This window comes from Myxocyprinus asiaticus, chromosome 25 (assembly GCF_019703515.2).
Source record: "Myxocyprinus asiaticus isolate MX2 ecotype Aquarium Trade chromosome 25, UBuf_Myxa_2, whole genome shotgun sequence".
Taxonomy (NCBI): Eukaryota; Metazoa; Chordata; class Actinopteri; order Cypriniformes; family Catostomidae; genus Myxocyprinus; species Myxocyprinus asiaticus.
The window spans coordinates 19,872,572-19,944,660 of NC_059368.1; the positions used below are offsets into that span (position 1 = coordinate 19,872,572).

The 72,089-nt window shown below is 39.6% G+C and overlaps 2 protein-coding genes across 4 annotated transcripts; one reads left to right on the forward strand and one right to left on the reverse strand.

Moving 5' to 3' along the window:
* Positions 1-35,166: 35,166 nt before the first annotated feature.
* LOC127416464 (zinc finger and BTB domain-containing protein 1-like) lies at positions 35,167-41,189 on the reverse strand. Its single transcript, XM_051655847.1, has 2 exons — positions 41,053-41,189; positions 35,167-39,037 (listed from the first exon to the last, which is right to left on the reverse strand). The coding sequence occupies exon 2, from the start codon at positions 39,031-39,033 to the stop codon at positions 37,003-37,005; it is 2,031 nt and encodes a 676-aa protein (XP_051511807.1). The 5' UTR covers positions 39,034-39,037; positions 41,053-41,189; the 3' UTR covers positions 35,167-37,002.
* Positions 41,190-41,326: 137 nt separating this feature from the next.
* LOC127416466 (zinc finger and BTB domain-containing protein 25-like) lies at positions 41,327-47,951 on the forward strand. Of its 3 annotated transcripts, none has more exons than XM_051655851.1 (4): positions 41,327-41,469; positions 41,686-41,834; positions 43,686-43,864; positions 45,052-47,950. In XM_051655851.1, the coding sequence occupies exons 3-4, from the start codon at positions 43,692-43,694 to the stop codon at positions 46,160-46,162; spliced, it is 1,284 nt and encodes a 427-aa protein (XP_051511811.1). In that variant the 5' UTR covers positions 41,327-41,469; positions 41,686-41,834; positions 43,686-43,691; the 3' UTR covers positions 46,163-47,950. The 3 variants fall into 3 exon arrangements, with proteins under 3 accessions (XP_051511811.1, XP_051511810.1, XP_051511812.1); XM_051655850.1 differs by having other exon boundaries at positions 41,339-41,469; positions 41,683-41,834; XM_051655852.1 differs by lacking the exons at positions 41,327-41,469; positions 41,686-41,834 and having other exon boundaries at positions 43,689-43,864; positions 45,052-47,951.
* The last annotated feature ends 24,138 nt before the right edge of the window (positions 47,952-72,089 follow it).

Genomic DNA, 72,089 nt, shown 5'->3' on the forward strand with positions numbered 1-72,089 from the left:
ACTTGACATTTCGTGCTAACGCATATAGGGAACAGAATCCCATCACGTCCCACTACACGACATAACCTTCCAGAGAGGAAACATGACGCCGCAGTCCCGTGGGACCACGACCGACATGAGTATGCCGCAAGTGAGTGACCCACATGTTGGGCCAGGAGGGGAGCATTATATGAACTATATATAGTTCATATAGCATGAATTAACCACTTCAAAAACCCAGTCCGGAAGGGAGTTTATTTATAATGAAAGTCCTTGTGACTTTATGGAAAATTACAACGGCCTGATATAGGCGGTTGTGTAAAATGATGGGGAGCCCATACTTATGGGGAGAGGCATAAGTATATGTTTGTTAAATGAAACAGCAAGCACTATAAACAGAGAAGAGAGAGACGTTACGTCTAGGTTGTAAAACCTTGCGAATGTGTTTTGAGAAGAACATACTGCTGCTAAACATATGTCTTGTAAAGACACTCCATTCATCCATGCCCATGAGGAGGCCATGCCTCTAGTTGAGTGTGCTTTAACACCAATTGGGCAGATCTTACCTGCGACTCATAAGCCAGGGCAATCACATCAATGATACAATGAGAAAGTCTTTGCTTAGAGATGGACATTCCTTTTGTACATCCTCCATAGCACACAAAGAGCTGATCAGACAGTCTGAACTGGCGGGTGCGCTCAACGTACGTGTGTAGTGCCCGCACAGGGCATAACAAATGCAAGGATTGTTCCTCATACGAAATAAATGGAGGAGGGAAGAAAGCTTGAAGGTAAACCACCTGCGCTCTGAAGGGCGTGGTTAGAACCTTTGGCACATTGCCTTTTCTGGGTTTGACAGTGGCTTTTGAAAGACTGGGGCCAAATTCCAGACCATTTTCCATTACAAAGTATTTTATGCAACCAGTTTAAATATTTTGTCCATCATAACATTATTGTTTTAACAAACTCTACACACCATTGTGTGCCTCGTAGCCAGCGCACCAGGCCGTCACGTAACCTCCTCCAACGCTCTTATGAGCATTGAACAGTCCCTCAGGAACAAGTCGACTGCCCAAAAAATAGGGACAAGCTTGCCCAGCCATGGCCTCTTTTCCTCTTTTTTTTCCCCAAAAAGAGTGGAATTTGTTAACCGACTGGGGGCCATAAATGTCTATGTTGGGGGGGTGTCACTCCCAAGGGGAAGACACCACGAAAACCACACCCCGCCCAGAGAAGGGGGGGTATTTTGAGTGGAAATACTTCACATGGTCTTACCAAGTCTTGTCGGAAGTATGTCATGTGGAGAAGGTGCATGGTAGGTCCTTCCCAAGGGGGGAGGTGTTTCTACAAAAATGGTGACTGAGGAAGACGCAGTTTACTGACAGGGTAAACGATTTAGCAGAAGATATCACATGGGGTCACCTACGGGGAACCAGCACATGTGGAGCACCTACCCCAGTACAGGGCTTAGTTAGCACATGTACTGAGCCGGCAGCAAGTTTCTCCGCAAACTCGTCTGCCACAGGGCTAAGGAGGAAAGTTATCCAGGGATCACAACTTGTGAACACGATTGGGAGTCAAAGGCGCATGTCTTCACCTCAAGGGAGGGGAAAGGCGCTATACGCAAGCAGTACACCCGGCCAGCTGTCCCGGAACTTACCTGTCCCGGAACTTACCTGTTGGACCTGACAACACATGGGACGAAACCGGCTCAACCCGGAGATTACAGAACCTCACAAAGTTGTTGGGTGTCGCCCAGCCCACTGCTCTGCAGATGTCTGCTGAAGAGGTGCCAATGGTCAGGGCCCAGGAGGCCACTACACTCCTAGTAGAGTGGGCTCGTAGCACCACGGGGGGTGGCACGTCCTGAGCTTGATATGCCATCATGATGGCATCAATGACCCAGTGGGCGATCCTCTGTTTGGAGACAGCGCTTCCTTTCCGCTGTCCACCAAAGCAGACAAAGAGCTTCTCGGAGCTTCTAAAGCTCTGCGTGAGATCCAAATAGATGCGTAAAGCACGCACCGGACACAGCAACGCCAAAGCTGGGTCTGCCTCATCCTGGGGCAGCGCTTGCAGGTTCACCACCTGATCCCTAAACGGGGTTGTGGGAACCTTGGGCACATAGCCCTGTCGAGGTCTCAGGATCACGTGAGAGTAGCTCGGACCGAACTCCAGGCACGTTTCCCTGATAGAGAACGCCTGCAGGTCCCCTACCCTCTTGATGGAAGTGAGTGCAGTCAGGAGGACAGCCTTCAAAGAGAGTGCCTTAAGGTTAGCTGACTCCAGGGGCTCAAAGTGGGCTCCCCGTAGAGCCCGAAGGACTACAGAGAGGTCCCATGAGGGGATGAGACATGGTCTGGAGGGATTCAACCTCCTAGCGCCTCTCAGGAACCTGATGATCAGGTCGTGCTTCCCAAAGGACTTACCGTCCACTGTGTCGTGCCGCTATAGTGGCTACATACACCTTCAAGGTGGAGGGGGACAGCCGCCCCTCCAGCCTCTCCTGCAGGAAGGAAAGCACCAATCCGACTGCGCATCTCTGGGGATCTTCGTGTCGGGAAGAACACCACTAGCGAACAGACGCCACTTCAAAGCATACAGGCACCTCGTTGAGGGAGCCCTAGCCTGAGTGATGGTGTCTATCACCGTGGGTGGTAGGCCACTTAGATCTTCCACGTCCCATCCAAGGGCCAGATGTGGAGATTCCAGAGGTCTGGCCATGGGTGCCAGGTGGTGCCCAGTCCCTGAGAAAGAAGGTCCTTCTCAGACCTCACTTTGGCCGTGAGGTCCAAGAACCACATCTGGGTGGGCCAGTAGGGTGCTACTAGGATGACCTGCTCCTCGTCCTTCCTGACCTTGCACAGGGTCTGTGCAAGTAGGCTCACTGGGGGAAACGCATATTTGCATAGTCCAGGGGGTCAGCTGTGTGCCAGTGTGTCTATACTGAGGGGTGCCTCAGCCAGGGTGCACCAAAGCGGGCAGTGGGAGGATTCCCGGGAAGCAAACAGGTCTACCTGTGCTCGACCGATTCGACTCCAAATCAGCTGGACCACCTGGGGATGGTGTCTCCACTCTCCCCTGTGCGTAACCTGTCGTGACAGCACGTCCACTGCGGTGTTGAGGTTGCCCGGGATGTGAGTGGCTCGTAGCGACTTGAGGCGCTGCTGACTCCAGAGGAGGAGGCGGCGGGCGAGTTGTGTCATGCAACGGGAGCGTAGACAGCCTTGACAGTTGATGTATGCTACCATCGCCGTGATGTCTGTCTGGACCAACACGTGCTTGCCCTGGATCAATGGCAGGGCGAGCAGTACTGCCAACAACTCGAGGCAGCTGATGTGCCAACCCAGCCGCGGGCCAGTTTAGGAGCTGGCGGCTGTGTGCCCATTACATACGGCACCCTAGCCCATCTTGGAGGCATCTGTCATAACCATGATGTGCCTGGAGACCTGCTCTAGGGGAACCCCTGCCTGTAGAAATGCTAGGTCGTTCCAAGGGCTGAAGAGGTCGCGACAGATCAGCGTGATGACCACGGGATGTGTCCCACAGCGCCATGCCGATCTTGGGACTCGAGTCTGAAGCCAGTGCTGAAGCGGTCTCATATGCATCAACTAAGCGGTGTGGCAACCGCAGAGGATGCTATATGCCCCAGGAGCCTCACGTACAGCACCAACTGTGCACGCTCGTTCGTGAGGCGCGCCAACTCCAAGCCGTGAAAAGAGATGCTCTGAACCGGGGAGAGCTTGCTCTTTTCCCAGTTGACCCGAAGCCCTAGATGGCTGAGATGCCTGAGCACCAGGTCCCTATGTGTGCACAGTTGCAGTTCTGCAAAGATGAAAAAATATTAAATATATCTATTTACTCCTAGAATGCCAAAAAAAAAAGGCCAGTTGTCAGAGGTGTGGCATTGGGTGGCAAGAAACAGCTGTGATGACAACAAGTTATAATTTTTGTACATGGAAGTCCAAGTTATTAAACCTCAAGTATAAATTAAGTCTCAAGTATTAATAGGCAAGTCTCAAGTTAGTCCCAATGAGCTTGAAGTCAAATAAATTCTAAAGTTACTACATTTTGATAGCAAGTCTTTTTCTTTTTTTACTTAAATGCACAAATGAAATCTGTTCTCCTGACTATGTAAATTATACCTTTATCTCTCCTGTTTGGTTGAGAAGAGGGGCTGAGTGGCTGCTAGAAGTCTGCACTGGGTGGTTGGGGGCAGACTGAGCTGCCTGTATAGTGTCTTACACAGTTTTTGTGATTGTATCTGAAAGCCCTACAATCAAATCAAAGGAAGGAATGAATATTTAACTATTCAGAATCGCCAAATGACTTATGTGACATATTCTAGTTATAGTATTATTATTATATTATAATATTATAATGGAAATAGGTTAAAGGTTACTGCAAGGGCTCCTCCATACTTACCCTCTTGCAGTTGAAGGCTCAACCTTCGCAACTGCCTGATCTTCTTTTTTTAGTCTTTTAGCCTCTCCTCGAGCTCCTTTGTCATTTTTGTAGTCTGTCTATCAGTGTAGAAAGAGGGAGAGTGCACATGAGAGAGAGAGAAAATAGTGAAAAAAGACACTTAAAGAGCTGGAGAACTTTGGTAGTATCTTGGGTTGTCCTGGACGTGATATAAGCCCACAATCTGTGCTTCTCTGTTATCTGTTGCTCATGCAGGTAGAGAAGAGTGGAGAATTGTGTTTTTTTTTCTCTCTCACCATTTACTGCCTATATGGTGAAACAGGTCTGAAAATCACCCTTTAGCACATATATGAGTGTAAACAAAGCAAGTTCTGATCATATATATAAAAATAGTAATCCTGCTGAAAAGTTTTCAAATTAATTTGCTTTATGTTATTAAACCAACAAGTGCAACACCAAAATTGTGAAGAACTGTGTCACACTTGTTCAAACTGAAATGTTTAATAACATAAAGAAGGCGATTCACTTAAAAGAGGAACTATTTATTTTATATATATTTCCATCTGTTGCTTGTTGACACTTATTTGAGTGAGAGAGAAAAAAAAAACGCAATTCTCTAATGTCCTCTACTGGAGCAACAGATAGCAGATAATGAGAGATTTTGGGGTTTTATCATGGAGAAAGCTACACAACCCAAGATACTGCCAGAGGGACACAAATCCTCAAAGTTAGCCTTGGTGTTTGAATAGAGCAAAATGGGGTACCTGAACTTTGGCAAACATTGCTAAAGACAGGAAGATGATTTTTTTTAAATCTGCAGACTTGATGTGCAACATGTTTTGTGTAGGGCTGGACCACTTATTAATTTAATAAGTATCTATAATAACAGGCAGAATATCAATCACTAAAATCTGCATGCCGATTGGAAACATTCAACTCCATAAAAAAACATTTACATCTTGACTGAATGGTTTTTGCATTTTTTTAATAAAAATGTAGTTTAATATAACTTGTACTTGTACTATGCATATTTCCAGTACATTTTATTTGTTATTTATTTGTTTTTGTTTTGTTTTTGTTTTTTTTTCTCCCCTTTTCTCCCTAATTTGGCATGCCCAATTCCCAATGCACTCTAGGTCCTCATGGTGGCGTAGTGACTTGCCTTAATCCAGGTGGCGGAGGATGAATCTCACATTGCTAAACCTTTGTGTTTGTCAGTATTTACATTACTGCACTTGCTGAAAATATTATGGTGAAACTTTGAAAATGTGCAGTATTTGTGACATGTTACAACATGTGGTAACATGTAACATGTGATCCACATGTTAAAACATATTACAACACGTGGAAACATTTTACACATGTGCTCCATGTTATAACCTATGGTAACATGTAGAGCACATTTGGAAAACATGGCACCACATGTTCCAAATGTGCTCCATTATGTTGCAACCCATGTGAGCACATGTGGACAACATGGGAAATTCATGCGTTTTTTCTGTAAGGGTTATATTTAAACATATATTTTGCTACGAGTAAATGGACTCCCAAACCCAACTACTCTTTTTATAATGTCTGGATTAATGCCTGGATAATATAATACAGGGTAATGTGATACAAATACACATGCACAATAATGCACATTAAGAATAATATGTACAGTACAGTATAAAATACGATGCATAGGCCTAATATTAAAAATAAGAAATCACTGGGTCACGGTCTTAACTTTTTATAATTAATGAAATACTTTGTTATATTTTCCTCGCAATAAAAATCGCTGCGTAGCTCTGAAGTTCATTTGTGTTCAGTAAAATATTGCATGTAAAGAGTCTTTTTATGGGATATTTTTTATTACGAGCTTAGTGCAAATGAATTGCCGAACCTCGCTGCTATTTTTAATGCCAGGATAATATGATAAAACACCATAAGCAGACTTTCAAAAACAGACCAGGTTTATGTTTGCACTACAAAGGGTTCAATTATATACTTTTCAGGGGTATTAGCTGCACCTATATCTGTGAGTCATGGTTTTCTATAATGAATATCATCAAGAACCAGGATAGTGCACATCTTGATCAGTGTCGGAGTAAAGTCCCAACATCAGAGGTTGTTTCAGCCCGTCGCTGTCACTTCTCTCACTAAATGGGAAGTATATGTCAATTAATACAGGTACAATTTGACCCCCATTAATCTAAGGAAGAACAATAACAATGTTAATACTAATAGGTCTAATAATTGAATTTGCAGTGGGAAAGTGCAGGAAGTAGATCCCGTTTGGAGATGAACAAGAACAATTGACTCGCATGGAGGACATGGAGATCCAGATTGTTCATTTAAGGTTTTTTTTTTTTTCAACAGGCAAAGTTGAGTAGTTTTGTTTTTTGTATACACACAAAATGTTCATAATTGTTTGAATAAATAAAACAGACTACTAATACTGAGAAGAAGAACTTATAAATTTTTTTAAAATCTTTTTTTAGATAAAAAAAAATAAATACATTTGATCTCCTTTTCTCCCAATTTGAAATGTCCAATTCCCACTACTTAGTAGGTCCTCATGGTGGCATGGTTACTCACCTCAATCCGGGTGGCGGAGGACAAGTCTCAGTTGCCTCCACTTCTGAGACAGTCAATCCGCGCATCTTATCACGTGGCTCGCTGTGCATGACACCACGGAGACTCACAGCATGTGGAGGCTCATGCTACTCTCTGAAATCCATGCACAAATTACCATGTGCCCCATTGAGAGCGAGAACCCCTAATCGTGACCACGAGGAGGTTACCCCATGTGACTCTACCCTCCCTTGCAACCGGGCCAATTTGGTTGCTTAGGAGACCTGGCTGGAGTCACTCAGTATGCCCTGGATTCGAACTCGCGATTCCAGGGGTGGTAGTCAGCGTCAATACTCGCTGAGCTACCCAGGCGCTGCAAGTCACGACTCTTCTAACAAAATCAATCAAAACAACAATAGTAATAATAATAATAATAATAATAATAATATTAGCAACAGCACAAACACTTTTTCATAACATCTAGGGAGGTGGCCCTTGGCTTTGTATTGTTGACAGAATATGGCCATTGGTGAAAACTATTTAGGGAACCCTGCATTACAATAATTAAACAACCATAACAAGTAAACGAGAAAACCACTCACTGCTCTTGGCTGAGTAACTTTAGTAGCCTTAAAATGTATTAATGTATTATAATCATACAGGAAAGACCAGTAGTAGTGTTCTGTTGCATTTGATTCTGAATGTTTACTTGAATACTTAATAGCCTACTGCTGTTAAAAACTTTTAAAGCTGTTAAAAAAGCACTGAATTTTCTTAATTTGTTCTATTATTTTTAATCTATTTCTATTCATTGCTGTTTTTTATTGTTATTTTATTACTGAATGTTTACTAGTCTTAAATAATTATTTAAGAACTTGAAACCATTCTTCCATAATTAACAAATTAGTTAGTGTTATTATTTGTTGTGGTATTGAAGCTCGTATTGAGAATCGTCAAATTTCACTACACACCACTGAAATTTTGGTATTGTGATAATGTTTCATCTTAATTGTACATGGTAGATCTTGCTGAAATAACATGATGAAAAAGTAGATCTCATTTCATAGAACTATGAGCATTCCTGCTGGTAATGGTGGCGATGGAGGCTTTTCTTTATTTGACTACCATACGTAACATAAAATAATTATCATATGACAATAGCCTCCTCCCCTATCAATGCAGTTTACATTTCTGTCGCAGAGAATTTAGTTGATTGCATAGGTACACTATTAGTTTGGGCATCAGTCATAATTTTAGGAAACATACAACAGAATCTTTGACATGTTACTTGAGCATGTAACTTAAATGTCCTTTTTTCTCTCCGAACAAGTAACTTTTTTACTCAGACAAGTGAATGACCAATTTACTTGTCCAGAGGACAAGCACATGACAATGCTTAATGTTGAGCCCTGAATGTAACGTTAGGCTATTTTTGTAATGTTAACTAATCAAGTTGAAGTAACGCTACTGTTTTAAGCTTAATGTTTGTAACCCTTGATTTTCAGATCAAGAGCATTTTTAAATATTTCAAGAAGAGAGAGTGAAATCCACCACCAGAAGAGGAAGAAACAGCTACAGATGTAGCTAGATAGGATAGCTAACATAGTTAGATGGCAAGTCAATAGCAAAACAGATTTTTCATAGGCTTTTTTCAAGAAATAAACTGGAGTAACAGTGGAATTTTAATGTTACTTGTTTCTTTGTAGCAGAAGAGACAGCTTCTCCAGGTAGCAGAAGAGACAGCATGGGCAGCAGGAGAGACAGCCTCAGCTGACTCTCATAGAAGGACAGATATTCAGAGAGGGGCAGCAGGGCAGGTACTTCCCATAGGGGCAGCAGGGGTGACAGCCTCCCTTGAAGGAGGGACAGCAGGTGATTTTGACAGCAGAGAATGGGGCAGTAGATCAGAGTAGTTTCAGTTCAGCTTTTGAACTGCATTAAACTCCATCTCGTTTACCATGCTTTGTGGGTGTGACTTTTTTGCTATGTCATCACCATTCATATCTATTCAACCAATGTGTTTATGATTAAATTACTACTAGAGCACAAAATTATTTACAAGAGCACAAAGTTATTCATAGATCTAGCCTCTTAATTTTGCTCTCAAAGTGCACCAGATTGATGCATTTAACTTTAAAATTTACACAATTTTCTTAAGGGGATCATCATAGAGGGTCCTAGAGGGTCCGAGGTCCACCCACCAAAATCCTGTGCGAAACACTACGGTCCTTAAAATGCAAGTTTTAATCCGCTGGTCCGATGGCGTTTTCCAGCTAGATGGCAAAGGTCTGCGTGTGTTCGTCTTTTCTGGCGCGCATTTGGTTTTACGTCTTAAACTTTGGTTTAGTTTAGTCTTGCTCTGACTCCAATTATATATTTGATCTGACTCCAATTTAATAGACCTTGAATTTGGACTAAATTTCAAATCAGTTTCTGATCATCATTTTAGATATAATCATAATTTAGTGTTTTTGATTACTCTGTCTCATTATTCGTTCATTAGGTGGCAATGTTGCTTAGGGTCTTATGCCGGCAGGATAATACATAGATCCCACGATCACGAGGTGGTCAGTTTCAAATAAGTCAGCGGTTGCAGGGTTTACTAATATCATTAAATTAGGCTGGCACACAATCAAATTATAGTTCATTTAATCATGTACATACAACTTGCATAAGTGAGTGATATGTCAGTGAATGATGGTACCAGAGGATTTGCTCGCATTCATGGCCCACAGTAATAATCATATCCTGACCTATGTTCTCGCGGTAACATCCTTTCGCTTTATTTACTGGATATAATGAGTTTAGAAAGATCCTGAATAAACAAATTATTACTCAGGTAAATATATATCATGCCAATTACATAATTTAATCCATTCAGAAATAATTAATACAAAACATCCAATGCTCAAAGATGAATCAAGAGTAGGAGATGCATACCTGACTCTTATAATAGAACATGGTGTTGTTGGATTGTCTCACACACACAACACCATGGGGTTCAGTCTGGCTACAGAAATCCCCCTAATCAATGTTCTAAGTTGCCTTAAATACCTGGCCAGACCAGAGTAAACATTAAAACCAAATGGTAGACAAAATGGATTTGGGAATTAATTGATTCATTGACTCATTGGTGTGGTAATTACATTGAGGACCCTGAGCCAGAATACTTGGCACAGCCTTTAAAAAGTGGATGGTGCTTTCTCTTTTGAAGCTCCAAAAATCACAGGCAGTCAGCATAAACATCATCCATACGACACCAGCTGTTAAATTAATGTCTTCTAAATCGGCACGATTGCTTTTGGTGCAAAAAAGATACATTTTTCACTACTTTACAACTCAAAATCATGCTTCCGTTCTGCAGTGGTAAGCGCTTGTGACGTAATCACATTGGCATTTGAAACACGCGAGAACTGACACATGCGTCACAGCCGGAAGAGCAGCGCTGTTTACAAGTGAGACGGAGGAACGCTGTTGGTTTTGGTTTAGATCTGTATTGATCTGTTTCTTTACTCACAATGGTGCGTGTTTGTCTCAACTGCGTGGAGAACATGAGATTACCTCTGCATCATGGCAGCGCGAATACTTCACACGAGAGACCGTGTGATCTCCACCCTCTCCTGAAGCTTACCGGAAGCAATGATTTAGAGTTAAAAAGTACTTAAAGATGCAGTATGTAAGATTCAGAAACCCGTGTTATTAATGACACCTGTGGCCGTTAAGTGAACTGCAGCCAGCTACTTGTTGCTCGTGCTCGCGCACACACTCCATAGGGACGCGAGCATCGACCAAAACAATGACGTAACATACAAAGAGACTGAACGTGATTCACCGACATCATGCTGACAGATGAGGTACCATAATTAAAATTACACAGTTATGAATGTTTTACTACAAACTTTGAGACTGCATATTATATTTGACTCTCCAGTGCTGGAACAGGGCTAAAACAAAGTGTGGACATAGGTCTGACTATGCGAGACTGTAGTTTGAAGTAATCACTTTTCTTTGCATGATACATTGACTGCATTTATACGATAGCCTATGTCGGCATTAGCTAGCTAGCCAGCTTTATCAATAGCTGTTAGCTAAATTTGGTGGATTATGACAGTAGCTGTTTATAAAATAGACTGTACATTATAAATATGTTGACACAAATCAGTATTGATGTGATTCCATCACAACTGACATTTTGATATATCGATGCGTTATTGTTTTATAACAATAGAATGTACATATTTTTTGTATAACCAAGTTACGTTACACTAATGAATGGGCCTTTTTGCATTATCTTGAATATTGTCTAGCATTCATTTCATGTGTTATTGTAGTTTACCTTGCTGAATAATTACAGATTAACATTGATTATGACAGTTACTGTTCAGGCAAGATCAAGTTAGCTAAAATTACACTGATCAATCCTTATGACACTATATTTCACATGCTTTGCATGTTTTATGTAAGCTTACCTGTCCAATAAGAACAACGCCAGTTCAGGGTCGGTTTTGATCCCCAAAACAAACAAAGGTCCCTCCAGGAATCAAATGCCCTGCCGATGTTCACTCTAGTTTTTGCTTGACCACAATCACGTTCCCACTCAGATGGGATTCAGTAAATAAATGGTTTTGTTTGTTTGTTTGTTTGTTTGTTTGTTTGTTTGTTTGTTTGTTTTGCTTACTCAGAGTTTGTGTAGGTGTCGGTGTTGTGCTGGGAGCCGGACGTTTGCTGGATTCCATCTCTAAGATAACGTTACCTAGTGTTGCAGACAGTTGTCGCTGTTGAATAGCAGAAGAGAAGCACTGAGGCAAGGCTCTCGGGAGCACGCATAAACATCACATCCTTTGGATTTTCCCGAAAATCAGTCTACAGGCTTTAATAGGCAACCTAGGAAGTCCAGGAAGGACTAATCTTTTAAGTTGCGTTACAAGCAGTTCACACATTGGCAAAAAAAAAAAGTGAATATTACATGAAAATTGTTACATATTGCACCTTTAAATATTGATTTTTTTTTGCACCAAAAGCGATCGTGTCGCTTTAGAAGACATTAATTTAACTGCTGAAGTTGTATTGATGATGTTTATGCTGACTATCTGTGATTTTTGGAGCTTCAAATGAGAAATCGCCATTCACTTGCATTCTATTTTTCTTCAAATGTGTTCTGGTGAAGAAAGAAAGTAAAACACACCTGGGATATCATGAGGGTGAATAAATAATGAGAGAATTGTAATTTTTTGGGTGAACTATCCCTTTAAGTGTGTTGCAAAAAAACTAAAAGGAGATTAAAATGTACATTTAAACATTTTAATTTAAAATTAAAAATACATTTTGAGCATAAGGGGCCGTTTAGACCGAACGCGGTATTGCAGTGAAAAGAAAAAGCTAAACGTATTACTTAACACCACGAACAGAGCAGAACACAGGTGTATCAAGATGAGTTTTTAAAAGTTCTTGTTAATTTGACACGGCTTTTAAAAAATGTGCTGCTCCTGGTCGAGATGTTGAAAAAACACGTCTCTCTAGCGCATGTTCAGCCTACATAGAAAAATAACATAAATACAGCATGTAAATGCCTTGAATATACATTAGCCACATACATTCATATAAATGTAACCTAAAATCATGATTTTATAAATAATGCAAGTTCATGCCCATGCTATTTGTCAATTACACATACAGGGGTATTCTAACAGGACGAAGTTTTTTCTGAGGGTTGCGACTTCTTTTAGTGCATGCTCTGAGACCTGCCTTCCTTCATGTTTGTACTTCCAACCACACATGACCCCTCCATGGCACAACAGAGAGGGTGTCTGCATGTCCTCATCTAATTCAGAAGAATCATATCACAGCTCAGATTCGGAGCCCTGGTGATGCTTTAGGCAAGGTGAGAATGCTATTGTTCGGTAATGCTCTGCAAGCGTCTCTGAGTCTGCATGGAATAATCTCCAAGCGCTGTCATACTGGAATCAGAATGCTATGGTGGATTTTCAAGATTATAGGAGTGATTAATGAATAAAAAAAACAAGCGACGTGGATAATCGCCAAATGCTGTATATTCTATAAATGAACCAAGCAGCAGTCCTCTTGAATTAACCGTCAACAACAAATGTTGTCAAGGAGCAAAGAGGGAGAACCCGTGGGAACATGAGGGAGCGGGACTTTATGCCAAACATGGAACGGGGCAAACATGCCACAAACACGGGAGACAAAAAAGCAAAAATGGCTGCCAAAACCAATAAAAAGTGGGTGAGACTGGCTACTGTTTTTGCATATGTATTGTCCGTGTCTTTGGCTTCTATAATACTGGCTATTTATTACAGTTTGATATGGAAGCCGGTGTCTTCCTCTTTGTCTGCATGCTCAGCTGTTTTGGTGACGGTCGCAACTATCCCCATAAACCAAAATAATATCACCTCGAGTGATGTCTCAACCTTGAGCAAGGCAAACAATGCATCAGAGGTCAAACTGAGATCAACACAGACTCCCAGTGACAGAAGTCATGTGGGCTTTTCCCATACCCTCACAACCAAAACAAAGAATACTGATCACACCGGACCCTTTGAAACAGCACAAAGCCACATTCATGAAAAAACAGGTAATTTCAGTACAGCAAAAGTTAGCCAAACTATTAATCTCGTAGCAGGTACATCAAGTGAGCCTTCTATGTCACAAGGATCCACATATGGCACAAAAGACATGAGGGTCTCACTTGTGGATATGGAAACCATTTTCACATCTTCTACCAAACAAGACATGCATGAGAGTTCAGGAACTGGTGTAGCAAAGAATCAGCAAGTGGAGTTCATTCCAAGAGTCATACTTGTGGGTTTCAGCCTCTCCAAATTTGAATCTATTTCAACAGCCCACAACTGATCAGGCTTCTTAGATAAGCTAAAATGCAGTACCTGATGTGTCCTCTTTGACAGAACATGGACTAGAATTAATGGAGGGCTCATCTCCGTTGCAAGAGGAGTTGGTTACTAAGGACACAGACAATGGAGCAATTGGACTGTGACAACAGATTTTTTTTGTTGCACATGATAATTTGTTTCTTTTTATTTTTGTTTGCTTTAGAAAGCTCTTCTAATGGACAGTACACATTAGGATAATGATAACCCATGAGTAATAGCTTATACATAAGGTTTTGGTTTTTGCTGTAATATGTAAATGAGGAGAAGGTGTTTCGTCTTTTGGAAGAAATGTGGAAAATTAACCATTCATGTCACTACGTTGGACATACATCCTTCAGTAGCATTTATTTCCTTGTATATTAATTGTGAGCAAGTTAAACCTATTTAAAACACCCGAACAAGCTGGGGCCCCATTTTGAAAATTTTTGCTTAAAAATTACATAAAATGTATTTTAAATCATAATTTAAAATTCATCCTATCAACCATTGTAGCCAAGTACATTCAAAATGTTTAATGAAATAAAAATCTAGTTAAAGATAATTAATGCATGTTTTCTAGTTTTTCCACAATACAGTAATAAAAAAGCAATATTTACCTACACAAATTTATAAATTTGCGTGTGTGAAACAATTTCGGACGGCCTATATATTTTTTCATAAATTACAAACTCGAACCCTACTTAAAAAAAACTCAGCTATCCCGACCCCAGCGGCTTCTAACGTGAACCGCTCCAAGAGCGCTGACAACAGCGTATTCGCACGTGTACCCAAAACAACATGTCACCCCTCAAGTATTTTTTGCGGAGCATTCCTACCGGGGCGGGGGCCCCCCCGACGTCCGGGGCCCCATGCAATTGCATGGTTTGTGTGGTGGTTAAAACCGCTACTGCCTATAGAGATGTGTTCAAGAATGGAATATCTGTCCAAATGCAACACAACTGTTATGTAAGAAAAATACAATGTGCTGACCTTAAGAAAATATCTTTTATAGCCTTGGGTGTGTTGGGCAAGATATATGGTATAATAGGGGAATCATGATATATGAATACATATTTTGTTTGAAGACAAACTAGATAAATGTGTCTTCCAGTGTTGTAGTCAAGTCGAGTCTGAGTCCTCACTGCTCAAGTTCGAGTCCAAGTTCCCCATATCTAGAGAGAGAGAGTTGGTGACTCAGCCGCCAAGCTGCAGGATGGCTTCTTGGAATAAGAACAGGACAAGGGGAAGGAGACAGGGAGGGAGAAAGAGAGAGGAGAAAGCAGAGAGAGGGGAGAGAGAAGAGAGAGAGAGACAGGCTCGCTGGCCCCCAAACACGCTACCAAACGGTCCTCAGCCAGCTACACTGCCTCTGTCCACGATGCCGGGCGATGGTACTGGACCTCCTCAGCCGTCCCTTTTGTTAGCTGGCTGAAGTACTGCTCCAGCACCACTGGATCGGGATTCTCCTCGACGTCGCAATCTTCAGTCAACAGCGAGGACTCCATGACAGCGCCTTCCTCCTCCAGATCCCGGGTTTCGGCACCAATGTGGCAGATCTCTGCCTTTTCTATGAAGGAGGAAGCGGGAGCCAGGTCTCCTCTCCTTAAATACTCCCGCTGCTCCACACAGGAACGCGAGACCTGTGTGGCGCACAGGTGGCACTCGTTCACCACTTATCTCTACGGCCTCGCTCTGCCCTGACGCTGCTCGGCCACGCCCTGCTCGCCACATAGTACTAACTGTTTCTTTGTCTTGAATAATTACTTGAGCACTTAATAAAATTCTATCAATCTATATCTATCTATTTAATGTTGTATAAAGGCCTATACAATAAAAAAGGAAATAAAAAATGAGATGTCAGAAAAATAACTTTCCAACGTAAACAACAGTGCCTTCTTGCCATTTATTTGAAGTTTATTTATTTTTCTCAGATATTATCCTCTAATGTTGTATTATCAAAATTAGTTATAATTTAGGCGTTGGAGCAATTCACATGATTTTTCATGGACAGATGTATGAATGGATGGATGGATGGATGTTTGTCCTTTTAACAATGGGATTACTTAACTGTTTTAGCCTACATTTGTGATAAACTCACATAACACGAGCCAGTCTCTGTCTCTATGTAAAACTGCACCCGTCATAAACGCATGAACACACGTCACATCAACATGATCTTATGTTCCCGTTAAAATTATAACTCGTAATAATGATTTACGATTTTGTTCCACATATTTTCGAATTTTCTACGAATGTGCCGCCACATAGATTCTGAAAAATCCTTTATGCGTTCTAGACAAACTTGTGCAGTAAGTTTTCTACTGAGGTGAAAGTTTTGAGAGGACTTGAGTCTTTGTTAACGGTTTCTGTCATTTGACTTGCTCATGTCTCTTACATTTTCAGTGAGCATCAGAATATAATTTTTACAGTACAACTTTAACCATGTATTATGCACCACCAACCAAATGGCAAGTTGATTCCTCAAACTCCGCTTCAATTCTTCCTCGATATACCACATCTACAGAGGCAGAATATTTGTATGAATAAACGGAGGCAGAGTTATTTTATGTAAGGGCTATAACAGATTTACGAATACACATGACATGTTTTGGGTGGCGCACACGCACTCTCTGAATGAGAGCACGGAGATTTGAGAGTGCGTGTCCAGTTTTGATTGAAAGCAAAGGAAATCCGCATGCGAGCGCAGATATTCGCGCTCGAGCAACCGGTAGATGGCATGACATGAATGTGATCTCATGCCATAAAAGGGCAGAATGCAAAAGTTAACAGTTATAACGAGTCCTCTCCTCCAAGTCAGAATGCACCCAATGCTTGATGTCCAAGTCCATATCATTAGTGTTCAAGTCCGAGATGAGTCATAAGTCATCAGTATCACAACTTGAGTCGTACTCCAGTCTGAGTCCTGAACACAAATACTGCAGCAATGTGTCTTCTTTGTGTACTATATTATAAGTAGGTAGGCTATTGGTGATTAGGCCTGGTTAAACTCAAATTATTTACACATTAGGCTCTTTTTTTTTTTAAGTGGAAAGTTACTAAGGCACTTGAGTTAAACTGACACTAAAGGCACTCTGTTTTCAAAGTTTTTTGCTGTAAATTCAGTCTTGTGAATCAAAAGATTTTAGAGACCTTAAACTAAGTTCAAACATAAGATTTAGTTTAAAGGAATATACCAGGTTCAATACAAGTTAAGATGAAATGACAGTATTTGTGGCATAATGTTGATTACCACAAAAAGTTATTTTGACTTGTACCTTCATTTCTTAAACAAATAAATAGATAAAGAAGCAAAAATCTGGATTATGGTGAGGAACTATTAGAAGTGAATGGGGCAAATTTTTGGAGGGTTTAAAGGCAGAAATGTGAAGCTTTTAATTATATAAAAGCACTTGCATTAATGCTTCAGTTAAAACTTGTGTATTAGTATGAGCTTGTTTAATCATGTGGGATTACAGGGTTTTCATGGAAACGAAGTTGTAAAATTTGATATAACTTTACACCTAAAAGGTTAATAAGTGATTTTATGAGTTTAGTGATTTTATTAGATTAATGAACTTGTGTTGAACCCAGAATATTCATGAAATTAATCGATCAGGAGTATATTTAAATAAATAATACAAGTAATTTAAAATTTAGCTATTTTAAATTGCCTTTGTTCATATTTTAATTATCACAGCCTGTTCCTTTGTTCCACAAAGGAGTCTGATTATGAGCAACCTCCTAGTGCAGTTTTTTAATGTCTAGCCTTATTTATTTATTTTTTCCACTTTATTACAGACTGTTAGCATGCATATTATTTTTTTTTTATTTATTTATTTTTATGTTGGCCAGATTTACAAATGTGAGTCAGACTAAAAGTCATATCTTCATTCTTTTAAAGCGATAAAGAGAGCAGCAGGACAGTAAATCTGTTTTAGCAACCAATACCAGATGGCTGCATAAGTGCACACTGCTTAAAAGCTGATCAGTGTCTTATTATTGCCATCACTGAATCATTAATCGCATTGAGAATGATATGAAATGCAGGCCAAACCCTACTGAATTATGTAAATTTTTATATAATGTACACATATAGATAAAAAATAAAAATGAGTTTATAGTAAGACTTCATGTTGTAAATGGGGAATTATTGTGTTTTATATGAAATGGATGGGTCAAGGGACACTGCATTAGAGAAATGACATGTAATCAGTGCAGTGCTCTCTAAAGGGAATAGTTTGCTTAATTAACACACACTTTTACACCATCCTCTTACAACTAGGCATGTGGCCTCAAAAACTATAATTAAACAAATATCTAGCAACATAACTGAAATAATATCCTGGTGGACAAGAAGCCATATAAATGACAATGGTGTTATGACTTGGCTTTATAAGTACGACATAAACTGAAGTCATCTGACCACTTGAAGTAAACCTGAACCTAATAAAGGTCTCACTCACACTATGCAGCCTCCAGCCATCAGTTCTCATTGGGGACATCCTCATCACATTAAGCTTCAGCATTCCATTCAACCAAGCAAACAGCACTGTCCCTTGGCAGACTTCCATTAGCTTCAAACAGATGAACAAAAGCTGTTTTTCTGGTTGCATACACTGTAAAAATAAAAAGTCACTTGAGGTACCATTTGGAGTTCCTCAGATTGTCACACTGGCAGAACCCTTTAGAAAACCTCCAGCTACCATTTAAGGGTGCCTCAAATATCCTATTTTGTAATTAAGGAACTTTAATATCTTTTTCAAGTGCCTGAAATCCTTTCCCTGGTTTACTAAAGGAACCGTTGACCATCTTAAGAGTTCTTGCAGGAAGTTATGGATTTTGTTTTGGTAAGTTCTTCACAGCACTGCCATTTAAAAATGGTGACATTTTGTAGCACTGACTGGTTCAAGGTTTTCTGGAATTTTCTACATGTACAGATCTACATGTACACATCATGTTATTCCTTTGAAGAGAGTGCCACCTAAAATACATATGTTCTGGTATAGTTTAACATGGACATGTACTTGCTTTTTGGTATCAGGTAGTATACGATAAAATATCAGTAGAGACACATACATAAGACATACAAAGATTACCAGGTGTTGTACTCACAAATTTAATCCACATGGCATTTCACAAGCAATCTTAAAGTTTTTAGTCAACTGTTCCACAAGCAGAGGTGGACAAAGTACACAACTCCATTACTTGAGTGAAAGTACAGATACTACTGGTCAAATATTACTCCATTACATTAGTTGTAAAGACAGATTTTTACTTAAGTAAAAGTACTTAAAGTACATTAGTACTTGGTTTTAAAAGTACTTAAGTATCAAAAGTAAATTTCCTTTTTTATGTCAACACATTGTTTTATTATTGTTGCATTGTTGTATGTAATACTTACAATACCTTATGCCTCTGAAGCAACCTACTGAATACACTGACTAGATTCTGGATAAACTGAGAATCACAATGTTTTTGTTTCAAATAAAGATCATGATTCTCCCACGATTCTGAACACCAACTAAAGAAAATAACATTTAACATTTAATTTACTAGAGGTTCTGACAAAATATTAATTGCTGCAGTCTATTTAAAAAATGTTAATTGATTTGAATGAGTAATTTAAAAAAAATATGATTCAATGACTCACTCAAATACTTCATTTGTTTCATTACTGGATGAATCAGCATTTTTGAACAAATCTCTTGAATGAATGATTCAATGACAAATAAATGTTTTTAACAGTCACTTGTATACTTCTAAACAATGTAATCGGTACAATCATTATTTTAAGCGTCAAGTTACTTTCAAAAGGTGTTTGACCTATTTTGACCGTAGACATCAGTGTTTATATGCGAACTGTAAACTTTTATCCCAGTACTTCTGTGATAATTTCAATATTTGTAACGCAGAAAGAAATAATGATACTGTGTGGTAGAAAAGACTGTTTATGAAGCTGTTTCATACCTATACATGATAACTGCTTTCTCTGGCTCAGCGGCAGCATCAACGCAGATTTGAATGTTCCGGTATGATTTTTGTCAAAGGTTTAATAGACAGGCGAATCGTTATCATTTAGGAAAGAGATCGTGTGGGTGTTTGAATCAAGATCGCGATCTTTTTATGATTTAATCGTGCAGCTCTACACATAACTATAGTAATTATGCAAGGTAACAATAACAACAACAGAAAAACTATAAAAGTTACAAGATATTAACTTATTTAACCCTTAAGCTCATTTACATTTGAATTCACGCTTTTGCACGCTAACTAACGTCATTGTCGAACCTTACCTATGCCTTAGCAGTGTATCTACAAGACTATGGCAACTTGGCAGGCAAATCCATAAAAAATTATTTGACTGACCATGCTTCATACTGAAACTTTAGCTCTAAAGCACAGATCATTTCAAGCTTTCACAAGAAATTAAAAGTTTACATACCTCAATATGCTTCCGCAGGTTGGATGGCGAGTTTTTGAAGGCTGTGATATGGTTCGTTTTAGGCAAACAAAGCAAACATTTAAAACGAAACAAATCTTTAACATTTTCAGAAAACTGGAACATATTTTCTAAGTATGGACATGAGTGCGCGCACTACGCCGAGGAACCGCTGTCTTCCATTTTGCCAACTGATCAGTGTTCAAAAAATGCTGGGAAATCATTGAACTTCACGACACGTGACCCTACAAGAGTGATTATTGATAGGCTGTCTGTCACCTGCAAAAAACCAATCACGTTTTAGAGAAGAAGAAAAAATTATCCACTGATTTTCAAAGCTGCTACATAGTAACGACTTTCTACTCAAGGACCTTGATAGAAATGTAGTGGAGTGAAAAGTACGATATTTGTCTTTCAAATGTAGTGAATTTAAAGTCACAAGTTTCCAGAAAAAAATAATACTCAAGTAAAGTACAGATACTCAAAAAGTGTACTTAATTACAATACTCAAGTAAATGTATTTCGTTACTGTCCACCTCTGCCCACAAGGCACTCAAGGCCCAAGAACTAATATGACATAATTCTTCTCAGAGAGTTTCCATCTTTATTTACATTGGTCTGCAAGCCAAAGTAAGGCGTGGTGACTTTGGATCGGGGGACAAGATGGAGAGAAAACATTTGAAATCTCCTCTGGCAGCAATTGTTGTGTATATCATTGTACACAAAGGGGAGATTACACCTGCAGCATGTTGCATGTGAATACAGGCCATTGGCTTCAAAGATGAAAACTCTTATGTAACAGTAACATTTTGTCTTTTGAATCACTGTTTACAATTTCTTATACTGTTTCATGAGTGTGCATTAAATATTGGTTCACCTTGATTGGCCTCTGCCTTCCATATGTGAATTTGCTGAACTCCCTCTGCTTGCTTCAAAGACAAGCTGTCTGTTGATGTGTTGTCTAGGTGTCAAGTTGACATTTCACAGGTGTTCTCACAGGACAAACCTGCAGCTTACACACACACACACACACACACACACATGTTAGTGCGGCCTTGTGAGGGCTCTCCATAGACATAATGATTTTTATACTGTACAAACTATAGATTCTATCCCCTAACCCTAACCCTTCCCCTAAACATAACCCTCACAAAAACTTTCTGCATTTTTACATTTTCAAAAAAACATAGTTTAGTATGATTTTTAAGCAATTTGAATCATGGGGACACTAGCAGTGTCCTCATAAACCACATGTATAGCATAATACCCTTGTAATTACCAGTTTGTAACCTAAAAAAATTTCCTCGTAAACTACCCAAACCCGCACACACACACACCAGGATACAGCAACACTGCAGGTGCAGTTGCTCTCAGAATAGAACATCTATTACCCATAAGACAATAAAAATCAACATATTTATCCTCAACGTTTATTACCACTGCATCTGGTCTTGGATGCTGATTGGTCAATAGTTGTGCTTTATTCATGATAAAGCACAGCTATGACCTCTTCACCAAGCTTCTATTTTGATCACTTCATTCTGTTTACTCTTTCCTGTCAGGGATTATCCACCCTTTTGTGGAATGCGAAGTGTTCCACGATTCATAACGAAAGCCTGTTTTCAATTTCAGGTCTCTAGTGTTTTCACTCACTGTGATTTTTGCTGAATATTGTGAGGTTTAGCATATTAAATTAGTAAAAATAACAAAACAGATAAACATGTGGCTACATAGTGCTGATACTTTACAGATTTTTGATGACTGCTTTTTGACAGTGCCTCCAACTAACACTTAAAATGGTTGTTGTTCTCCATCTGGATCGCTCATTTCGGTAGTTTTTACATTTCTTCTCACGGAGACCGGAGCCAGAACACAGTCCGGCAGCAACAAGAATTATCATGGCGCTGCCCAGTGGTTGGTCGGGAATACTGTGGATATCTTCTAGCGGAAGGATGGCATTTTAATGATTTTACCTGTTAGGCACGACGCGAAGCGGCCATATAGCATGCATGGCCTCTCGTACCTTATTGCTTAAGTGTAAAGGAATATCACAACAAGAATATTGCTCATTTTAATGCCCACAGTAAATGTTCAAATATTAATATAATAGAAAACAGTGTTATAGCAGACTCATTCCATTCTTTTTTCTTTCCTTTTCCTCTTTTCCTTCCTCCTTTACTTTTCCCTCAGTAGATTCCCATTGGTCTTAAACAGACACAAATAAACAATTTGCCTGTTAAAGGGATAGTTCTCTCATCATGTACACACCCTCATGCCTTCCCAGGTGTGTATGACTTTCTTTCTTCTGCAGAAAACAAATTATGATTTTTAGAAGAATATTTTAGCTCTGTAGGTCCATACAGTGCAAGTGAATGGGTGCCAAAATTTTGACGCTTCAAAAAGCACATAAAGGCATCATAAAAGTAATCCATAGGACTCCAGTGTTTTAATCCATATCTTTAGAAGTGAGATGATAGGTGTGGGTATGAAACAGATCAATATTTAAGTCCTTTTTTGCTCCCTGCCCAGTAGGGGGCGATATGCATAAAGAATGTGAATCACCAAAAACACAAGAAGAAGAATGTGAAAGTGAAAATGAAGTGGAGATTAACTGAACAGGGAGGAGAATTTATAGTAAAAAAGGACTTAAATATTGATCTGTTTTTCACCCACACCTATCATATCGCTTCAGAAGACATGGATTTAACCACTGGAGTCTTATGGATTACTTTAATGCTGACTTGTGTGATTTTTGGAGCTTCAAAATGTTGGCACTCATTCACTTGCATTGTATGGACCAAAAGAGCTGAGAAATTCTTCGAAAAATCTTCATCTGAGTTCAGCAGATGAAAGAAATTCATACACATCTGGGATAGCATGAGGGTGAGTAAATAATGAGAACATTTTCATTTTTGCAGGGTTAGCAATGTTATCTCTCAACACATACAAAATAATTTGATACAAGTATGAACACGAGGGGAAAAGTTTTCTAGAGAACACCTTTTTAACCCAAGATTGCCCTTCTGTGTTGTTCTCATCTCTGAGTCTGCACCTTTCTCATGCTCCCTTTTGTCACCCCCAAGTATGTACAGGTGCATCTCAATAAATTAGAATGTCGTGGAAAAGTTCATTTATTTCAGTAATTCAACTCAAATTGTGAAACTCGTGTATTAAATAAATTCAGTGCACACAGACTGAAGTAGTTTAAGTCTTTGGTTCTTTTAATTGTGATGATTTTAGCTCACATTTAACAAAAGCCCACCAATTCACTATCTCAAAAAATTAGAATATGGTGACATGCCAATCAACTCAAAACACCTGCAAAGGTTTCCTGAGCCTTCAAAATGGTCTCTCAGTATGGTTCACTAGGCTACACAATCATGGGGAAGACTGCTGATCTGACAGTTGTCCAGAAGACAATCATTGACACCCTTCACAAGGAGGGTAAGCCACAAACATTCATTGCCAAAGAAGCTGGCTGTTCACAGAGTGCTGTATCCAAGCATGTTAACAGAAAGTTGAGTGGAAGGAAAAAGTGTGGAAGAAAAAGATGCACAACCAACTGAGAGAACCGCAGCCTTATGATTGTCAAGCAAAATCGATTCAAGAATTTGGGTGAACTTCACAAGGAATGGACTGAGGCTGGGGTCAAGGCATCAAAAGCCACCACACACAGACACGTCAAGGAATTTGGCTCCAGTTGTCGTATTCCTCTTGTTAAGCCACTCCTGAACCACAGACAACGTCAAAGGAGTCTTACCTGGGCTAAGGAGAAGAAGAACTGGACTGTTGCCCAGTGTTCCAAAGTCCTCTTTTCAGATGAGAGCAAGTTTTGTATTTCATTTGGAAACCAAGGTCCTCGAGTCTGGAGGAAGGGTGGAGAAGCTCATAGCCCAAGTTGCTTGAAGTCCAGTGTTAAGTTTCCACAGTCTGTGATGATTTGGGGTGCAATGTCATCTGCTGGTGTTGGTCCATTGTGTTTTTTGAAAACCAAAGTCACTGCACCCGTTTACCAAGAAATTTTGGAGCACTTCATGCTTCCTTCTGCTGACCAGCTTTTTAAAGATGCTGATTTCATTTTCCAGCAGGATTTGGCACCTGCCCACACTGCCAAAAGCACCAAAAGTTGGTTAAATGACCATGGTGTTGGTGTTCTTGACTGGCCAGTAAACTCACCAGACCTGAACCCCATTGAGAATCTATGGGGTATTGTCAAGAGGAAAATGAGAAACAAGAGACCAAAAAATGCAGATGAGCTGAAGGCCACTGTCAAAGAAACCTGGGCTTCCATACCACCTCAGCAGTGCCACAAACTGATCACCTCCATGCCACGCCGAATTGAGGCAGTAATTAAAGCAAAAGGAGCCCCTACCAAGTATTGAGTACAAATACAGTAAATGAACATACTTTCCAGAAGGCCAACAATTCACTAAAAATGTTTTTTTTATTGGTCTTATGATGTATTCTAATTTTTTGAGATAGTGAATTGGTGGGTTTTTGTTAAATGTGAGCCAAAATCATCACAATTAAAAGAACCAAAGACTTAAACTACTTCAGTCTGTGTGCATTGAATTTATTTAATACACGAGTTTCACAATTTGAGTTGAACTACTGAAATAAATGAACCTTTCCACGACATTCTAATTTATTGAGATGCACCTGTATATATCCATGATATGTCCTCTATTCTTTTTTTGAAGCATCAACCTTAAATCTCTCAAGCTTTGAAATACTAGTAGTGAGCGGTTCCAATTGGACCTTAAATCATAAAATCATCTGACAACCTCACACAACCAATTCAATTCAAACGTATCTATAGACCAAAGTGCTGTACATTTAAAACCAGCAAACAAGACAAAGCTTATTCACATAAGAATTAATAAAAAGCAAAGAAATTTACATAAAACACAAAAGAGAAACACACAAGTGGGTTTGTTCAGCACGCAGTTTCTTTAACGATGTAGCAAAGGCAACAGACTTTAGGATCCAGCCTGCACTTGGTGGCCAAAAGTGATTGTATTAATATATTTCAGTCAAGGTTATAAACAAGCAGGGGAAATGGGCTTTGGTGACGCACATGTTTATTCTTATCAAATACCAATAGGAGGCATTCCTGATTAAAATCTACACTCATCATTCAGACCAAAATAGATTACCAATGCAACTTGACATTTTTTCTTCTGTAAAAATGTGATGGTGCAACTGATGATAACTGTGCTGTTAGATGTGTGACATACACACATGGAACTTACCAAAAATTAAAGCCATCAGGGACCTGTTTGCACAGTCACATATAGCAAATTCTCACCTCTGATGTCAGAGAAGCATCAGCTGATTAGGATATAATTAAAAACACAGCCAACAAACAAAATGTGTGTGTATTTTGTTATACATCATGACAAAATAATTGTATACCCCATGTTTTTTTTTTTGTTTTTTTATTCTTGTCAGAGATATAGTCTGTTTTTATACCTCACAGCTTTGGTTCTTCGTACATTTGTCACATTTGTAGCCAGAATGCAAATGTAAGGGACTACATTATGTCACACACAGATGGTATGGGCCAGATGGCCTTTTGAAATATTTCAAGAATTGTGTATTTTAAGGCATCCTCAGACATAGGCTATATCTTTTATCTGTGGGCCAAATATTGTTAGAGAATAAGAGCACTCTGTTTTTATGTTTTAAATGAGTATTTTCTGGTCCTGGAATGTCCACACTGCATTTCTTTTTCACTTTTAGGTTACAGAAAACATCAGGTTAAAGGAGCAGTTCATCCAAAAATGAAAATTCTCTCATCATTTACACAAACGAACATTTTTTGAAGAATATCTTAGCTCTGTAGGTCCATGCAATGCAAGTGAATGGGCAAATGGTGACCAGAACTCAGAAGGTCCTAAAAGGACATAAAAGCAGTAAAGTAATCCTTATGACTCCAGTGGTTAAATACGTGTCGAAGAGATATGATAGATGTGGGTAAGAAACAGATAAATATTTAAGTCCTGTTTTACTATTAATTTACAGCTTTGACCAGCCCCGACCAGTAGGTGGCTGAATGTGAAAGTCACTTCCACACCAGAATGTGAAAGTGAAAATGTAGATAAAAAAAAAGAAAGAAAGAAAGAAAGAAAAAAGACTTAAATATTGATCGATTTCTCGCCCACACCTATCATATTACTTTAGATTAGAAGATATGGATTTAACCACTGGAATTTTATGGATTCTTTTTATATTGCCTTTATGTCCCTTTTGGACCTTCAAATTTCTGGTCACCATTCATTTGCACTGTGAGGACCAACAGAGTTGAAATATTCTATTAAAGGATTTCATGAGGGTGAACTATCCCTTTAAGAATAAAAGTTTTTTGGATCACCAAAATAGTAATGTGGATAAAGGAAAGACAAGATATCATAATGTGCTGTAAGTTGTGCAAAGACAGACAATATAAGGGCCAAAGTCTTCAGTCTTAAGAGCATTAGAAACTACAAAAATTGTGCATTGAAAGTAAGAGACCATAAAGCAGCAGCATTTTGAGTAGGATTGTGATGGAAAGATATAGTGTTTCTGCTTATCATCAAATTACAGTATTGTGATGTATTGTGTTATATTAATGATCAAATTTTCTATAAGCTTTAATATTTATAGATAGATAACACATTATCTTTAGAATCTTATAATAGGCCATATTGTTTAGGGAAAAGCATAAAGCTCTATAACATTTCAAAAATGTTTCAGCCAATCAATCAGAGATTATCTTATCTTAAAGAATCGACAATGTCAAGCAGCCTTTTTGGTCTTAATAAATGAATGAATAAGTAAAAATAGAGATTACTCAGAACCAGTCCAGATGAATGACTTTTTGAATATAGTGTAGTCAAGTGGAGAGGCACAGAATCAATTACTCACTCTGAACAAGAGTATCAGCAAAATGCCTTACATGTAAATGTTGAGTTAAAAAAGTAACAGAGTAATTGTAACATTTCACTGTAATACCCATTACATGTGGATAAGCATAATATATTGCAGAAGTGTTCTGTGGTTTTCCTTATATGGCAGGTTAAGATCTGTCAAGAAGCATGACAGAATAAACAAAAGAGGCTGCAATGCCTCTGACAAGTAAAGAGCAGGTGGCTGGACAGTACTGTGAAGCACACCTTTAAGACAGCCATATCTATAAACAGGAGTGGGTGGATGATGTGTTATGGAAAGACTCTCCATTACTGAAGTCGGCATGACCTGCTCCCATGAGGACCAGTCACCCACTGACATGGCAAACAGGCCTGCCTTAAAAGGAAATCATGTAAACCAGAAAAATCATAGGGGCATGTGGGAGAGGCGCTGTAGGTCTATGATCCTAAGCAGAACTCTGCTGTTTCAGAACATATAATTAAGAATAATGGACAAGAAATTATATTAGCTGGGTGTAATGGAAAAAAACGAGACTGCGTGAGTTGTCACATATGATACCATTTTTGGAGTCATCTTTGATTGTGTTAATGGATTAGGAATGGCAAAGCAAAAATCTTAGTAGAATTCTTAACAGAATGCACAAATGCGTTTGATCCTGTTTAATCTAACATTGAAACCCTTTTCTAAAGAAAATCTGTGTTACTGTATTGTATAAATCGCAATGGAAGTAAAGTTATCTGACAAAACACAAACTATGAACACTTTAACTTATTCAGTAGTAGAGTGCATTTTGACAGCCTAGGAGACATTAAATGAATAGTTCATCTGAAATTGAAAATTCTCTCATTTACTCACCCTCATGCCATCCCAGATTTGTATGACTTTCTTTCTTCTGCTGATCACAAACGGATAATTTTTAAAAAAATATATATATCTCAGCTCTGTTGGTCCATTCAATGCAAGTGAATGGTGGCCAGAACTTTGAAGCTCCAAAAGCACATACAAGGATCATAAAAGTAGCCTAATCCATACGACTGCAGTGGTTAAATCCATATCTTCAGAGAGATATCTCCATATCTCTTTTTTATTTCCTTTTTTTTAATATATATATATATATACTATAAATGTCCACTTTCACTTCCATATTCTTCTTCTTTTGTTTTGGCAATTCATATTCTTTGTGCATAATATCGCCACTTACTGGGGAAGGAGGAGAATTTATAGTAAAAATGTACTTAAGTATTGATCTGTTTCTCAACCACACCTATAATATAATTTCTAAAGATATGAATCTAACCTCTGGAGTCTTATTGGTTACTTTTATGATGCCTTTATGTGCTTTTGGAGCTTCAAAGTTCTGGCCACCATTCAGTTGCATTGTAAGGACCTAAAGAGTTGAGATATTCTTCTAAAAATCGTTGTTTGTGTTCTACAGAAGAAAGAAAGTAATACACATCTGGGATGGGATGAGGGTGAGTAAATGATGAAAGAATTTTCATTTTTGGGTGAACTATTCCTTTAAGCTTCTGAAATGGTCTAATGAGGCATGAGTACATAACCTGTTCAAAATGTAGGGCTCCTACAGCTCAACCAGTAGAGCATTGCATTAGTGTAACCAGCCCTGCTCGACCTGCTTCGAACGGGAATCGAACCGGCGTCTCTAGCATGGGAGGGGTGCGATAACGAAGAGGCTAAAGATTACGACCATTGGCATACGTCTCAATTGCGCCTCTTGAGGCCAGGGGAGTAAGGTTTTACACACTGCACAAGCACGTACCAGCTGGCTCCTGTTACACTAGCAACGCCAAGATTATGGGTTGGATTCCCAGGGAACACACAAACTAATTAAAAATGTATAGGCTACCTTGAAGTCACTTTAGATAAAAGCATCTGCCAAATGTATAAATGTAAAATGTGGTAATAGAAGTTATTCGAGCAACGACATTGGTGAAACAGTGCCACTGAGTGGGTAAGCAAAGAATAACATATTGGCAGAAAACATGCAAACAGCGCTGCGTTTTTCAGAAGCTTTGTCAAACCAAAAAGAACTACAGCTGTTAAAAACGCGTCTGGAGACATGTGCGTTCTGTTCTTTTCATGTCGCAGCGTTCTAACGTTTTCAGTGTGAATGGCCCCTTAGTCAGGTATTTACCCACTGAGAGAGTAAAGTTCTCCATGCAAAACTCGTTTGGTTGGATAAATACAGTGTTTACATGCGTCACAGTGATCGCCACAAGAGGTTTCTGGGCATCCAGAAATGGTTTCCAAAACCACAAGCTCATTGGCTCCAAAGGCAGTAGAGCTGTTAGGGGAACATGGTTTTATATCAAGCTTTTAATGAGACATGAGAACAACCCCATTGAGAGTATGAGATAAAACTATGGTCTGTTAGGTCATTTTTATTTTTATTTTTTTTACGCTGGGAATTATACCAACATACAGTTGGACTTCAAACTTGGGCTGAAAATTCTGACAGAAATGTCACCATCTAGAGGCTAGAGATGGTACTAACCTGCAAACAAACATATTATAAACTGTAATAAACTTATTAAACCATCAGTGGCTTGAAAAAGACTAATGAACATGACTTAAGTCTTAGGCTACTACATTCAACACGAAAAGTACGATTTTATTCCCCCTGCCAGTGATTACATGATTGTATTTCCCACAGACAGACCTTGGCTGAGTTCATGCATAGGCTACTAAAACTCTTTCAAAATAGCACTGTTGTATAAAGTATCCATTCGTCATAATTAAGTAAAGATAACTAGTGCTGCACCGATCAGGAGATTTGAGGCCGATACCGATTTCCGATTTTTGAATACTAAGATCGGCCGATAACGATTTTTTAAAAAGTGCCCTTTACCACACTTTAGCAAGTTATATTGTGCAGTTATATGTTTATGCCCCACACAGTTAAATTACAGTAACACTTTACAAAAAGGTTCCATTTGTTAACATTATTTAACAACATTACTGTAATTAGCATGATCTAATAAACTTAATGTTAATGCACTATGAATAAAATCTTACTTTTCGTGTTGTATGTAGTAGCCTGAGACTTCATGTCATATCATGTTCATTAGTCTTTTTCAAGCCATTGATGGTTTAATAAGTTTATTACAGTTATAACAGTTTATAATGTTTGTTTGCAGGTTAATGCCATCTCTAGCCACTAGAGGGTGACATTTCTGTCATAATATTCATCCCAAGTTTGAAGTCCCACTATACAGGTGCATCTCAATAAATTAGAATGTCGTGGAAAAGTTCATTTATTTCAGTAATTCAACTCAAATTGTGAAACTCGTGTATTAAATAAATTCAATGCACACAGACTGAAGTAGTTTAAGTCTTTGGTTCTTTTAATTGTGATGATTTTGGCTCACATTTAACAAAAACCCACCAATTCACTATCTCAAAAAATTAGAATACATCATAAGACCAATTAAAAAAACATTTTTAGTGAATTGTTGGCCTTCTGGAAAGTATGTTCATTTACTGTATATGTACTCAATACTTGGTAGGGGCTCCTTTTGCTTTAATTACTGCCTCAATTTGGCGTGGCATGGAGGTGATCAGTTTGTGGCACTGCCGAGGTGGTATGGAAGCCCAGGTTTCTTTGACAGTGGCCTTCAGCTCATCTGCATTTTTTGGTCTCTTGTTTCTCATTTTCCTCTTGACAATACCCCATAGATTCTCTATGGGGTTCAGGTCTGGTGAGTTTGCTGGCCAGTCAAGCACACCAACACCATGGTCATTTAACCAACTTTTGGTGCTTTTGGCAGTGTGGGCAGGTGCCAAATCCTGCTGGAAAATGAAATCAGCATCTTTAAAAAGCTGGTCAGCAGAAGGAAGCATGAAGTGCTCCAAAATTTCTTGGTAAACGGGTGCAGTGACTTTGGTTTTCAAAAAACACAATGGACCAACACCAGCAGATGACATTGCACCCCAAATCATCACAGACTGTGGAAACAACACTGGACTTCAAGCAACTTGGGCTATGAACTTCTCCACCCTTCCTCCAGACTCTAGGACCTTGGTTTCCAAATGAAATACAAAACTTGCTCACATCTGAAAAGAGGACTTTGGACCACTGGGCAACAGTCCAGTTCTTCTTGTCCTTAGCCCAGGTAAGATGCCTCTGACGTTGTCTGTGGTTCAGGAGTGACTTAACAAGAGGAATATGACAACTGTAGCCAAATTCTTTGACACGTCTGTGTGTGGTGGCTCTTGATGCCTTGACCCCAGCCTCAGTCCATTCCTTGTGAAGTTCACCCAAATTCTTGAATCGATTTTGCTTGACAGTCCTCATAAGGGTGCGGTTCTCTTGGTTGGTTGTGCATCTTTTTCTTCCACACTTTTTCCTTCCACTCAACTTTCTGTTAACATGCTTTGATACAGCACTCTGTGAACAGCCAGCTTCTTTGGCAATGAATGTTTGTGGCTTACCCTCCTTGTGAAGGGTGTCAATGATCGTCTTCTGGACAACTGTCAGATCAGCAGTCTTCCCCATGATTGTGTAGCCTAGTGAACCAAACTGAGAGACCATTTTGAAAGCTCAGGAAACCTTTGCAGGTGTTTTGAGTTGATTAGCTGATTGGCATGTCACCATATTCTAATTTTTTGAGATAGTGAATTGGTGGGTTTTTGTTAAATGTGAGCCAAAATCATCACAGTTAAAAGAACCAAAGACTTAAACTACTTCAGTCTGTGTGCATTGAATTTATTTAATACACGAGTTTCACAATTTGAGTTGAATTACTGAAATAAATGAACTTTTCCACGACATTCTAATTTATTGAGATGCACCTGTATGTGCCCTGTATTTTGGGATAATTCCCAGCGTAAAAATAGAAAAATTACCTAACAGACCATAGTTTTATCTCATACTCTCAATGGGGTTGTTCTCATGTCTCATTAAAAGCTTTTTAATGCATCCATGTTCCCCTAACACCTCTACTGCCTTTGCAGTGAGCTTGTGGTTTTGGAAACCATTTCTGGATGCCTAGAAACCTGGGTTGGGATGAGGGTGAGAAAATAGTAAGAGAATTTTCATTTTTGAGTGAACAATCTCTTTAATGAAGCATTCAAGTCAGAATTATCATATTTATGAGATTGGTGTACACGAACACCACCGCAAAGTCATAAATCCAGTGAGACTGTCTTGGAGTGCCGATTTCTGAGATGAAGGCATGTCAATTTAAGAAGCATGGCAAGAATCAAGCAAATTGGCAACTGTACAGTTTAGATTGAATGTATTTTTTGTCCTATTGATAAAGAAAAAAGCTTGCCAGAAAATAAGACTCATTTTAGCTGTAATGAACAGTTTGTTATAGAACAGTCCATAACAAATTGTAACATCAAAGCAGGGAGCTGAGTCATATTTATTTATTGACCAGAATAGAGACTGGGCTCTTTTCATTTGGGCCAATAAGCAACCACTCAGCAACCACCCAAAACACCCTAGCAACTGCATAGCAATGTGCAACAATCTCAGAAATCAACTTGGCAACAGCATAGTAACAACCTGGCAACCACATACTGTAGCAATGCGCTAATACACAAAGTAGATCACCTTGGCAACTGCATAGCATGCCCCAGTGTAACCGGTCGAACCGGCGTGGGAGGCATGGGAGGCGGGCGCTAACAAGGAGGATAAAGGCTAGCCTCTAGTGTCAGTCGCTATTGCGCCTCTTGAGGCCAGGGGAGTGAGGTTTACACACTGCACAGCTTCCTACCAGCTGGCTACCGTTACACTCACCCCCCAAACCTCACTCCCATCTGGGACTCGGCACCACTGTAACCGGTCCTGCTCAACCCGCTCCGAGCGGGATTCGTACCGGCACCTCTGGCATGGGAGGTGGGCATGCTAACAAGGAGGATAAAGGCTACAGCCTCTAGTGTCAGTTGCTATTGTGCCTCTTGAGGCCAGGGGAGTGAGGTTTACACACTGCACAGCTTCCTACCAGCTGGCTACCGTTACACTCACCCCCCCAAACCTCACTCCCATCTGGGACTCGGCACCACTGTAACCGGTCCTGCTCGACCCGCTCCGAGCGGGATTCGTACCGGCACCTCTGGCATGGGAGGTGGGCACGCTAACAAGGAGGATAAAGGCTACAGCCTCTAGTGTCAGTTGCTATTGTGCCTCTTGAGGCCAGGGGAGTGAGGTTTACACACTGCACAGCTTCCTACCAGCTGGCTACCATTACACTCACCCCCCAAACCTCACTCCCATCTGGGACTCGGCACCACTGTAACCGGTCCTGCTCGACCCGCTCCAAGTGGGATTTGAACTGGCACCTCTGGCATGGGAGGTGGGCACGCTAACAAGGAGGATAAAGGCTACAGCCTCTAATGTCAGTCGCTATTGCGCCTCTTGAGGCCAGGGGAGTGAGGTTTACACACTGCACAGGTTCCTACCAGCTGGCTACTGTTACACCAGCAACCATCCAAAACACCTTAGTAACCACATACTGTAGCATCAATGTGCTAAAATGCAAAGAAAATACTTTAGCAACCACCATAGCTTATAAAATTAATATAGTTAGACATTTTCATTAGTGCTGGAAATTATTCATACTCATTGCACCTTGATTAAAATGTTAAAAGTAAACGCGTTTGATTGACTTTTATGTGAACTTGTCTCCTGGAAAGGCGGGAGACTGATAACGCATAACTTCATTATTTCACGGCTTTCATAATGTTTAAGCCTAAACTTATCAAATTAATTCATTAAAAAACAGATTTAAACTTACATGAGCAGTTTCTTTTCTTCCCAAGTGGAGACAGATGACATGACACACGTTATCTGGTGCACACTTTGCTTGTGATTTTGATTCAGATTTGTGAATCGCAAAACAAATCATTCAGGACGCTTTTTGAATCTTTTTGATCTGTTCAAAGGAATCAAATGTAAAAGATTCAGATCAAATGATTCTTTCACAATTCAAACATCACTATCGCCGATCTGCATGCATTTTTGCACATACAGCTTGTTATTTTTTACAGTGCTCACTTGCAAAAGTAATGAAAGTGTCTGGAGAAATGTATCAGAGTAAAAGTATCAATTTTCTTTACAAAATGTAGTGAAGTTAAAGTAAAAGTCCAAAGAAATATTTATACTCAAGTACAGAAATTGAAAAACTGTACTTAAGTACAGTATTTGTACTTCGTTACTATACACCTCTGCAAAATAGTAAAGAGTAGTATGGTAGTATGCCATTCCAAAATCAGCCCTCAGACCCTCAGATAACCAACTTTGAAGCTCTATTTCAAAATAAAAGTTCTACTGTTATAAATTAAAAAAAGTCTGAAAAAACTTAAAAGTGAACAGGTAGTATTGTTGGTATCTGAAAGCAATAATAATTATGATTACTGAAAAGCTCAAAGCATACAAAAATCATATTTGAAATTATAAAATTACATATTAATTAATAAGAGAAATATTAATACAATAAATGTTCTGAGCCATATAGCTCATTACATCAGAAAAAAAGATCCTGTATGTCACGCTTGCTATGTGTATTTTGACAAGCCATTGTTTCACTTGATTTTATTTCTTTGCAAATAAGTAAATGGGTCAGTTAAAAAACTTCAATACAGGATCAGGTAGAGCAATCCATGTGCAAAATTATCATTTGAAACCTTTTTAAGGAAGCTTGAAAGTATTGGTTTTATAAATCTTTACATTTGATATAATGACCTTTTGATTAACTCACTACTAGTTATTTATATTAAAAGGGGAAACATATATGCAAGCTATTGTGTTTGCCATGGTCGGTTAAATAAAGGGAAAAAATATCCTGGATGTGTTTTGAGTGAACATTTGCATGGCAAATGTTATGCTGCCTTTATCGGACAGTGAGAAGGCTGTATTAATGCAGCAGTCATCCTGTAGTCTGACTACAGAAAAGTCTGATAAAACTGTAAAACACTCATGTTTCAAAAAAAAAAAAAAAAAGGATCAAAATATCAAGTGTCACACAAATTCCCAATATTTAAACTTTTTTATTTAACTTTTTTAAATCCAAGAACATATGAAACACTGAAGGAAATTTAAAAAAGTGATGATGTTCCATTCTCAAAAATATTTTCACCAGATTCAGATCATAAGATGAACCAATTACACTGCTTGATGCCCAGTGCAAATGCCTGAGCTCTCTGTAAATTATCATTACTTGTGGATGCTTTGGACCTTAATTTCAACTCCACTTTTAGTTTAATAACAATAAAGACAACATGTAAACTGCATAAACTCCACTCTAACATAGTCTTGATATACAGTACTTTCACACAATTAAACATTACATTAACTTTTACACGCGACCTTAAAATGGTTAGTTTACTTGGACGGGCCGACTTGTTTCAAACAAAATTGTGGAGCATTGTCCCAGATTTAGCCAGGCCACCTGTTATTAATCGAGTCATTCATTGTGTCTAGATTAATCTGCATGATCACATGACCCCATTGATAGTTTTCTTGCACCACATCTCCAAATACAGTGTCTGCTCGCTGGTCAGCATCAATGTCAATTGGCTACACTTTAAAGCAAACAAAACGCAAAACCAACCAGGCTATTTCACGGGACATTTTAGACACGATAACGACTGCTGAAAAGCTTTTATACAATAATGTAATAATTTACCCTACACCCTTGTGCAAGGATTACATGGCATTTCCTTATTCTCAAATTACACATCAAGACTTTGCCACAGTAATTCATTATTTTGATACAGCTTGATAGCTCTGAATAAAAACAGTGTAGGCTAATAATAAGTATTGTATAACATGTAATCCTCATTAGAAACAGCTAGCTAAGAAGAACAAAGTTTGTTTAGATGAACAGCACATGGAAATCTTTGGGATACTGATATAACTATACACAACAGATGTGACACTTCTTATTATACTTTCTTATAAACTCCATGTGCATTTAATTGGGGTTAAATTTACAACAGTTTGCATAGATTACTGGGTTTTGTATGTGTGATTGTTAAGCAGGTACAACTAGCTGAAAGCGTCAACAGGAGTGTTTTTCTCTGCTTTTTATCAAATGCGGTATTTTTAGTGTTCTGGTAACAAGGGGGAATAGGATCAGTGTACATTGCATAATCTATTCTCCATTATTATCTCTCTGCCTTAAGGGCAAATGAGTGTGGAAAATTAGAACCATTTAAGTAATGATACCAGAGCTACTTGAAATAATGACAAAATGAAAGCAGAATGGATGAAGACATCTGTGCTTGGATTTCTGTGTTCACTAGGAATATAAGAGCACCACCAAAAAAAAAAAAAAAAAACAACTATGTCCCCTTTGAGAAACGTTCTCTTAAATACTACGTTAAAAATGTTTTAAAATAAACTTAAGCCAATGTGCACCATCATTAAAGCTTCATGAACAGAAATTATTTAGCCTACTGGATGGACATAGACTTATTCTTTCTGCTGCAAATGAGAGATGTATATCTATCAGCCACGAGCCGAATTCATAAGTGCAGATCAAGCATTAACTTATGTAGCATTTTCAACTGCAACACCAGTGATAGTGTCATTTAGTTGATGTCTAGGCTTTATCTGGATATCCATCTCTACATGCAAGATCTCATATGAAACTGAGGACAAAAGCTTGAGGCATTATAATCACACCAAAAACATTGAGCAACACATCCAGAATTGCATACAGATAGAAAGTGCAGTTTTAAAGGTTACAACTGGTGTCTTAAGTGCATAGATTGGACCTCACATTAACAGTATGGCTTATTTCAAAGATTCATTGGCAGAGTGTATGCTGTCAAATCTGCCTCTCATTGTCTCTTGGTGTGCTTGGAGTTGTAGTGGCTCCGCATGTCTTTGCGGAGGCGAAATTTCTCTCCACACACACCACAGATGTACAGATGTACATCCATGTGCTTCTCCAGGAGCTCACCGCTGGGGAAAATCTGGAAACACACTTGGCAGATAGTCTCTCCGGCTGACAGGTGAGAGATCATGTGTCGCACATGATCATGTTTGAGGAAAGTACCCTGGTCACACACAGGGCAGACATATCGTGCCATTCCTTTGTGCATGTCAGTATGCAGCCGAAGCTGTCGCTCGCGCAGAAACTGTTTTCCGCAGGTTTGACACGTGAATTGCTTCTCCTTGGTGTGTACAGTGTAGTGCTCCCGTAGGTGACACCTCTGGTAAAAGCCTTTTCCGCAAATGGCACAGAAATGCTTGCGCCGATGGTCAGGCTCGCCACCGTCGTCCAACAGGACAGGGCGGAAAGGCTCCTGTTCAGGACAAGCCAATGTGTGCTCGACAGCAAGACTTTCATTTTCAAATATCAAACCACAGAGAGGACAGCGAAAGCCCAGGTCTGCTGCTTCCATAGCCTCGCCATCTTCAAGGAGAGGTGAATCCTCACCTGGGGAGTCAGTCTCAATTCCCTGGGGCTCACCACAGCGCTCGGCATGCTCCTGCAGCTGCCTGCCTTTAATGAGCACTTGGCCACACCTTCCACAGGCACAGATATGTCCCATGTGGCTGGAGATGTAATGAGCAGACTGATCCTCCTCTGTCAGCAGGGCTCCACACAATTCACACGGAATGCATGATTCATCTTGCTTTTCTTCTTTGATCTTTCGCACCTTTGCGTCTATGCCTAACTCATTACCATGACCTTCCAAAGCATTGGTGGTACCATCCATGGCAGATCCTCCAGCCTCTTCCTCACTGTCAATTTTCATCTGGTCTGCCACACTATCTCTGTATGCCCTGCTACGAACTTTGCAGCTCCCTACATTATGGTTTCCTACCTTTACTACTTTTATAGTTTCTAAGTCTGTCTCAGAATCATCATCTCGTTCCACTTTAATGGTTATATTCCTGGAGTACGCAGCTTCATTGTCCACACCAGTGGAGACAGACCTGATCACGGTATCTGTGTCTGGCTTATGGTCTGGCCAGTCGTCTTCCCCCTTGCAAACTGCTCTATGTTCATCCATCCCCTCTGAGGCTGAACTCTCTGCTTTGCCAGTGTCACTATAAACCTCTTTGCTGACTCTGGGTGTCTGGAAAGCTTTGCGATTGGTGCATGTAAGGATGTGTTCAATAAGCAGCTTTTCACAGCTGAAGACAAAGCCACAATCATCACATGTGTAAGTGCGACCAAACCGAGGACGTTCTTTCATGGCAGAGCTTCGGCCCGAAGTCCTCTTCCTTAAGTCACATGGCTGGTCTACAATGGTCTCTGAATGTGGTGGAGGGTGTGGTATGACCACATCTTCAGCAGGCCTGACAGTTGAGATGTTAATGTTCTGACGAGTAGTTGTGGTTGAAGCCGTTGGAGCATGCTCAGTCTCAGCAGGGCTTGGCCTCTGCTGCTCAAACATTCGAACACCAAACATCATCTTACCTCCCACTACGCTGGATGAGGATAAGGAGCTAGACGATGAAGAGGATGACGCTGAGGATGAAGGTGTCAGATTGGATGTCCGAATGTCTCTGAGGTCCTCAAGGGAGTCAGGGATGTAGTACATTTGTAGGTAGGTCATGGAGGATTTCAGCTCCTCAAACTCATAGTGATCCACAGCAATGCGGCCAAGATACATGAGTTGCAGTATGAGATCAAAGCACTCTGCGCTGATTTGCATGTTGCTGAGATCAAATCGTGCAGTTGCCTGCTGGTCCCTGATGAACATCATTCTAAAGTAAGAGCTGCAGGCTGCCAGCACAGCCTTGTGGGCCCTGAAATAAATGTCCCCTATGGCAATACAGCAGTCACAGAGGAAACCCCACTCCCTTTGGTTGTTGAGTTGCTGCAGGACATGCTCACTGTGGCTTGGCCGTGCCATTACCCTGTGCAGAATCGTAAAGAAAAAAAAAAGCCCATCAGCAAAACTCAAGTTTGGAGAGACATTTTCACACTCACAGGTGCACACTGACCACTGTCATGATAATTTATTGATATTACAAAATAAAAAATAAATATTCACACAAAGGAACATTAGCAATGTTCAATACAAGTTAAGCTCAATCGACAGCATTTGTGGGATATTGGTGATTACCTCAAAAATGAATTTCAACATCCCTTATTTTCTTAAAAAAAAAAAAAAAAAAATCAAGGTTACAGTGAGGCATTTACATTGGAAGTAATTGGGGACAATTTTTTGAGGGTTTAAAGGTGCACTCAGTAACTTTTTGTTTGTGTCATCTTGGACTTACATTGACATCTAGTGGTGTGCATGCAGCATCATTCAAAATCAATAGTTTTCAGTTATAGATGCCATTGTAGAAATTCGCTATTCACAGTCAACCATGATTAATTTAATCCAAGAGTTATGTGTCCAATAACAAGACGGTTAATGAGATTAAGTGTAGTACTCAGCTGGTCATGTGATTCTAAAATCGCAGTCCCCATGAGGGCACCCTGCACCATGTATAATAAAACAGCTTTTATAAGGTTACTAAAATGACTAGAGTTCTCACCTCAAATGAGTGGTCATGATTTTATACATATGTTTCAAAATGACTATTAATTTATATAGGAGTAAAACTTTTTTAATAAGAAAAAATTACTGTGTACATTTTAAATGCAAAAATGTAAAAATTAGAATTTCATAAAAGCCCTTACATTAATTATTCTGTTAAACCGTGTGTATTATTTCAATTGTAAAGTTTAAATAATTGTTTTTGCAGAGGACTGCTGTTCTAGGCAGATGATCTTCCAGTTATTTGTCACGTTGTTATGTCATAATGGCAATGAAGATGTAAAATTGCTTTACATAGAAAAATATAACTTTGCATAACTTTACATAGAAAAGGTTAGTAAGCATTAATCACACTAAAATCATGCTGATATGCATATTGTAGCCTTGTGGCTATACTTTTGAAACAGTGAGTATTTTAACGTTTACAGATTGGCCCCATTCACTCCCACTGTAAGTGCCTCACTTTTGCTTTTTTTAAGAAGAGGGACAAGTCTTAATTTGTAATTGTGATCATTTCAACATTATGCCACATATGCTGAATATGGCTCTATGAAACAACATAGCACTACATAAAACAGACATTCTTTCACAACACAATTTAATTATCTATTATGTGACTACTAGATTTCAATGTTTTGAGATTTAAATTTGGGACAATGCTCCACAATTTTGTATCAAAGTGTGATTTTTTTGGTCATTTTGAAAATTAAATGAACAAATAATATGCCATATATTTTGCTATGCACTGTATGGCAACTAACCAAGAAAGATTACGCCTAAGGGCAAAATTACTTCATAAATAAGGTCAAATTTTAATATAGCTCTAATTGTGATCATACTGAGGGATGATCACAGTTTCTTTGCAAAATTTTAGGTTACAATTTTGCAATCCAGTATAATATCATGAAAACGCAAGCACTGTAATAAGAAAGGCGTAATATAATAATGTAATATAATATGTTTAATTATAAGTGATTAATTGGCTTCAAAGAGTTGATTTACGTAGTTCTTGAGTCCATTGTTCAGCTCCATCATAAAAGCCTAACAGAGAGGTTTACATCCCGCCCACGCATTCTCATTGGCCTATTTCGGAGACAGAATCTTGCGGGCGTTGTGGCTGTCAATCACACCGCACTTAAAAGTAAAATCAAACTATATGAACAACGAACTAAATATCTGGTTATACGATTAACGATATTGACAACAGAAAGTTTTAAAAGGATCTTGTTTCATCGGGAAACGCCAGAATATCGTGTATTTGACCATAGTCGTAGGGAGATCACTCACGCAAGCATGCAGTGTCACCCCCGCGCAGCTTCCCGCACATACGCGTCACATTACTGCAGCTCATGTTTACACGCAAAAGATACTGAAAATACTCACCGACGGTAATGGGCGCTAACTCGTAGCGAACGACAAAACTGCGAGCTAAAACACAGAATGAAGAAGTTCCACGTCGTTTGCGTTCGTCCAAGCGAAAACCTGGGGCGAGAAAAGCTAATCTCGAGGGCGAAGCCCCTTCTGCAGCGCGGATGAAAGAACTTCCGCACAGCCGCTCTGCGCGAGCTCTATCACCGCACTGAGATCCGGCCCCGCTCACGCAAATCCAGCCCGCCCCAGCACGCACAGCACATTGAAAATGCAACCAAACCATGTATGAAAATGTGCTCTTCGGGACGAGCCCTATGGTTACCTTGATACACTGGCGTTTAAGAGGAAAATAATTACGAAGGGAAAGGATGGGGAAATATTTGTGTGAACAAAAAAATCTCTTAGGAGCACACGAGATCCTAAGTGAAGGTCTGTCAGACGTTTTTTTTTTTTTTCTCAAAACTGGCTTTGTTGTCTCGTGCATGCAAGTTATCTAAATTGGTTTGACCCATTTTAGTTATGAAGTTTATCAATACACCAGTCAAGCTCATTAATACCGCGGCTGAGTCGTAATAAGATAATAACAACAAACCTAGCAAGCATATACATAAAATCAAATCTTCTGCTTTTTATGTTTTTCAGTAGGTGTGCGCCTGAATCGGCTGGTATACAGTATGGTCACGTGACGGATAACAAGCTAAGCCGTCAATCGCATAGGAAGAACCGCGAGACCATAAAAGAATTTTCCTGCTGCATCAAATACGAAATTATTATCCGTTTCTCTCATATAGTTGGTAAGAATTCCTTTTTGGGAACAGTATGAATGCATTATATCTATGCTTTCTTTGGTACATGCATGGTTTGTTTGCCAAGGGTTTCTTCGACAACACTTGATCGGTGTTGACAAGACGTGTGAAAATTATTTGGATTCTGTAGCGTACAAATGTGCTGAAAGCCAGACCAAACAGATGACAACAGCATGAACTGAATTTCTTCTCCACGATATTTTGTGTACTGTCCATTCATTCAAGCATGACCTTTTTTTCCATCAGACGAACAATTGCTGTTTCTAAATGTCCTTTTGTGTAATGATTTTTGGAATCATTGGCAGGTACTGGCAGGTATTGTCTGGTTAGGTCTGGATGCAAATACTTAAAAATGTAATGCTCTGTAAACTGTAAATACAAGTAAGTTGTTGCCGTTTCTACGTACAGCTTAAGAAAAGTATAATTTATAAAAACATGACACACTTCTGTAGATTTAAGTTACAAATTATGAAGTGTACAGCTTAATTTCTTGTAAGATATTATGAAATCTCTGAATAATATATTTGTATAAGCAATGTAAAAATTACCCACTATCACACGTCACTGTAAAAATGTCAATCATATGCAGATGTGAACATCTGGTTTATGTCTCAAAAATTGTTTCAATATTATTACCATTTTTAACCAATAGAGGTCACCAGTTACAGTGTCAACCCTGGCTCTTACAGACTCTTCATTGGTTTGTTCTGGCACTGGCTGGTCCTTAAAGGAATAGGTCACCAAAAAAATTAAAATTCTCTCATCATTTACTCACCTTCATGCCATCCCAGATGTGTATGACTTTCTTCTGTGGAACACAAACAAAGATTTTAAGAAGTATATCTCAGCTCAGAAGGTCCTCACTATGCAAGTGAATGGTGACCAAAGCTTTGAAGCTCCTAAAAGCACACTATAAAGGCAGCATAAATGTAATCCATATGACTGCAGTGGTTTAGTCCTCTGACATTATCTGACTGATTTTGGGTGATAACAGACCAAAATATATAACTACTGTTTCACTGTACATCTTGCCATTACAGTCCCTTGGCACAATTATGATTTCAAGCTCGATTACACTTCCTAGTGCTTGACGCATGCGCAGAGCAGAAGATGGTGCTAGAAAGTGTAATCGAGCTTGAAATCATGGTTGCCGAGGAGGCTGCTGATTTAAAGTGAAAAAGAAGTTATATTTTGGTCTGTTCTCACCAAAACCAATTGGATTGCTTCAGAAGACACTGGTGTCATATGGATTACCTTTTTGTGGCCTTTATGTGTTTTTTGGAGGTTCAAAGTTTTGGTCACCATTCACTTGCATAGTGTGGACCTACAGAGCTGAGATATTCTTCTTCTGTTCTGCAAAATGTCATAGATATCTTGGATGGCATGAGGGTGAGTAAATTATATGAGAATTTTCATTTTTGGGTGAATTATTAAGATGCACTGATTAAAGTGATAGTTCAACCAAATATTCTGTCATAATTTACTCACCCTCATGTTGTTCCAAATCTGAATTACTTTCTTTCTTCCATGGAACACAAAAGGAGATGTTAGACAGAATGTTTGCCTCAGTCACCATTCACTTTCATTGCTTTTCACATACAATGAAAGTGAATGGTGACTAAAGCTATAGCATTTTCTTTTGTGTTGCATGGAACAAAAGACAGTCATAGAGGTATAGAGCAACATGAGGGATTCGTAGAACTTTAATTTTGTGTTAACTATCCCTTTAATATGTGGAAATGCCATAAATAATACTATCATAAGATTCTGAAGATAGTAGGCTACTCAAGCATTCATTTGTTGACATTATTTTGTGTTCTGTGCATGTGGGTGTAACAGGTTGAGATGGATGTGTCTGGCCATAGTCTGTTACTCCTGCAACAGCTGAATGTCCAAAGAGAGTTTGGCTTTCTCTGTGACTGCACTGTTGCCATTGGCAACGTATACTTCAAGGCTCATCGTGCAGTCCTCGCTGCATTCTCAAACTACTTCAAAATGATCTTTATCCATCAGTCCAGGTTAGCTAAAACTCCCCCTTGAAATGTCCTATATAATTTATCTTAATACCTATATATTTGTTACTGAAAGGACTGGTCACCCATTGTGCTTACATATATGTGTATAAGATTATCAATTAAGCATGTGGAGGAAATCAAGAAAGCTTGATTTATAAACGTTAAACCATTTATCAAAATTTTTCCTCAGCTTAGTGGGCACATGTATTTTACTGATTGGACAACTGAATGAAACAAACTGCATACTTTTCCTAATAATAAAAAAGGTGGGAAACTACAGAGAAAATTGCAAACAATAAAGTAACCAAACTGTATAATTTTTACTAACAGGTAATTGTGGAGGTAAAGGAAATGATAAACCAAGAATAAATGCATACTTATTTAAACATTTTCTGTTTCATTTATTGTAACAACACTTTGAAATCTGCAATTTTATATTGGTGCACAATCAGTTACCTTATCAGTTAAAAATTAGGCTGTTTGCATTGGTCACAATTGTGACCACTTGTCTTGAGAGCATGATTTATACACTCAATATAGATATATTTTAGCTTCAAATGTTCCTTCAAATGAAATTGTGTAATTTTAAACAAAATTAAATGAACAAAATGTAAAAATATTTATTTATTTTATTTTGTTAAATATTTCTCAATTCAGTTCGATGAAATTTTGTTATACAATTTAAATGCATAAATCTTAAAATATTTTTTGGAGCGATATGAGCCAGAGAAATGTTATTAATAAATCAATAATAGACACTTTAAACAATATATGTACCAAATATGGTAGTTGTGCCTGTGTTATGCAGGTTTTACTTTTTTCCTTTTATGGAGTTTTGATACAGACAACTTTCAGAGTGTCAAAGTGGAATTAAATGTCTCTGGTCATGTGATTATCTCCCATGTAAAAAATGTCATATTAAATCAAGACAGTCTGCACTTTCATTTATAGTGGACAACTCTGTGTTAAACACATCAACAACTCTTTGTAGACCCTTCAAATTTCAAACTAAATTTCGGTCAAAATGTAACCGATGGGATTAAATGCTAATTTGACTCATGGTTGTGGCATTTTAGTAACAGAACCAAATATAGTCTCAATGGCAATTACTAAACGTATTCATGCATAGATGGAAATTATAAATTGCTAACTGTAAATTTAAATGACCTTTCTGGTTTTCTTTTTTTCAGTGAGTGTATCAAGATCCAGCCCACAGATATTCAGCCAGATGTCTTCAGCTACCTGTTACACATAATGTATACTGGCATGGGTCCCAAACAACCTATAGACCAGGGAAGACTTCAGGAGGGCATCAAATTCCTCCATGCATATCAGCTCTGCCGTAAAACAGGTGAGGGTGGCCCTGACCTATCCTCTGACAACATCCGTGCGTCCAACCTCTATGGTATCCAGATCTCTTCACAGCTAGCCAATAAAGAGAACTCAGGCTTGAAGGCTGGTGGTTCACGGGACCCTGAGGATGGCCGCTCCAGTACAAGGGCTGATCGCACACATGGGCGATTGACACTCGCTGTAGGGCTGGAGGGCATCACATCTGAGCGGCAGCCTCAAAGCTTCCATGCCGCATCCTCAGTGGCCTCAGGGGACGACCCTGACATCTCCACACAGATCAAGCAGGAGAGAATAGAGGAGGAAGAAGAACAACAACAACAGGAAGGTGAGAAGGAGCCTTGCTCTCTCTCCCCAACCCAGGTGAGCCCCTGCCAAGCTGGCTTATTCAAAGACGGCCCTCTAGCACTTTTGTGTCCCCGGTGTGGCGAACGGTGTCTGTCACCCGAAGGCCTACAAGAGCACCTTTTTACCCATGCAGCCTGTGCCCTCGAGCCTAGCAGTCTGATGGAGGGCCCTTCAGAGATAAAAACTGGGGAGCATAAGGAGCGTGTGGACGCTGGTAGTCTGGAGGAGGCCCTTCGGCAGAGCCAGTCCCTGGCAGATGAGCTGGCTGTAGAACTTAGGCGAGGTGGCGGGACTGGAAGAAGCGTCAGTCCGTTGGCAGCCTTCACACGAAAGAGAAAGATGGCCTGTGCCGTCTGCAACCTTCGCTTTTCGCAGAAGAGCCAGCTGCAGGAGCACATGTTCGCACATGTGGGCAAGCCATTACGATACCACCGCTACAGTCGCTTCTGTGGGCAGCTACTCCACGGTTGCGAGAGCCAGCCAGATATCACTGCAGCCACGGGAGAGGAAGTAGGCAAAGACACTCTGGATAATGGCAGTTCCTGCTACTCACTGGACTCTGAGGTCTCTCAGGAGAGTGTAGACGCAGTGACTGTGGAATGATGTCTGGGCATGTAGCTTATGACATAAATCCATACAAACACACAGTCTCTGTTAAGGAATTTTATTTACTGCCTGAGCATCAATACACTTCTGCCCTGTCTCAAAAGTCATGTACAAGAATTTTGTTTAAACTTAGTGTTGATGATTGTAGTGTTGATGTATAATGCTGTTGCTGACTCTTGGATGACTGATCTCTGTTGGATTTCTGTAACAGGTATTAAATCCAAATTAAGGAAGTATTAAAATGAAAAACATGTGCACATAAAACCCAAACAGCACCGAAAATTAATTGCCACCAACGAATGATCAATCATAAAATTTGTTTTTAGAGGTCATCTCAAACTAATAATGTAAGTATTTCTGTATTTATTTCCAGTTGTGGCCTAATTGACTGAGCAGAGATTCTAAATGATTCCTTCCCTAATTCAAGATCAATTTTCTTCAACCTGGTTCAGTGCCTTAGAATATTTTTTGCCAAACATCTATTTATGAAAGCACTTAAACTATGGCTCAGCCAGCTGAACCAAATCCAGAGGTTGTATTTCATTTTTCAAGTTAACATTCATTTGAACAGTGCCTATTTTTGCAAAGTTGTCCAACACGTCTACACAATCAGAGTAATCTGTCTAAAGAATGTGTCCAAATGGTGCTTTCCTAAAAGTGTTTTGATATGTTAAAATACTTTCAAGATTATACTGTGTATGAAATGCAAAGTACAAACCAAATTTGCTATAAATCTTTCTACAGAAACTGGGACAGTGCATAATTATAAAGATGGTACAATGCTATACTATACTGTAAATGTCAAACACAACACCTCTAGACAGATTATTTACAAAGGCTAAAGCATCTGATCTGAGACAAATTACGAAATCACGTTACTCAGAAAAAATGTTTTATTTATAATGATTTATCAACTTCAAGACATTACTGATGGTAGACATGGTTTCCTTTGTGCTGTATTTGAACTGTTTATACACCAGTCTTTGCAGTTATATTTATTGAATACTCAAACTGAGGTTGGTGTACTGTGATGAGTATCTTAAAATCAGCAAAACTTGCATTTGTGTTATTTATGTGACTTGTTCAGTGCATTCAATCGGTCTATTTTCCATTTTATTCATCATCAGCATCACTCAATGCCATTGTGTGATACTGTGTTCTGTTTATAAAAAAAAATTAAAAAAAAAATGCAGCATTGAATAAACTGTGATTTATAATACATCTATGTGTACTTTGTCGCTGGTTCTTGTGGCACTGACTTTACCTGACTTAACCAGTGTATTGTAGTAACAACTTAGTACCACAAGAGAGTAGCATGCAGTCACAAAAGCAAAGGTTTTGTATGACTTCCCTTCCACTAATTCTGTGATTAATAATCAAAACAAGCCCCCAACAATCAAAACAAAGAAGTAAATGCTTCACGATATAACCCCCCTCCGATGTTCAAGCCAAATCTACGCCCTTGGAAATCAGTATCTTTGAGAGAAGCTCCCAAGCTCTTACAGTAGATAGTGACTTAGTATTGTGTATAACAATTGCACTGTCGGCTTCAGTTGGGGCCTCATTTAAATATGAATTGAAAAACCAATGCACACACCTGGGCTCTCAGACCACTTATTTCCATAAAAACATTGCCTTAAAGGGTTAATACAGTAGTTCACCCCAAAATTAAAACACTGTAATCATTTACTCACATTCATATAGAAAAGTAACCATTAATTTGGAATCGTTTTACACAATATATAACAGATTTGTTTTTGTTTTTTCAGAGGCGAAAAAAATATCCCAAGCATGTGGCTCTATGCAGTCTTAGGAGTAATGTGTGAGATACTCATTGCTATAGAAACTAGACTCGCAATTCAGTGACATTACAGATACTGTTGCAGTATAAAAATATGAATAGTACGTGGCATTAAAGAAAATGTTTACAAACAGTAAATTAACTTTTGAGCAATCGTTAAATGTGTCAAATTACAATGTACTTTTTGAGGATTTGAGACTGCAAATCAGATTACTGATTACCTGATGTGCCTTCTATAACAGGTTATAGGCATGCATGAAAACATTATACATTTACAAAAACTTTAAATTTACAACATAATTGCACTATCTGACGTTAATAATGTAATCTTTTCAAAGGTTACTAATATGTTTTACACAAAGATCATCTTACATTAAATAAGGATTCCTGTCTTCATATGTTTCTATACATTCATCTATCCAGAATAGATCCAGCTTTCATAGTATAACATCTAAGAGAAATAGAGAACCCTTTGCTAAATAAGGGATGTCAATGTGTGTATTTGTGCAGATGTGTGATTATGCATGGTCCAAACGTATCTGATTATGCTGCTGCTCGATTGTGAGCTGTTCCACAGCACCACGGATGGCTGCTTGAACCATTGAAATTGCAGTCTGAATCAGCAAGGTCTCATTACATTGGCTATGGTCTAGTTCAGAGGATACACTTAGGTCAGAAGGATGCAATGTGTTGTGTATTATGCTGTTTAATTGCAGATGTTGCCAGGCTCCATTTATTGTAGGACCTCTTGGGAGAACATCAAATTGCAGTGCCTCATTCGCATTGGCTTCCAGGTTCTCTTCCTCTGATGAGTATGCCCGCTCTATAGTAATCACTGGTCTGCATTTCATAGAATTTTCAATAGGCTTTTCCTGGTATGTATTATTTGAGGTAAGCATATCACCAACAGAAATACCTGATGATGTGCCAGGCAATTCAGAGTCAAAGTCACCGGCACTGCAATCCAAGAGGCCACTAGTTCGTAAAACCTCAGTTGTTGACGCTAACAGCTGGTGTTGTTCTTCAATCATTGTTGAGAGGACAATCTTGCTCTCATCTTGGTCAGGACGGATTTCCTGCTTATCATCGATGTTAGATGACTCAATATGTGTGTTATTGCTCACATCTGCACTGAATGTAAATGTCTCTGCACTACATTCCTTGATTTCTTGTTCTTCTTTTTGGTACACTTCATTGTGAGTAATGGGAATGTCCATAACGTTCATACTTAACAGATTCAATTGATCACTTACTTCTTCATTTTGTGATGTCTTAGGAGCACAACACTCAAACTGATTACCAGTAGGCTGTGTTTTCTTCTTTCTTGGAAATATGTGGTAGATCTTTTTAAAAGGCAAACCTTTTGGTGCCGTTATCTCATGAAAAAACATGTTATCACCTTGCTCTTTACACCCCCTTTCCATATTGACATTGGATGTGACAGAAGATCTCTTAGAAATGGGCCACACTGTGAAGAAAAAATTATTTTTACCTTTTCCATTAGCTTCCTTATTGTTTGCACCACACAGTTTATTCTCATACATGGAGCTACACATGTTGTTTTGAGCTTTCTTTCTGGCATGGCTGTATTTTTTTGTTTCTTGTGTACTCACAGTCTTGTTCTCTACTCTGTCCTCAGTATGACTAATGTGTGATTTCTTCCTCTTTCTGACACCACACCTGAAGAGTGAGGAAAATGTCCTTTTAATGGTTGCTTTCGAAGAGCTTCTGGTTATTCCAGTTTTATTTTGCACATTTTCTTCTTTGCCTTCATTCTCCTCCAATGCTATAACAATTCCTAATGTTTCTTGAGCATCTCGTTGCGTTTCGTTTTCCTTTGGCTCTGAGGATTCTTGAGGACCGTGGTAGGTTATATGTGTGGATTCATTGTCTTTGGCATAATTGTCTTGTTGCTGTTGATCATGATTCTCTGGGGTGTCATCAAAACATGTATGTCGTCTTTGCCTTCTCTGAAATTTCCCATCTGATTTTTCCCTCGCTTTGGACTTTCCCAGCAGAAGTCTTGGTGGACCCGTCAGCTTTCTCTTCAAACCCACCCTCTCCTGACAGTCTGGAAATTCTGATTCTTGTGTTGACATGGTTGATCAAATAGTACCAAAGTCAATAGCAGTCCTCACATAGGTAAGTGGGTTTTTTCTCCACTTACATATTGTCAACTCAGAGATGTGGAGGTTCTGCAAACCAACAACAAAAACAAAACATTGTTTTGGTGAACTAAAAGGGTTTCCATATATTTAACGTATTTCTCTGTTTGAAACATTTATATAAAATGATTTTATTTTTAAATAATTAATTGATATGTCTTTTTCGTCATTTTTTAGTTTTTTTTGTTTTTTTTTTTTTTTTGTTATGCATTTAAAATATTGCTACTTTGAGTATATCGTGATCTTAGACAGAGCTTGTCTAATGCTATAAAGAGTATGCTTTAAAACTTCAAATAATACTGCATATTGTTGCTGTAACAGGCTAAAGTAACATTCTTTCCTGAGCTGCCAAACTCTTTTGTTAGATTAATAGGTTAGGCTAAAGAAATAAATAATATTGTTGAACGCACAACTCTCAGCTGGAAGTAAAACTTAAAGACTAAATAAAACCGTATGCTCACCTTTAAATAAAGTATGCGAGTAATGTTAATGCTCATTACAATTACACCTTAATCTTCATAAATATATAGATATATATAATCATTACTGTGAAGAAAAGTAAATTACAGTGGAAATTTAAAGTAAAAACGCCTACCTGTCAATGAAGAGCGCATATGCAAACTAATGTCACGCGCTGGAGGATGAGATTCAACGAGCATGTATAAATCCGCTCGCAGATGCACCGCGCGCTCAGACTGCACGCTCCAACTTGCTGCAGTCACTCAGCTGGTTACCCGCCTATCTGTTTCCAAGACGACCAGCTGATTGACACTTTATGCGAGCATCCCGGTCATCCAACCACCTATCATGGAGCAAAGGCTCTGCCAATGCAAAGATATTGTTGATATCCATCATTGCGATAACTCGCTATACAACTGCACATTTTATGTTGGCAGACAAAATTACTTTTATTTTTTGCTATCTTTGTCCACATATAAAAGTCAAAAGGGCAATACTATATGGCTTAGTTCCCCTTCTGTCACTCACTCGATGTTGTGTCGATGTAGTGAGTGACAGAAGGACTGGGAGTCGATCTTGAGAGCCGGAGACACCTTTAGATCTTTGAGAAAAGGCCAATGAGAATTGGCGAGTAGAATTTGCATGCCACTCCCCCCCGACATGCAGGTATAAAAGGGAGGCTGGAATGCGGATTAATTCAGATTTTTTCTTCGGAGCCCAGCGGTTGTATTTCAGGAAGCTGAATGCTACTACTGATCCATTCACCTCTTCAGAAGTGTGTGCTGTTGGATATTCCAGCGGTTTTCTCTCCACTCTGCACTCCACTGCAGACTACGCCCCTGGGCGCTTCGACAGCACTCTATTAGAGCAGGCACAGTGACGTTGACTGTCTTTTTAAAGATGCCCTTCCGTTTCTGTGCAGTTCCTGGATGCGGTCGTTACCTCTCCACCTCTGACGGTCATGATCACTGCCTCACGAGCCTGGGCCAAAATCACGTTGAGGAAGCATTCGTGGATGGTTCATGTTTTCATTGCGAGAACATGACTATGGCAACGTTGCGGTCGCGGCTTTCCTTCTTTCGAGGGAAAGCCACTTCAGCTGTTCCCCCCACTGGTCCTTCTACCTAAGGGTTTGAGGCCGCCCTGGTTGACGCTGAAGGCGATTCGGGGGCTTCAATGGGTACGGTTCTGCCGGGTAAACCCCACGGACCACCCAAACCCCACGGACCGACAGACTACGTCTTTCCCAATTTTCATGAAAGCACTCTAATTCTAAGTGCAATCTTCTTGGCGCAGGAGTGGGAGTGTTTGTGCTATCTGTGGGTGTATGTGCGCAAAATGTGGTTGTATTGTATTTTAATGAAGTGGCGCAATGTGCAATTTGCTATTTTCCTTATAAAAGGTAATTGCACTGAGACTTTTTAAAAGCACATCTGTTTTCAGCACAAAGTCAAAACTAAATTCCTGCATTTGCTGTTCGGAGATTCCACCAGCAGGTGGTAATAAAGTTCATGTCCAAACATCAAATGATGTACCTGACAATCACAGTTGTAGCCTTCTTATGAAACAAACATTTATGAGATTTGTGTTAAACTATCTATAGGTCATGGTTTATTTTTCAATTATTATTATTATTTTTATTATTATTTTTATATTTACAATTGTATTTAAGATCTAATTTGTATTGGTATTTTTCCACCTGTTGTGGTAGAGCAATGTTTAAGTCAGTGCAAAAGGTGTCGGTGAAAAAAGTTGGAGAGGATAAAATGTCTGGATTTGATATACTGTATGATTTTTTGTTTGACCATTTCTTTAATTTGATTAAAATATTGTTTAGTTTGAAGTGTAATTTGAATTTAGAAATATTTTTGGTTTAATTTTTTGTGTTTCAATAAATGATTTTAATTGTTGAAAATCAAAATCAACCAGCAGAACTGAAGTGTGTGCCGATACAATCACTATTAAGACTCTCCATAATTTGTGTGTCAGTAGATGAAAATGATTAATAATACTTACATTCCCTATAACTTAACAGATCGTACATCCAAATTTTGATGAGAATCACATTTTCTAAGCATATAAAAGGAGCTTGTCTATATTTTAATTATTCTAATTCATTGCATATAGTCCATTTACACTACCAACTTCTAATGAATGTGCTGTCTTTGTTTAAATCTCTGGTGCTTGAGGTAATGGACTATATAATAGCATGAAGATGGTGGAATAACCAGAGAAAACCTCAGAATTAAATGGCACTAGATCCATCCCATTTGCGCATCGCACGGGCGGTTTCACCAAACCCACTTGTGCCTACACTTAGCAAATGCTTGCACAAAAATACCAAAACTTCATGGCCATGCCCACTGACTTTGCACTTATAACTTATGTCTTAAAACAGGGCATCTAACAGCAACAAAATGGGAGGCGGGCATGCTAACAAGGAGGCTAAAGGCTACAGCCTCTAGCATCAGTCATTAATGCACCTCTTGAAGTCAGGGGAGTGAGGTTTACACATAATGCACAGCTATAACATACCAGCTGGCATTACAAGGCATACGCAGGCATACGGTGTATGCCCACCTAGCTTTCTTAGGATTCTGCGTATGACCACCTAAAATAATAATAATAATAATAAATCCTTACATTTATATAGCACTTTTTCTAGGCACTCAAAGCACTTTACATAGTATAGGGGGAATCTCCTCAACCAGCACCAGGGTGCAGCATCTATTTGCTATTGGTGGAGAGGAGAGAGTAGAGTTATAGAGCCAATTAATGGATGGGGATTATATGGAGGCCATGATTAAGAAGGGCCAATGGGGGGGATTTTGGCCAGGACACCAGGGTTACACCCCTACTCTCTATGAGAAGCATCCTGGGATTTTTAATGACCACAGAGAGTCAGGACCTCGGTTTAACAACTCATCCGTAAGACGGTGCCTTTTTACAGTATAGTGTCCCTGTCACTATACTGGGGCATTAGGACCCACACAGACCACTGGCCTCCTTAATACCTCTTCCAGCAGCAACCTCAGTTTTCCCCAGGAGGTCTCCCATCCAGGTACTGGCCAGGCTCAACCCTGCTTAGCTATAGTGGACAACCAGGCAAGAGCTGCAGGGTGATATGGCTGCTAAATGAGTGATGATACGTATGGCTGCCAGAACAACGAGTAGGCTTGTCCCCTGGAACTTTTTCAATCTACTAACTTGATGCTGCCGATTTGCACCAGTGACCGAATGTTTTTTTTATTTTTATTAACGTGTACAGAGATTATCTCTAAACATGCATGGAGCTGCGGGAGGCGGGAGTGCAACTGATGGCATGGGCAAGACAGACAGTCTGACTAAGCTGATCCACCAATCAGAACATTAATTTCAGACGTGATTGGATATTTGGTAACTAATCATATTTTCTGTTTCAGTATTGGGTGGGACATTTCCAGTGTCTAATGCTGATGCACAAGCATCCCTGGAGTAACCATAATTTGCGCTGTAAATGTATTTCCCTGCTAAATGTAAATATATGTATATATATGTATATATATATATATATATATATATATATATATATATATATATATATATATATATATATATAACATTTCTGAAAATACTGCATGCATGTTATCGCACCCATTCTGTTTTTTTTTTTTTTTGCCTTTTACTGCTGTCGGTAGTGCCTTTTTCTCGTGATATCAAATCATTTCAATTTATATTTCTAAGTAGGTAAACAATTTCACTATACACAGAAAAGCAGATTATAGTACATAAATAAAACAAATAACCATTAATTTTTATGTAGGCTATATAGGCTACTGTATGGTAATAAAAGATAACATGTTAACATGAACATTACTACACTTATAGTAGCTATACAATGCTTAACAGTTTATTGTGTATTATGTATGTATTAGTTTATTAATTAGAGTTCTTATAAAGTATTAACAATTTTCATATTAGCCTAATGAAAGGAACATTAATGACACCTATTAATTGAAATACATATTTAACATTGAGTTACCATACAATGTTTCTTAGTAGTGTACTGCACACCATGACAGCAAGAAACTTACTCTGATATACATTTTGTAAGTTAATGTGGGAATGCAATTACAACAGCCAATTTTTATTTTACTTTTTATTTATTTTTTATGGAAAAAATATATTTCTTACACATTTTACATATGTACTGTATGTTTTGCATGTTTCATTTTTATTTATTTATTTCACAGTATGCCCACCTCTTCAGACACTACTACACCAATGGTTTCACACATGTTCAAGATGCCATAATTTAGTGCAAAAACACTGTATGCCATACTATACAGTATTTTGCAACTGGTTTTGCACAAATCATAATGGTCACAACAACTTGCAAACAAATATCAAGACAGCAAGTGTCAATCATTTATAACAAAAACTCAGCCTGAAAAACTCCAACAATATTTGCATTAAATTATCCAATTTATTTAACAGCAATAATTATATCATTCAACACTGCATAACATTTTCGGCCTTGTAGTGGATACACACAAAATGACTTTCCTATTATGGCTTAAGTGAAAATCAAAGAGGAATTTAATTGTGGTATTAAATGGATGTAAAAGTGAAAGATGAGAGTTTTCTGTTTTCTTAGCTTATTTGTATTACAGCTTATCTCCTTAGTCACACATGATTTAATCACAGCCCCAGATGTCTGGGAAGGACACTTATAGATTATTGAGAGTGAACATTGATTAGTGGATGGCAGCAATGGCTGCTGGGTAATACGTGTCTTGAAGACAAGAGGCTAAAAATAAACTGGACTAACAAGCTGGACAAATATACAATTATCTTATTATAACCAAAAATGAGGCTGTCAGCTTAGTATCTATAGTAACTGGGAACTTAATGAAAAGACACAGGATAGCACAGGTAAACATGTAGAATAAATGTATAGAGACCAAGCTATCTAAAAAGAATCAATGTGTCACATTATCTATAAATTCAAATGTCTCTTTAAATAATACTGGCAAACATCAACATGCTATGGGTAATGACAGCCAGCTGACAAAATCAGATCATGACAGCAATTTCTTAAAAAGTACACAGACTGATAAGAAACATACAGACAATTAGGTCTTGTCACAACACCTGTGTTGCTAAGGCTTGGTCGTGGCTAAACATCAATGGCTAAAATGTCTTATCATTCAAGACACAGTGTAAAAACTAAGATATGGAGTGAAGAATTCCTCAAATAAACCATTCTCGTCATACAATATTGATGTCATTAAGCTCCACACAGCAAAACAATTGACAGTTTGGAAATATACAGATAATAAACTTAAACAGTTGAATGATAATTACAGTAACTGTTTTCACATAGGATAAAAACTTTTAAAGTTGCATTGTGCTCATTTTGAAAGGTTGATGAATGAACCATGTGTGGAAATATGAGAGATGATTCTCCCATCATTTACTCACCCTCATGCCATCCTAGATGTGTCTGACTTTCTTTCTTCAGCAGAACACAAACAAAGATTTTTAGAAAAATATCTCAGACCTGTAGGTCCTCATAATGCAAGTGAATGGTGATCTGACCTTAGTAGCTCCAAAAATCACATAAAGGAAACATAAAAGTAATCCATAAAACAGTAGTTAAATCTATATCTTCAGAAGCGATAATAGGTGTGGGTGAGAAACAGATCAAAATTGAAGTCCTTTTTTACTCTAAATCTCCACTTTCACTTTTAAATCTGAAAGTCACATGTGGTGCCTATTTAGTTTCACTTTCACATCTGAAACTAAACAAATATTGATCTGTTTCTCACCCAAACCTATTATATTGCTTCTAAAGACATGGACTTAAACACTGGAGTCATATGGATTACTTTGTTTCATTTGTGTGATTTTTGGAGCTACAAAGGTCTGATCACCATTCACTTACTTTGTGAGGACCTACAGAGCTGAGATATTTTTCTAAAAATCTTTGTTTGCATTCTGCTAAAGAAAGAAAGTCATACACATCTGGGATGGTATGAGGGTGAGTAAAAAAATGAGAGAATTAACATTTTTGGGTGAAATATCCCTTCAAGGAAAATGAGAAGGCAACACTGTCACAACAGGACAGTGGATGTAGTTGAGAGAGAGCATCGAACTGTTTGCTGGAGGAGTGAACACACCTGGACTCCAGGTGACCATAGATCCAAAAACTTATGCCATGATTTAACTGAAGGGTCTTCATGAATTTATACAAAATAATTTAGCCATATTAAAAGAAAAGTTTTCTTCAAAATGAATACGTATGACTGATCATTAATTCAACCTAGTTCAGTTTGACCAACTTTGCAAGTAACCATCCAGCTACTTTCTGTCACTGTAAAGGTTGTTGCCATGGAAACAGGGCCACATGGGATCATCCATTTCTGTATTAGTCTGTTGGAGAGTTTGAAGAAATAAGTGAGTATGATGTTATCCTAAAGGAGGCAGATTTAGCTTAATACTGTAACTAATGTTTTTCTTAGACAAAAATCATTAAATAAAAACAGTCAGACAAGCTGAACAAAACAATGTGGCTACAAGCTGAGCCAGGTTAACCATAATCATGTATGGAAATGGTTGCTACCTTGGAGAGCAGTTATACAAAGTGACTTACATGCGTAATCTGTAATAAAAATGCTGGGGAAGGTCACTTGGACCACCAGTGGCTTTTGTTGAAACAGCTCATGTTCAGCACAGGCATGCAGCCTAGCAACGTGTCTGGATAAAAATATCCACAACATGCATGACCAAATATTCCCTCTTTCTATTCTACACTGTAGACTCACCCGGTCTAAATGTCTGAGGGAGATGGGATAGAACTGACCCAATGACGTATCATCTTAGTAGAGTTGATACACTGAAGTGTCTATATCAAGTGTAGTCTTACCATTTTATCTTCCATCGGTGTGTAAATTCAGCCAGTGACCATGAGCACCGAGGACATGGCCAAAAACAATCACTTTATTGTTTTCAAGTGAACATGATTTTACTTATTTAACTGGTCTATTGTGCAACTGGGCTCATTTGATTTTGCATTTTTATGCACTCTACCAGTCAAATGTTTGGACACAATTGACTGAATTTAAGTTTCTATTGATCATAAAACCCTTTTGATCTAACAGCTTTTGCTTAATGTGTGAAATTCGTTTTTGCAGACAAATATAAATTGTGCCCACATGAGAATTTCTTTACAGAAGAAAAAATTGTATTAACATTTTTTTTTAATAAATGATTTGGACTGGTGAAGAAAAAGCAACCAACAAGTGCCCAGCATACATGGGAACTCATTCAATGCTGTTTAAAAACATTACATACTTCATGAATTTGGTTGAGAGAGGAGTGAGCAGTTTTAATTTATGGTCGCATATTTCCCATACCATTTTATAGTTTTGATGACTTAATTATTCTAAAATGTGAAAAATAGTAATAATAAAGAATGAGTAGGTGTGTCCAAACTTGTGAATGATAGTGCATGTTGAAGGATATAATAAATTACAATTCTGAGTCACTAAAAAACAAAGTGTCTTATACAGTATATACATACAGTACATAGGGTCAATATGGGTCTATATAAATATGCAATTTGAAGACATCAAGCTTTCCTTGCAAATGGTATGAACATTATGTGTAGATATTATGCAGGCATCATTTAATGACATCCTCTACTGTTGCCAGAAAGTAAAACAATAAAGGTCCATTTAGAACAAGCCCATATTTATGAATGAATAACTCTGCATAAATACTTTTAATGGCTCTAATATTATTTACAGATAAAGATAAAGGAGTATAAACTCACAGAGCCAGTCAGAGAACAGAGGAATCCAGCTCCAGCATTAGCATTGATATCTGTAATGGGAAGGATGAAGTCGGTGGGTACCCCCTTAAGCATGGGGTCATTACTCAAAGACAGGTGTGTCTTGGCTATGCAAACCGGCAAATTCCCAAAGCCCTTAGGAAGAGGAGAAAGAAAATGAATGAAAGGAGGAGGAAGAAGAATAAGACAGAGTGAATGTTTTGAAAACAGAAATCCTCAACACTTTCATTTTGTGCCATCTGGATCAATGCTAGTTGCCAGCTATAGTAGACAAATCTTTCTCAGTCAGATGAATACAGACCCAGTGTGCATTAGAGAGCAGTTTGCGCAATTAACCATTACATCACCATATTGCCTGTATGTTAAATGCAATTGCCAATTTGAAAGGAAAGGAAATTCACCTGTTTTGTGTAAAGTGCAAGCTTCTCTTCAGCTTTTGGTGAGAGCTCTATAGCCTTCGCACTGTACATCCTCTTTGCCACGGTCCTTAATTTATTTTTTCAGCTGGAATCTGAAAGATCACATTTATCTGAATAAAATAATGCATTGGTTTCAGTAGTGGATTTTGGCTTATTTCAATAATGGGACTATTCTGTACTTGATACATACAAGCCACCTGCAGATTAATTGGATATGTGTGATAAACAATTTTCATGCTGGTTATATTTAGGCCTTGTCAGTTAAAAAAGACTTCATGCATGATAAAGTCATTGGCTGGTAATGAAACAGCTCTAAATATTAAGTGTTAATTAATCTTAAAAAAGAAAAAAAAAAAAAAAACAATTGGTGAAAAAGCAGAGCACAAGCATGCTTGATAATAACAAAAACAAAGAACACTCCCAAACCTGAGTAAAAATAAAATCGCTTCATTGGGTGGAATGTCAAACTACTGTAAACAATATAAGGCAGTTGGTGCCTCGACAAGAGCGCTTATTAGATGTTCCTTGTAATCAGATTCTTTTGTCTCCCTCAAAGATTGTTTTTCAAATCCTTACATATCTACTGTAAATAATCTCTCCTCTACCACATTCCTGTTAATTAGTCATTCAAGCTGTTACTTTTATTAAAAGTGACGTACAATACTTTTATTACAGGGACAGTCCCTCTAAAGCAACATTGCAAGGCACAGAGGTGATAGTTAAAGCTAGTTCACCCAAAAATGAAAATGCTATCATCATTTACTCATCCTCATGCCATCCCAGATGTGTATGACTTTCTTGCTTCTGCTAAACACAAACGAAGATTTTTAGAAGAATATTTCAGCTCTGTAGGTCCATTCAATGCAGGTCATGGGTACCAAAATTTTGAAGCTCCATAAGCACATAAAGGCAGCATAAAAGTAATCCATATGACTCCAGTGGTTTAATCCATGTCTTCAGAAGCGATATGATAGGTGTGGGTGAAAAACAGATCAATATTTAAGTCATTTTTTACTATAATTTCTCCTCCATGTCCAGTAGGTAGCGACATGCACCAAGAATGTGAATCGTCAAAAACAAAAGCCTAAGAATAAGAAAGTGAAATTAAGATTGATAGTAAAAAGGACTTAAATATTCTTTGGTTTCTAACCCACACTTATCATAAACCCTTCTGAAGACATGGATTTTAACCACAGGAGTATAGATTACTTTTATGCTGCCTCTGTGTGCTTTTGGAGCTTCAAAATTTTGGTACCCATTTACTTGCATTGTGAGGACCTACAGAGCTGAAATATTATTCTAAAAACCTTTGTTTGTGTTCAGCAGAAGAAAGAAGGTCATACACATCTGGTATTGGCATGAGGGTGAGTAAATGAAGAGAGAATTTTCATTTTCGGGTGAACTATCCCTTTAAGGGACTGAAATCCTTGTGGGGTTCAAACCTTACTTTGGATTATGATCTCAGATCTTAACAGGCTTAAAGGGATAGAGTTCACCCTAAAATGAGTTCTCTCATCATTCACTCACCTTCATGTTGTTCCAAACCCATCTGATTTTATTATTTTCCAAGTAATACAGGTTTAAAACTGCATAGGGGTGAGTAAATGATGACAATTTTTTTCATTTTGGGTGAACTATCCCCTTACTACGCCACTACCTACCTGTGGGTCATAAAGGAACTTGAACAGGTTGGGTTGTTGTGCAGCTCTCTGAACAGCCCCGGCCAGAGTCAGCGCACCAGCGCCCCCCTCAGACCAGTTAGTGCACTGCACTACATCAAAGACACCAGCCTGCCTCGCCTGGCTACACACCAGCTGCAGTTCAGCGTCGGTATCAGAACTATGCCAAATAAAATCAGAGCCCATATTCACACATATTCAGTCAGAGTGGGAGTGCTGTTTGTGCTTTAGTTTAAGCATAAGATAAGTGTACACAAGGATCTTACTCTTAATCCAGCACTCATTTTGTAACAATAACTGTGATTACACTGCAAAAAATTATTCTTAATGAGTAATATACATCCTTAAAACAAGATACATTTACTTGAGAAGCAAGTAGCGAGAGATAATAAGACTTCAGAGAATTTATCTTCAATTAAGTTTTATTTTTAAACCACTGGAAAATCACCGGCAATCAAATCTCAGAAACTTTTGGTTAAATTTAGGCTTGAAACAAGAAGAAAAAAAAAATATATATATATATATATATTTGCCAGTAGAGTAAGAAAAATAAACTTAATTCTACATATATTCTCTGAAAACAAGTCTTAATATCTTATACAATTTTACTTCTCAAGTAAATTGATCTTGTTTTAAGGATATTTCGATATTTTCACTAGATAAAAATAAATTACTGAATAAGAAAATGTTTTTTGCAGTGCAGTAAGAAATATGATTTGAAATAACAGAATGAATTGCTACTTTTAAATAAATGATGAACAGTTACATGTAGCACAACAACAAGCACTGTTATTAATTTATTTGATGTTGTACCTGAATTTGTTGACAGCGACTATAACTGGCAAGCCAAATGCTTGTGCATTTTCCACCTGTTTCCTCAAGTGACAACAGCCTGTCTCTAGATGCTTGCGGTTCTGCATTGGAAACAGATAAAATACTTCAAGCTGCATATTCTTAACTCATAAGTACAGTACATCATTCTTCTTATTACTGTAAACCCTAATTTTCTTGCAGCAATATTGCTTTCACCTGACAAACATCAACATTCAGAACTGTACATATACAGCTTTTAAGTAAAGCATAGTTTATTATCAGTAAAAACCATATTCTTACCTCCTGTAAATACTCTTTTGGAAGGGGCAAGCCTGTTTGTACCTATAAACAAGAAAGAATATAAAGTGGATAATGCTCTCCTTCACATCCATACCAGGAGACTTCCTCAAAGATGATGAGATGTACTTGCACATTAATCAAATGACCTCATACTGCAGAATATTGTATGCACCTCATGGGAAGACTTGGTCAATATAATTTTATAGCTTTTATGAGGAAAAAAAGCAATCGATCACTATGTACCAATACATAAGTATAAAGACAATGCTAGATATAGAATTGAATTTATATTCAAGCACAGCTGACATGTTGTTGACTCAAGTGAACCCATAATGAAAAGCCCTCTCTGGATATATAGATCTGACTCACTGTGGGGCCACCACCATGCATCTTCAAGGAACGAATGGTGGTCACCATCACTACAACATCTGGCTGCAGGTCTGAATAGCGGCATTTAATGTTGAAGAACTTCTCCAAGCCAATGTCAGCACCATGACCAGATTCAGTGACTGAGAAAATTTGAGAGGGGAGCTTTTGTTTAGATAGAGTTTGAATTGAGTGTTGAGATATTTTTTGAATGTGCATTTTTATTTGTTGTTGTAATTAATATTCCAGGGCCCAGTTAAAACAAGCTCCTTAATTTAAGGACAACCTTAAAGGGATAGATCACCCAAAAATGAATATTCATTATACATTCGAATATACGTTCCTGTATAGATCATTTCTAGAATGTAAACAAAAACAAAGGAATTAGTCTCTTTTCAACAAAGTCTCTTTTTCAAGGTAAGTCAGTACACTCAGCGGCCGTCTTTGGAATGCTCTTGGGCAGTTTGGGCAGCTATTTTTTTGATGTAAACAGGCAGTAAAGTGCAGCTCCTATCTGCTTGAAAGGGGAAAGACAGAAATCTCCAAAACGGTTGCTCAAGATTACGATAAAAGAACATATTTAAAATAAGCAGTCAAATCTGACAACACTGTATGGCAGGGTGAGCAAGTGACGGACACAGTGGGTGTGGCGTCAGGCCTCGGAGAGGCATTTTTTAAAATGTCCAAAACTAAGGGGAATCTGGGGCCTTCACGGTGGAAAGGGCTATGTGAAGGAAGAGTAGTGGAGACAGGGGAAGGTCCAAGTGATAGTGGGAGGGATCCTGGAGGCCGCAACGTGCTCCCCTCCTTGGTCCGAGGTGCGTAGGGCGACGGCTTCCCTGGGCCTCGGCACTTGAGGGGAATAGCGGCCCGGCATCCTGGCCGTTGGCCGCGAAGTGTGCTCCAATCCTGGGTCCGGCAACACATCTAACTTGCACCGGACCTTCCCCGCTCCGTTCCTGCTTACCGGGCTTAAGCTCCGGATCTTTCAGGAAAAGCCCCGAATGTTTTTATAACCTTTATATAACCTTATAACCATTAATTTACTCCTGAGAGAATCACCCACTCAGACAAGATGTACTGACTGACATGTAAACTGGCCAATAGTCGATAAGAAGTTACATATGATCCAGCCAGTGAGACTGGAATTTTGGATGTAATTACCTCGATTGCTTTAAACATAAGATTCGTAGGTGTGCACTTGGTGAGGAGATTTACACTACCGGTCAAAAGTTTTGAAACACTTACTCATTCTTTTTTCACATTTTAAAATAATAGTAAAGTCAACAAAACTATGGAATAACATAAATGGAACTATGGGAATTATGTTGTGTCTAAACAAAATCCAAAATAAATCAAAACTGTGTTATATTTTAGCATTTTCAAAGTAGTCACCCTTTGCCTAGAATTTGCAGACATGTACTCCTGACATTTTCTCAACCAACATCATGATGGCGCCACGGATTGCTGCCTCGGTGTGGAGCTCCTCAGTTCTTTTGTTGTTTTTTTTTGTTTGCCCTGTGTTTAGTAATCTTTTTCCAGTCAGTTTTAACAGAGACGAACTGCTGAACATTTGATAGCATGTACCAGACAATCTTTTCCTGGTTTTTGAATATTCAGAAGTTTTGCTAGACATTATAGTTGGAGGTGCAGCTCTGCTGTTCAAGAGACGCAGGCGAGGGAGATGAGCCAGTGCGCTGGTCAAACTCCGTCGGCACGGATTTCGAACAGCGCTGCCGAGTATTCACTTAGCGAATCTCCGCTCTCTTCCTAACAGAACGGACGAACTACATCTCCTCACCCGCACAAACAAGGACTTTTCAACCTCTGCTGCCTTGTGCTTCACAGAAACCTGGCTGAGTGAAGCCATTCCGGACAGCGTGTTACATCTGCTGGGCTTCAAGCTGTTCAGAGCGATCGCATCGCGGAGTTAACGGGGAAAACAAGAGGCAGTGGAACATGCTTTTATATCAATGAAAGTTGGTGTACAGATGTAACAATGTTAAAGAGGATGTGCTGTCCTAATTGGGAAGCGCTCTTTATTAACTGTAAGCCTTTCTACTCACCATGGGAGTTTTCCTCGTTTATTCTGGTGAGTGTGTATATCGCACCAAATGCGTGTTTGAACACAGTGCTGCAACAGCTGGCTGATCAAATCACAGACATGGAACAACAATACCCCGACTCAGTTATTATTATTCTTGGGGATTTTAACAAAGCAAATCTCACACGTGACCTGCCCAAATACAAACAGCACATCACATGCCCCACCAGAGACAGGAACATACTGGATCATTGTTACACAATAAAGGATGCATATCGCTCTGTCCCTAGAGCAGCTTTGGGACTCCCTGATCACTGTCTGGTTCATCTTCTTCCAACCTACAGGCAGAAATTAAAATCAACCAAGCCAGTAGTAAGGACTGTAAAGAGATGGACCAATGAAGCAGAGCGGGAACTACAAGCCAGCTTCGATTGCATGGACTGGAGTGTTTTTGAGGATGCAGCCACAGACCTGGACGAGCTCACAGATACTGTTACATCATATATCAGTTTCTGTGAGGATATGTGCATTCCTTTTAGGACTTATTTAAAGTTCAACAATGACAAATCATGGTTTACAGCAGAGCTCAGGCAGCTTCGTCAGGCCAAAGAGGATGCTTACAGGGGTGGGGATAAAGTCTTGTACAATCAGGCCAGGAACACACTGAACAAGGAAATCAGAGTGGCTAAAAGAAGATACTCTGAGAAGCTGAAAAACAAGTTTTCAGCTAACGACCCTGCATCAGTGTGGAGTGGCATGAAACAACTCACAAATTACAGGACTCCTACCCCCAACCCTGTAGGGAACCAACAACTGGCTGACGACCTGAATGTGTTCTACTGCAGATTTGAAAGGCCTAATCTCACACCCCACACCCACTCTGACCTTCACTTCACAAAAACACCAACACTTCCTGCAACCCCCCTCCCCCCTCCTGCTACTCAACCTGCACTTAAGATCTGTGAAGATGATGTGAGCCGCGTCTTTCGGAAACAAAAGACGAGGAAGGCTTCAGGCCCAGATGGCGTCTCACCAGCGTGTCTTCAATCCTGGGTTAACCAGCTGGCCCCCATCTCCATACAGATCTTCAATAGATCACTGGAGCAGTGTGAAGTCCCATGCTGCTTCAAATGCTCAATCATTATTCCTGTCCCAAAGAAACCAAAAATCACAGGACTTAATGACTACAGACCTGTTGCCCTAACGTCTGTGGTCATGAAATCATTTGAGAGACTGGTGTTGGCCCACCTGAAGAACATCACTGGACCCTTTCTATATCCCCTTCAATTTGCTTATCTAGCAAACAGGTCTGTGGATGATGCAGTCAACATAGGATTGCATCATATCCTGCAACATCTGGACAGACCAGGGACATATGCAAGGATCCTTTTTGTGGACTTCAGTTCAGCTTTCAACACCATCATCCCAGCTATACTCCAGAATAAATTACACCAACTCTCTGTTCCCATGTCTATCTGTCAGTGGATTACCAGCTTTCTGATGGACAGGCAGCAGCTTGTGAGACAGGGGAAACTCACTTCTAGCACCTGTACAATCAGCACTGGTGCCCCCCAGGGATGTGTGCTCTCCCCACTACTCTTCTCCCTCTACACCAATGACTGCATCGCCAAGGACCCCTCTGTCAAGCTCCTGAAGTTTGCAGACGACACCACTGTCATTGGCCTCATCTGAGATGATGATGAGTCTGTATACAGAAGGGAGGTTGAACAGCTGGCTGTCTGGTGCAGTCAAAACAACCTTGAGCTGAACACGCTCAAAACGGTGGAGATCATTGTAGACTTTAGGAGAAACACCCCAACACTGACCCCCCTCACCATTCTAAACAGCACTGTGGCAGTAGTGGAGTCATTCAGGTTCCTGGGCACTACCATCTCACAGGACCTGAAGTGGGAGACCCACATTGACTCCACTGTGAAAAAGGCCCAGAAGAAGTTGTACTTCCTTCGCCAGCTGAGGAAATTCAACCTGCCACAGGCGCTGCTGATACAGTTTTACCCAGCAGTCATTGAGTCTGTCCTCTGCACTTCAATAACTGTCTGGTTTGGTTCAGCTACGAAATCAGACATCAGAAGACTACAAAGGAAAGTTCGGACTGCTGAGAGGATTATTGGTTGCCCCTTCAAGAACTATACACTTCCAGAGTGAGGAAAAAGGCTGGAAAAATCACTCTGGACCCCACTCACCCTGCCCACTATCTTTTTGAACTGTTGCCTTCTGGCCAACTCTTCAGAGCTCTGAGCACCAGAACCGTCAGGCACAGGAACAGTTTTTTCCCTCAGGCTATCCATCTCATGAACAGTTAAATTGCCCCATTGAGCAATAACTACGTGCAATACACAGTTTAGTCTTTGTTATATTTATCCAACACACCCAACCTCTTCTGCCATTTCATTCCTTTGCACTGTACATAACAGATTTGTATTTGCACTGTACATAACAGATTGTATTAGATTTGCACTACCCATGTGTATGTGTGTATGTGTGTATGTAGTATGTATGTGTGTCTGTACGTAAGTGTATAATTAGTTGTATTTATTTATTTATTTATTGTTATCTATGTCTTGCTGCTGTTTTTGTATTGCTTTTGTATTGTTGTACACTGGAAGCTCCTGTCACCAAGACAAATTCCTTGTATGTATAAGCATACTTGGCAATAAAGCTGATTCTGATTCTGAACTTCTTGAGGTATGTATCACCCTGGGATGCTTTTTAAACAGTATTGAAGGAGTTCCCATCTATGTTGGGCACTTATGGGCTGCTTTTCTTTATTATTTGGTCCAAGTCATCAATTTAAAAAAATAATTTTTTAATTAAATTTTAGTTTTATCATGAAATAAATTAATATGGTGGCACAATTACATTGTTTTCTACAAAACTAATTTCAAACATTTAAGCATATGCCTTCAGATCAAATGATTTTTAAGATCATGAGAAACATTTCAGTCAAGTGTTTCAAAAGTTTTAACCGGTAGTTTATTAGAATACTGAAATGAACATTTGACAAAAAAACAAAAAAAAAAACAGCCTGTTGGTATCAGCACTTCAACAGCAAGATGTGTCTGCTTCAGGTATGTGTAACTACAATATAACTTACTGATTGCATTGTCAAATAAGGATAGCTATTTGTCTATGTGGCAGTGGGGGCATGGAGCGCCCATCCGGAGAGAGGGAAAAAGGGTGCTTACACCTGAGCTAAATTATGTCTAACACCTGTCTCTAATTCCAGTGAGCTTGGGGAGAGCGGCATATAAACAGTCACGCCACCGCCAGAAGGGAGAGAGAGAGTCTGGCGCGAGAGTCTCACGGTGAAGCTACTGAGTTCATGATGCTACAGTTCATGACGAGTTGTGATAAAGACTTTGTGATGATTAAGAGGCTGTGACTAGGAGCCTGTGACGCTAAAGAAGTTACCAATGCTTGGTTCAACGTGAGGCATTGGGCACCGCTAAAATGGTGAGGGTAAGTTGTGTGCATGGGGATATTCACAAATACCCTGTGGTGACCCTGGTGATTAAATTTCAGGGAACAAAACATAGAGTGGAGGCCGCGGTTAGTTCCTGCCTCACCCATCCGCTGATTTTGGGGACTAATTGGCCTGAATTCGGAAACGTATTAAAGGGAATATGCACGGATGGATCCTGCACGAGAGTGTGGAGATGTGAAGTGTGCGATGCTCTGGCAGGGGAGGCAGAGCCAGGGCCGTCTTCGACGTGAGGGGGGGGGGAGAGGCTCCCACCCCTCCCATCCTCAGGGGATTTCCCGAAGGGGATTTCCCTCTGGAGCAGTCACGAGATGAGACACTCAAGCACGCCTTCGACCAAGTGACAGTAATTGATGGTCAACCGCTCCGGCCGAGTGTCGCACTCTCATATCCCTATTTTACGATTATAAATGAATGGTTGTATAGAGTGATGCAGGACACTCAAACAAAAGAAGATACAACCCAGCTCTTAATACCGCAGAGCCGGCGGAAATGCTATTGTAATCCGATGGCGGGACACCTAGGGGATAGGAAGACACTGAACCGCTTAATAGCCTGTTTTTATTGGCTGGGCATTGGCGGCGATGTCCGCAGGTGGTGTGCGGCATGCCGTGAATGTCAGCTGGTGAATCCACCGGCCACCCCAAAAGCGCTATTGCGCCCCCTTCCATTGATCGAGGTCCCCTTCGAGAGAATTGGCATGGACCTCGTCGGGCCATTAGAGCGGTCAGCACGCGGACATGCTTTGTATTAGTCCTAGTGGATTATGCAACGTGATATCTGGAAGCAGTGCCTCTGCGCAGCATCTCAGCACGTAGTGTTGCAGAGGCACTCTTCAAGATAATCTCCTGGATGGGGATTCCAAAAGAAATCCTCACCGACCAGGGCACAACTTTTATGTCACGGGCACTACGCAAGCTTTACGAATTATTGGGCATTAAGGCGAAATGCACCAGTGTCTACAATCCGCAGACAGATGGCCTGGTGGAGCATTTTAATAAAACCCTTAAGAACATGATTCATAAATTCGTGCACGAGGATGCTAGGAATTGGGATAAATGGCTCGACCCCCTGTTATTTGCAGTACGAGAGGTCCCGCAAGCCTCCACTGGGTTTTCTCCATTCGAGCTGCTGTATGGGCGGTGCCCATGCGGGGTGCTTGACGGCATCCACGAAGCCTGGGAGGAGGGACCTTCAGATAGCAAGAATTAAATTCAGTACATTCTTGATCTTAGAGCAAAACTCCACACCTTGGGATCACTAACACAGGAGAATTTGCTCCAAGCTCAAGAACAGCAGAGCCGACTGTATAACAAGGGTGCTCGACTGTGGGAATTCGCACCGGGAGATAAGGTACATGTATTACTACGCACGTCGCGCTCCAAATTACTCGCCAAGTGGCAAGGACCCTTTGAGGTCACACGTTGAGTGGGGGATCTCGATTATGAGGTAAAGTGAACTGATAGAGGGGGTGTACGTCAAATATATCACCTCAACCTCCTGAAATTGTGGAGGGAGGTGGTCCCTGTGACGTTGGCTACGGTAGTCCGGAGAGGGCGGAGCTCAGGCCTGAGGTGAATACAAAACCTAATCATAACACCCCGGTCACTTGCAGAGACCAACTCTCACCATACCAGCTCGCAGAGGTTGCCAAGTTGCAACAAGAATTTACAGACGTGTTCTCCCCTCTAACGGGTCGTACTAACCTCATCCAGCACCACATCGAGACCGAACCGGGAGTGGTGGTACGTAGCCATCCCTATCGCTTGCCCGAACACAAAAAGAAAATCGTTTGGGAGGAACTGGATGCAATGCTTGATATGGGGGTAATAGAGGAATCCCACAGTGATTGGTCCAGCCCGGTCGTTCTGGTGCCTAAGAGCGACGGGTCTGTATGGTTCTGTGTGGATTATAGAAAAGTCAACGCAGTGGCTAAATCTGATGCGTACCCGATGCCCCGTGTTGATGAGTTGCTCGATCGGTTAGGTACTGCTCGATTTTATTCGACATTGGATTTGACAAAGGGTTATTAGCAGATCCCCTTGACACCAATTTCTCGCAAAAAAAAAACAGCCTTCTCCACGCCGTATGGATTACACCAATTTGTGACGCTACCGTTCGGTTTGTTTGGGGCCCCTGCCACATTTCAGTGTCTCATGGACCGAATCCTCAGACCGCATTCAGCTTACGCCGCTGCCTATCTAGACGATATTATCATTTACAGTAATGATTGGCAGCAGCACATGCAGCATCTAATGGCGGTCCTGAGTTCGCTGCTGTGGGCGGGACTCACAGCAAACCCCGAGAATTGCGACCTGCCCGCGACCCAAGACCAAAAAGGGGGTGAGACAGTTCCTGGGGATGGCTGGCTATTACAGGAGGTTTGTACCTAATTATTTGAACGTCACCAGCCCGCTGATTGATCTCACTAAAAAGGGGGCTCCAGACCCGGTCCAGTGTACGGAGCAGTGCCAACAGGCGTTCACGCAAATTAATGCTGTACTTTGCGGGGGGCCGCTTTTGCATGCACCTAATTTCTCTCTCCCTTTCCTATTACAGACGAATGCTTCAGACAGGGGACTGGGGGCCATACTCTCGCAAGTGGTGGAGGGGGAGGAGCGCCCGGTGCTGTACATCAGCCACAAGCTCTCCTTGAGGGAGACCAAGTACAGCATGGTGGAGAAGGAGTCTGGCCATCAAGTGGGCAGTCCTCACCCTCCGTTACTACCTGCTGGGGCGGGCCTTCCCCCTTTGCTCGGACCATGCCCCACTCCAATGGCTCCAACGCATGAAGGCTCTCCAGTCCTTTCAATTCAAGGTGGTCCACAGACCGGGGGCGCAGATGGCTGTCGCCGACTTCCTTTCCAGAAATGTGGGGGGAGTGGTAGACAGGCCGGCTGGCTCCCCGGCCTGAGTCAGGCGGTGGGGGTAAGTGTGAGGGAATGAGGTCACTGGGACAGGAAGGTTCAGGTCTCAGGTGAGCTTTTAATCACAAACTTAAGGATAACACAGTCACAACTGGCACAGTAACTTCTTCAGCTTCACAAACTCTTTAGCGTCACAGGCTCATAGTCACAGCCTCTTAATCATCACAATGTCTTTATCACAACTCTGTAGCGTCACAAACTACTAACATAGATCACCAGGGTCACCACAGGGTATTTGTGAATATCCCCATGCACACAACTTACCCTCACCATTTTAGCGGTGCCCAATGCCTCACGTTGAACCAAGCATTGGTAACTTCTTTAGCGTCACAGGCTCCTAGTCACAGCCTCTTAATCATCACAAAGTCTTTATCACAACTCGTCATGAACTGTAGCATCATGAACTCAGTAGCTTCACCGTGAGACTCTCGTGCCAGACTCTCTCTCTCCCTTCTGGCGGTGGTGTGGCTGTTTATATGCCGCTCTCCCCAAGCTCACTGGAATTAGAGACAGGTGTTAGACATAATTTAGCTCAGGTGTAAGCGCCCTTACCGCTTTCCCTCTCTCCGGACAGGCGCTCGACCACGCCCCCGCTGCCACAGTCAACTATTGATTTCATCATATTATTTTAATTTTTGTGTCATTTAAAGAAATAAAAAAAGAAATAGTTTCTCTGATTTCTATTTGTGAGGAAGCTAGCAAGCTTCAAGCCCTCAAGCAGATGCAGTCTTCCCAAAACACACAAACTGCGATTATATGAACACTCCTTTTCTGTTTCCGTGATATCTGCATGTGGTTCGAGTAGCCTGTAACAGGCTTTTACTTGATCTGATCTGGATGCATAATGTTATTTGTGCAAGACTTTTCTCTTTAATGTTTAATTATAAATGGCTTCAACTAGTGTGTGTGTGTGTGTGTGTGTTCTGTATTTACGTGTTTGTGTATAATAAAAATAGATGATATAAATGTAATATGTGCTTGATGAATAGGTAAGGAATCTTTTTGTATTAAAGATAATCTTTTTTATTTATACATTTATTTATTCTCACAAAAATAGCTTATAAATATTTAGTGGTTGGAAAAATTTAGGATTCACTGTCAACATACAGTAATATGAAAGAGGAATGGACTGACTTTCCAGTCATCAATGGCTGCAGCAGTGCACATGGTAAACCTTAAATCTTGTTTTATTACGTATTGTATTTCAATGGGGATATAATTTATTACAGCTGACAGTTATGTGAGAAAACAAGGTTTGGATATCAACCGTAACAAGATAAAACTGAAATTCACAGCTTTTTAACACTTCTGTGTACAAATTTGAAGGCTGCTTATTGGATAAATACAGGTAAACGTCATATTATGCGACTACGCATTACTTTAAGGAGAGCTTATGACCTACTAGTTAATGACCTGCCTTAAGAACAGGTGGTGCAACCAAATTAAGCACTGACTTAGTTACAAACAAACTAGTAGTTACTAAGCCCTTAGTGTGAACTTTACATCTCAACTTAAGTGAGACCTTACGCACAGCTGGTGCAACCCTGCCTGGATGTCCACTGACCCTATACATGGATGTCTCTGGGCTATGCCCCCGGATCTCCACTGACCCTAG

Excerpts from the sequence above, each read along its gene's own strand:
- LOC127416464 (XM_051655847.1), bottom strand. The coding sequence starts at position 39,033 with ATGGCACGGCCAAGCCACAGTGAGCATGTCCTGCAGCAACTCAACAAC.
- LOC127416466 (XM_051655851.1), top strand. The coding sequence starts at position 43,692 with ATGGATGTGTCTGGCCATAGTCTGTTACTCCTGCAACAGCTGAATGTC. Across the intron at positions 43,865-45,051 it reads ATCTTTATCCATCAGTCCAG|TGAGTGTATCAAGATCCAGC; the intron begins GTTAGCTAAAAC and ends TCTTTTTTTCAG.